Raw genomic sequence first — 72,089 nt, forward strand, 5'->3', positions numbered from 1 at the left:
ATCATTAATCTTTGTATAATGCCTACAAGTTGCCTGTAATTGTTAATCATCTTCATGAACAAATAGCTACAATTCAGTTTTGGACGGCCTACAACCTGTTCTGAGTTTCTGTCTCACGAACATCCTTTGTCTGTTAAGCTTCTCATGCCATGTATCCAATAAACAGACAAAGTGCAGAGACATTCAAACTCCATGACAGTCTATTGTCTGCTTTTTAAAACAACAGAATTTGTTTGTTTTGGCCATGACATACGCAGAACTCCATCTGCCAGTTTCTCTAAGCAAGTGCTTTGGCAGCTTTGAAAAAAAAATTTAAATCACTCTTGTGGCTGAGGAATCCTTTTTATGTTCCAGTCTAGATTACTACTCGGTTTCCAAGAACCCATTAGCACACATACTTTTCTTATCAAATGGTAATTATTTTATTAATACTTTAAACACAACATGATAGTTTGCATACCTGCCGCCTATGATTCGTTTTATTTGACGTGCCTGGGTGTAAGAAACAGATGGGTGCATTTAGTTGAAATTTTCTTGAGTGACAGCAACAGGAAACCTTTGAACTGATGCCATGTAACTGTAGTAACTTTCAAACTTGTCATTTTGTGTTAGTTCTGTAAATTGTTTCTCAGGTTCTGCACAATCCAGTCTTCAATCCTGCCAAGAGTGCATTAAGAAAAGTACATATAGTTCTTTTTATGTAGATTGTCTGAGAATAATTCCCACGTTTCCTTAGAATACCTGGTACGTCAGATGAATACTACACTAAAATACCAAATTCACTTATATGTAGACATACAGATAGATAGATAGATAGATAGATAGATAGATAGATAGATAGATAGATAGATAGATAGATAGATAGATAGATAGATAGATAGATAGATAGATAGATAGATAGATAGATAGATCACACCTGTGATCTCTGATTCTTCAGACAGCAATGCAAGAACTGCCATTCATCAATAGCTGATGTAACCACAAGTGCAAAGAATTATTGCAAACCTTTGTCAAGCACTACAATACAAAGTTATATTCACAAATGCCACTTAAAACTTTGCTGTGCAGAATTGAGTTCTCTGGGTTCAGTGGCACCTGGGATGGACCATCACAGTGGAAACATGTTTAGTGGTCAGATAAATCAGTATTTCAGATCTTTTTTGGAAGAAATGGACACCATGCGTGTCAGGCCAAGGAGAAAAAGAACCATCCAGCCCAACCCAACAAGCAAAAAAAAAAAAACAGGGTCTTTCATGGTATAGGGTCATGTCATTGTGATGGCAACAATAATGCAGAAAAGTACATTGAGATTTTGGACGTCCTCGCACTTTTCAACAAAACAATTTTTTTTTTTGCTTTTTCCATATTGTCCCAACTTTTTTCTGATCATATCCCAAATCAGAATGTTGTTTATAATGTTTAATAATAGTGTGATGAGGTGAATTGGAGATACAAAATTGTCCATGACTGTGTTTGACATTAAAACTTGTGAACTGATGAACCTTGTGTAACGACTAACTGCCATTTCTGTCATGAATGTACCCAAAGTGTAATACATGATGTTAAAATCCCAATAAATAAACATTAGTAGTATGCAGTTGTTGTAGTGGCAATAGTAGTAGTAGTAGTTAGAAAAGTAGTAGCAGTATAAGAATGTAGAGGTAGTAGGAGTTATGGTGTAGTACTATAATTACATTTGCATTTACATTTTCGGCATTTAGCAGACACTCTTATCCAGAGTGACTTACAGAAGTGCTTCGATAGTAGACATTACCTTACTCTAGTTTAAGTAGACAACAGTCCAATAATATTAATCTGCTAAAAACCCTGTTAGAACCTTTTTTTTTTTTTTGCAAGAAATGAATAAGAGTGTTAGTAAGTAAGTACATGTCAGCTTAAGTGTCTAGTAAAGAGGTGATAAAGGTTTTTAATCATCTTTTGAAGACAGCAAGAAACTCTGATGTTCAGGCAGACAAGGAAAGCTCGTTGGTGCAAGTACAGAGAACAGCCTTGATGCTTGTCTTCCTTGAGTTCTGGGTGGAGGATCAAGGCGAGCGAGAATAGTGGCTCGGAGGTTGCGAGGTACAGAGCCAGGTTTTATTAGACCTCAAAGGTAACTTGGGGCTGGTCCATTTTTGGCTTTGTAGGCGAGCATCAGTGTTTTAAACTAAATGAATGTAGCTACAGGAAGCCAGAGAAGAGAACACAGCAGTAGCAATAATTTGTATGTAGCAGTGCTAGTAATACTAGTAGTATGTAGCAGCAGTAGTGTAGCAGTACAACTAGTAATAGAGAGTACCACTACAACTGGTAGTAATATAGAGTAGTAGAATAAAGTAGGGAAAGTGGATAGGGAGTAGGGTACAGTGTCTGTTCGGAATGCACCCAACAACGTCTGAAAGCAGTCAGCTGACCGATGACGTACTTCCGGGCTGCCTTGTAGAACTTCTTGTAGCACGTGTGTCCCCAACTTGAAGAAGAAGAAATAACTTATTCTTTATTTTTATTACCTTAGTGGTGCCGCTAAACTACCGGACACAATGACGAAACCACAATTCAAAGGCAAAAGCTCCATAAACAAGTCAAACTCCAGCAGTAATCCCGGTAAGAGAGTTTTAGCATCAGCAGGCTGCATGTAAACAACTCGCGTTAGCTAGCAAGCATGCAGTCCTGCTGCTACTACTACTGTATATTATTCATTTTAAATACGGTGATAATATATACACAGAGCTCTGACTTTCTGTTCTACTGGTGTTCGCCTGCAATATAATTTTATAAATGTTTCGATTTATACTGAGTATCAGTGTACTTAAAATTTGGTTGCTAGAAAATGCTACGTCGGTGCTGACAGGTTCAGACTTTAAGCTAAACACGTCACAACGTGTGTGTGTGTTTGTTTATTAGGATTTTAACGTCATGTTTTACACTTTAGTTACATTCATGACAGGAACAGTAGTTACTCATTACACAAGGTTCATCACTTCTCAAGGTTATATCGAACACAGTCATGGACAATTTGATCTCCAGTTGACCTCACTTGCATGTCTTTGGACTGTGGGAGGAAACCGGAGCACCCGAAGGAAACCCACGCAGCTACGGGGAGAACATGCAAACTCCACACAGAAAGGACCCAGACCGCCCCACCTGGGGATCGAACCCAGGACCTTCTTGCTGTGAGGTGACAGTGGTGTGTGTGTGTGTTAACATAGATAAAAACAGAACGTAGTTTGCTATTTTTGTATACACAAAAAATTTATTTATACTGTATATACAAACAAAAATTTACACACACTGGGGGCCAAGACTAGACCATTAGTTTTAATGCATATCCAGTGGTACCTTGAAACTCAACGTCAGTTGGTTCTGGGAGTGGCGTTGAGTTTAAAAGGCGTTGAATTTTAAGGTATTTTTCCCCATGTGGACGGATGGAAACCTGTTAATAGGATGAAATTTTTCATCATTTCCAGTGTATCACTATTAGCAAACAAGTACACAAACATTTATTAATTCCTGATTTATGTTCTCTTTATAAATAAATCACTATAAATGTGCTTGCTTTGGGTGTAAATTCTTGTACAATAATAACACATTTCCAGAAATGTTGGGACATGTTGTAAAATTCTATAAAACAATCTGTGATTTGGTAATTATATTTATTTAGCCAAAAGTACAAATAAAAGATTGTCAATGTTTTTACTGACCAGCATTCTATTATATAAATATAAATGTCTGTTAATTACACTTTTATTATTTTGGCTTAACAGTCCATGGTCACCGTTGTCTGATTCTTCTATTCTTGATGTATCCTACATTTTCAATAAGAGGCAGATCTGTACTGCAGGCTCATCAAACACACACACTCTTTATAAAGCCATGCTGTTGTAGCACATACAGAATGAGTCCTGACATCGTCCTATTGAAATAACCATGGATTTGCTGAGAACAGCTGTTACCGCCTTGTTGGCAGCATGTCTTTCTTAGAATCTCAGAATATGCCTCCACATCAGTGGTACCTTTGCATGTACAGTGATGTGAGAAGTAATTTTTTATTAACTTCCAATTTTTTTCAGTGTGTTGCAGGCATCAAATTCTAAATTTTATTTTTATACAGTACATTTAATATAATATACACCAATCAGCCATAACATTAAAACCACCTCCATGTTTCTACACTCACTGTCCATTTTATCGGCTTCACTTACCATACAGAATCACTTTGTAGTTCTGCAATTACAGGGCTCTAGACTAACTTTTTGCACTGGTGCACCTAACTTTTTTTCTTAGGTGCACCAGCACAAAAGTTAGGTGCACCCAAATTTTCGACCGCATCGCATTTAACACCTGTTTTACAGGTTCACTTTTTTTTTTTTCGCTGTCCATATAGGCAGTATTGCCTTGTAAATGATTAACTAACAATCTGGTCAACATAAAGTTCTTTATTTGAAGCACAATTCTACAAGAAAGGTAACTTACTGAAAAAGTGTTGGTGATTAAAGTGCTTCACTGAGCTGAAATTTAAACTCAAGATAAATGAAATAAAAAGAAAATCTAAATTAACAGTGCAAGTGTTTTAAGGGCTTCAAATCTCATTTAATGATACGAATATTACATATGGTTAATGCAGTAACGAGACGCATATTGTTGACATAGGCTACATGACTATTACATTTTGAGTCAGTTTTCTGCTGATATTTTTAAAGAGCCTTAAAAAAGATGAACTGTGTGATATGAGGTGGTAAAAGTAACAGAACGAACAACACTTAACGTGAAATATAAACAGCACACGTGAAGTAAATCCAGCTAAACACAGATACATGTGGAGCTGTTAGACTGGATTTGATGGTTATTTCACACAGATGGGTGTTTGTATTATGGAACTTTAATGATGTTTTATCTCTCGAGTCGAGCGCTGAGCAAATCGGTTATTTACGTCGAGAGTCGCGGTGAAAGTGAAGCGCAAAACTCACGTCAACAAACTAAAGAAAACAACAACTGAGACAAACACGTCACGTCTTCTAATCACCGATATTTGATTGATGTTTTTACATAAAAACCAACATCTGTAACAGCAGCACAGATGCTCACACATATTCTACACACTCCGCCATGATATTACTACTCTTAACTTTCGCTGTGTAACGCCCACCGTTGAAGACGCTGGTCCCGCCCTTCACTATCTCTGATTGGTTAAGACATATAGATATGATTAGATATGGATCTAATGTGTGTCTGTTGTTGCACCGAAGACTTTCAGAGTCACAGAGACTTTTTTTCCCCTCGAACGGCTGGTCAGATTTTTTTCAGTCGCACCATTGAGAAATTAGGTCACATGTGCATGTGCCCATCTGTTTTTCTGCATTTTTCTTCAATAGTCAGGAGTCTCCCAGGACCACTACAGAGTAGGTATTATTTAGGTGGTGGATCATTCTCAGCACTGCAGTGACACTGACATGGTGGTGGTGTGTTAGTGTGTGTTAGTGTGTGCTGGTATGAGTGGATAAGACACAGCAGTGCTGCTGGAGTTTTTAAACACATCACTGTCACTCCTGGACTGAGAATAGTCCACAAACAAAAATATATCCAGCCAGCCGACCACTGATGAAGGTATAGAAGATGACCAACTCAAACAGCAGCAATAGATTAGCGATTGTCTCTGACTTTACATCTACAAGGTGGACCAACTAGGTAGGAGTGTCTAATAGAGTGGACAGTGAGTGGACACGGTATTTAAAAACTCCAGCAGCACTGCTGTGTCTGAACCACTCATACCAGCACAACACACGCTAACACACCAGCACCATGTCAGTGTCACTGCAGTGCTGAGAATCATCCACCACCTAAATAATACCTGCTCTGTGGGGGTCCTGACCATTGAAGAACAGGGTGAAAGCAGGCTTTAAAGGTATGTAGAGAAATAGAAGAACAACAATCAGTAATTGTAGAACTGCGAAGTGCTTCTATATGGTAAGTGGAGCTGATAAAATGGACAGTGAGTGTGATTTTAATGTTATGGCTGATCGATGTATATCAAGTACTATCCATTTGGTCAGCCACAAAATTAAACAGTTCTTTGCATTTTTGTCAGTTAAATACATGTTCAAGAGAATAAACAAATTAGAGATTTTTGTTTTATTGTATTATACTAAATGTCCCAACTATTTTAAAAAATGGTGGTTTGTACGTTAAAATAACATTTTCCAGCTAAGGTGCTTGCAGAACATTTGCAGGTGTTACACGTCTTGTTCATACAAAGTCTCTAGAGAAGCCGTCTGTGCCAATTCAAAGGTTGTTATAAGCCATTAAGTAAGTAATGTGCATGAGCAGCAGGATAAGTAACACGCCTGATTGGAATGACTATATTTATTTTCCGGGAATTTCTCACATAAAATAGCACATATCCTGTGCGCTTGTCTAGGACCTTGATCTACGAATGGGCATTGCATGCAAATACAACTAAGAGGCTAAAATTGTAAGCACTAAGCTAAAACCAGATAGGCAAGCCTTCAAACCTCTGGTTTTACATGTGCACCTAATCCAGAATCATTACCAGATGAAAACTTCAGACAAGATCTTCAGCAGCAGCCCACTTTAGCAAATAGCATGAATTACAGGATGTTATGGGTAGACAAAAGACCAACATGTACATTTTGTAATGTTCTTAATTACACTGAGTCAAAAGTATGTGGACACCTGAGTGTGTATGTATGTGTGTTTGAGTGTGCTTGCCCTGTGATGGACTGGCCACCTGTTGAGGGTGTTTCCTACCATTCACCCAGTGAGTTGGACCTACTGTGACTCTGAATACGATAAAGCAATATTAAAACAGACAATAAATGAATGATTATATGCTTTTAGCCTTGTGGCAACAGTTTAGGCAAGCATCTTTCTTGTTCTAGCATGACTATGCCCCTGAGTAACAAGTGAGATCCATAGAAACATGGTTTCATGGGTTTGGTGTAGAAACCTGTACAGAGCCCTTTAATCACATTTGGGATTTAACTGCAAACCAGGTCTTCTTGCCCAACATCAGAACCTGGCCTCACAATCTCTGTTTTGATGGAATGGGCTAGAATTCCGACAAACATTTAAAAATCTAGAGGAAGGACTTCCCAGAAGATTGAAGGCTATTACAGCTGTAAAGGTTGGGGAGGGGGTTCAACTCCATATTAATTCCCAAAATCTTTAATGAGTTGTCTAAAAAATAGTATCTCCAATTAACCTGACTGCATGTCTTTGGACTGTGGAAGAAGCTGGAACCCACACGGGCTGGGGAGAACATGCAAACTCCACACAAAAAAACCCCTGTACCGCTCCACCTGGCAACCGAACCTAGGATGTTCTTTCTGTGAGGTGACAGTGTTACCCATTGAGCCACCTTGCCACCCACAGATATAACATGTTTTTATATAATTAATAAAAAATATTCAAAGGGGATGTCCTAATACGTTTGCCCAAATTAAAGTCTCTTGTCCATGATTGGGTTAAAGTAATTTAAACTTAGGATTTTTTCCTTTCTATACAAGCAATAAAGTTTATTTAGGTCTACTGTAGCAGAATCTGAGTGGCATGTTTTGCTTTCTATAGATCGTGTCAAAGGTTCGGGAGGCAACAACATGAGAGACCGTTCTACTATAAAGCGCCTTAATATGTACCGACAGAAACAGAGATGGTAAGCATATGCACTCATGATTTATATAAAAGCAGTTTGTATCCACCTATACTTTTATTCAAAATTCCAAGTTGCTCTATTGTTACACATGTCACAATAAATTGCTTTAGAAGCTCATACAAATATATTTTAATTCATCCACATTGGAGGGCTTTTGAGCATGAACTGCCTATTTAACATATTAAGATTAGAAGATTTCACCCACAAAGTCTGCTGCTTCCTAAGAACTTTTTCTCACTTGACATTGCTGGAATAATTTAATTTAAATAAGGTTTTAATGCAACACGCCTGGATGTGTTTAGTCTAATTGAACCTGTTATTGAAATTTATATGAATTTGGTCGGTGGCACGGTGGCTCAGTGGCTGTTGCTTCACAGCAAGAAGGTCCTAGGTTCCATCCCCAGGTGGGGAGGTCCGGGTCCTTTCCGTGTGGAGTTTGCCTGTTCTCCCCGTGTCTGCGTGGGGTTCTTCCGGGATCTCCGGTTTCCTCCCACAGTCCAAAGACATGCAGTCAGGTTAACTGGAGATGCTAAATTGTCCATGACTGTGTTTGACATTTTAAACTTGTGAACTGATGAATCTTGTGTAACCAGTAATTACCTGTCCTGTCATGAATGTAACCAAAGTGTGTAAAACATGACGTTAAAATCCTAACTAATAATAATAATATGCATTTGGTTAATTGGTTCTTTAAGTACCTGTACAATGGACAATTTCTTTTTGGATAGTTGTTGTTCTTCAGTAAATAAAGTGATTATTTAAATTTAATAAATATCATTTAATAATTTTAATTGTATGCATTTCATTCTTTTAGTAACAATCGGGGTAAAGTCATCAAGCCTTTACAGTATCAGTCCACTGTTGCTCCTGGAACTGTGGCTAGAGTTGAGCCCAACATCAAGTGGTTCGGTAAGTAGATTGTAGAGTGCGTTTTTACTTATTGTTTTTGCAGTCACTTTCACTTGTAGTATACAAGAAACAATGTTGCCATTGTTTATTTAAGGCTGCACAAACTATCACTTAAAATAATTTAGGTAGACCTGTTGTTCATATAGGGGTGGGGCATTAAGCCGGATAGGGACTCTCTCATAACTGATGCAACTACAACCTCTGCTGGCTGTTTGATGGTGCCTGCACAGGGGCGGGGAAGGAGTGCGTTGATCAGGGTGCATCTCTCCGTACACAGAGCTGATCCGCACTAGATCTCGTCTAGTGTGGTTGACAAAATGCTGCTGCCCACGTGTTCGTTCTCCTCAATTAGAGCCGAGGCCTGCATTAGTGGAGAGGAAGCATGACGCAATCTGGCAATTGGACGCCCTGAAAGTCAGGAGAAAAAGGGAAGAAAATGCATAAACAAAATAAAAAATAATAATAATTTTTCTTTTTACACTCAAAAGTATAATAATTGTTTTAAAAATAAAGGAGTGTTTTTATTTGGGGTGTTTTTTATTGTGGTGTTCTATCACTTGGTAGCATTGTTTCATATATTTAGTCTTTACGAGTCAAGTTCATGAGTCTAGTTTTCCAGTCTCATGGAAAAATGATATCTGCCTGCAACAATCCATCAGTGCATGTTAGTCCATTGTATAAGTTGGGTTGCCTAGGGCCTTGCTTAACGGCTCAGCAGGTATAGTTTGCTGGTGATAGGACTAAAGTCTTCAACCTCCCACACTGACAAGTGCATCTCTCAGTGGCAAGACTCGGTCATAGCCAATCCTGTCCAGATGGTACCACTCAGTTTCAAACCCTAAATTCCAGCACTATTGAGCTAGTGTATTTTACCACTGTGCCACTCAAGCACCCCTAATTTATGTGTTTAGAAAAGAAATGCTGAAATGTTCAGCGATTATACTAATTTAACAAAAAATTTTCCTTGATAAGTTTTTTTTTTTTTTTACAAATAGTATTTTTTTTACTGTGTGCATTCAGACTGACCATGCTAATCTATGGTTTTTTTGTCCCTTCTTGTGCAGCCAATACTCGGGTCATCAAGCAATCATCACTGCAGAAGTTTCAAGAGGAGATGGGCGCAGTAAAGAAAGATCCATATAGGGTGGTGATGCGCCAAAGCAAGCTTCCAATGTCTCTTCTTCATGACCGAATCAAAGCACATGTATGTATGCATTTAAATATTAAGTAGCTCAAATAAAATTTATTTAACAAATCAAAATTATTTAAACTCCTATTGCAAATTAGGATTAGGATTTTCCAGCTGTTTCTAATAAATCATTTAAACAGGTTCAATTTAAATAGTCTAACACAATTAATATAACCAGTGATATTACCAGATTCAACACAAATTGCCACTTTAAATGACTCAGTCTCAGAATTATTTAACCCTCTTAATAGAATCCCTCATGAGAGCACAGGTGTTTCATTAGTTGCATCATGTGTACTTGAGATAAAACACTTTAAATACCTGGACTGGCTAGGGGTTTGTTGACTGTGACATTTCATTGAGCTGCCCTTAAACATAAGAGAAGAGATCATCTCCTTGCAAAAACAAGTAAAGGGATACAAAATAACTGTCATCCTCACCAACATAAATTTCCTACAAAAACAGCAATACCAAATTACTCTGTGCTGGATCCCCGGGCATTGTGGTATTATAAAAAAAAATTATCATGCTGATAAAATAACTAAAACCGCCGAAGGGAAGGAAGTTACAAAGTGCTATATACCCCCAACAGACCTAAATACTATAATAAGTACCTTAATCAAAAACAAATGGCAAGCAGAACGAATGAAGAAATGCACAACAAACTACATGAAGCCAGCCCTACAACTGGGAGAAGACACATGCAAAGAAACCAAAACCGATCAGACCAAAAATGTATACAAGATGTCTTATAAGCCACTCCAGACTTACTCACAAGTATCTGTTAAAGAGAGAATAAACACCGCTTTGCTAAACATGTATTGTGGGCGGCACGGTGGCTAAGTGGGTAGCACTGTCGCCTCACAGCAAGAAGGTCCTGGGTTCGATCCCCAGGTGGGGCGCTTCGGGTCCTTTCTGTGTGGATTTTGCATGTTTTCCCCTGTCTGCATGGGTTTCCTCCGGGTGCTCTGGTTTCCTCCCACAGTCCAAAGACATGCAAGTGAGGTGAATTGGAGATACAAAATTGTCCATGACTGTGTTCAACATAACCTTGTGAACTGATGAATATTGTGTAACGAGTTACTACCGTGTCTGTCATGAATGTAACCGAAGTGTATAAAACATGACGTTAAAATCCTAATAAACAAACAATCAAACGTATTGTAATATGAACTATAAAACACTTTTAGGTAAACATATTACTCAGAAGGAACCCTTACAAATATTTTTGAAATATTTTAGAATGTCTACAACCTAACGTCATCAATGACAATAGACATGTGCCCACCGACGGTATTCCATTAAAATAACCTATGTAGCTGGTATGACAAAAAAAACAATTAATTAACTTAACTAACTGTTGGTGTTACAGGTGCCTTTTTAATGTCAGTCCTACAAACTATTAAAAACACTTACTAGAATTCAGCCCAACATTCCAGTGCTGCCTCAACATTCAGCTTTTGATGACTAAATAAATGCATTCACATATCAGCTTGAATGAATCATCAGCCAAATCTATACATCAGTTCAATGGCAGACATTTTTTCTTTGTCTGCTACCAGTTTTACTTACTTAAACTGTTATTGTGTACCATTTACATGTACAGGATTTAGCAGATGGAGCAGTAACAGTGCAAGCAATTGAGAGGATTGGTGGGGGGCTGGTGTTTTAAAAGTATTTTATGAAGATCTTAAAAGTTATTGTTCTTTTTTGCACCTCTTTACACCATAGGAGGGAAAATGTAAAACTAGCTTGAAATAACACTAAAAAAATTTTCTCCTTTAAATGGTTCAGCAGGGCACAATCTTTCAAGACTTACATCAGTGAGGGATGAATGTCTGATTCACCTTCATCCTTATTTCACACCCAGGATTTGTTAATGAAAGGGCTGGTAACAGGGCTGGTTACAGTTCATTGAGTATATTTACGCTTAGACAAGCTGCCCTAAGCAACTCCCTAAATGTTTTTGCTAAATGTTTGATGCATTAAAGATGTGTACAGTGTGCGTAGATTTTCACAAAGCAGGTTGATTTTTGTAATTGTTTTTACTGAAGGATCAAGAAGTTATATGATTCGCATGTACAGCCAGTATTATTTTCTGACACACCTTTATATTTGAAAGCACACTTATTTCCTAAACTGAAGAAAATTTTCAAAGATATTTATATTGTTTACCTTCCATTCTTAGCTAAACAATAATAACACAAAGCTTTTTAATCAGAATTGGAAATTTGTGTTCCAGAATTCCCACCACCATCCAAGGTTTAATTTAATATACATGACACAATAGGAATAAAAAAAAAAGCTGCATTACTTCAGGAATTCCAAAAATCCATTGTAAATAATGTAGTAATAAACATTTACTTTGTCATTTAACCAATCAAACTAAACTACTGAAATGACACAGAGACCTTAACAGCAAAGACCATTAGAAAACTGATCAACGCCGCTCAGGTGGCGCAGCGGTAAAAAGAAACGCGCTGCAACCAGGGCTGGATTCTGAGAAGCGTGGTATCGAATCCAGCCTTGCTTTACCGGTTCGAAGCTGAGTGGCTATATGAGCAACGATTGGCCGGTTGCTCATGTGGGGGGGTGGGACAAAGAACCGGATGTGGGTCTCTCTCTGTCAGAATGCGATTGCGTTCTCTGCCGGCTGATTGGAGGCGCTTACACAGAGATGGGAGAGGGTGCCCTTAGGGTGTGTGTCTCCGCATGCAACGCTAGGTGGCGCCAAAACTCGTCAATGTGTGGGTGGCAAAGATGCATCTGGCTGCTGCTCGTGTTTCGGAGGGGATACGGGTTAGCTTCAATCACCTCCGTCAGGGCAGGGTTCGGCATAGACAGAGAGGAAGCACGATGCTAATTGAACAATTGGATGCACTAAAAAGGGGGTAAAAAATTTTTAAAAATTATGAAAAAAAAAAGAAAACTGATCAACAACACAAAAGCAAATACAAAGCAACACACATAACACCTACATAGTCAACAGACATAACTTTAATAAATTTAACAGAATAGTGACCCCTTTTCTTTGTTGATCTATAAAAGACGTATCACAACTTTTCCTGTCATGAACATGACCCAAGGGCAGATATGGTGTTAAAAACTAAACACTGAAGTAAATATCACAGAATGTAACCAAAGTGTAAAACATGACATTAAAATCCTAAAAAAAAAAAAAAATCACAGGTTTTTATTTTACAGCACTACTGCCACTGCGTTCTACATTTGATTTAGCAACACACTAAACGGTGTACTCTGGATTGGATTATATTCATACTTTGGACACCTATGTGTGAAATATATAGTTGGTTCATTTTCTACTTAAATAAATTTAAACTATAGCTTTTGAAATGGGCCTCACAGTCCTTTGATTAAACGTCTTCAAATCTGTAAGTAGATCTTAAACATGCATTACAGCCCAAAAATATTTTGGAACTGAAAGAATTTTGTAAGAAAATGCAGCTCTGTAATGTCACTGTTTGGTATGACTTCCTAATTTTGACACTATCCTCAGAAAACTGACAGCATAGTCATGTGCATTTAGGGATTTGTTTATCTTAATGCCACTGATTTTGGAATAGGATGTCCAACAAGCTTACAGTCAGATACTTTTGGCCATATAATGTATTTACTGTACATTTTGTGCAAGTGCGCTTCTTAAGACACTAGATCTAACCATGAGATCTACCTGTATGCTGCCCATCAGTGCCGTTTCTGGTATGCATCTAAGCATTCCAGCACTCAGCGATCCTGAAAATGGTTTGAGTGTAGAATAAGAATAATAACAGCGCTTAGACATTAAGCACAGCTGTTAGGTGCATCCTGGGATTATGATGGCTGTAAATGGGGAGAAATAAACATAGTGAAACAGTTAAAAGAAAAAAAAACTCCTTTTTTGTTTGTGAATTCACCTTTATGTTGATCCAGTGACATGGGAGATGGAAAGGAACTAGCAATACAAATCATTTTAAGGCAGCCCATGTGTGTTCTCTTTGTGCTTTTAAGAACTCCAAGGTTCACATTCTGGACACAGAGACGTTTGAGACCACATTCGGACCTAAGGCTCAAAGGAAGAGGCCTAACCTGAGTGTGGGAGAACTGAAGGAGCTGGCTGATCAGGCTGAAGCTTCAGCTCAGGGGTATAATGTGGAGAAAGATCGTGACCTGGTAACTGAGGACAGTGGGGTCAGGTAAAAAGATCTCATTAATGTAGTAATTACAGTTTCTAGTCATCTAAGAGGGTGAGCAATTCCCAATCTTATAGCTTATTTAATTAACATTGGGTCACATGTCAATATATCTTTTGCTTCTAATAGTCTAGTTCATAGGGTCAGTAAGAAAGCTTTAAGTTCTCTTAATAAATGAAGGTAATATGTGTTATATACATTTAAATTGTATGCTCTGCTTCAGAGTCTAAATGCCAACTTCCTGTTTAACTAAATAAAGAACCAGCCCCAGTGGTCTTTTGCAGGGGCTAGTTTTCTTTAAACTCTGGTCCAAATATAATGACAAATTAGAGGCGTGAAATTCATTGCTGTTTATGTCTGGTCTTATCTGTTTTTTGTAGGGATGAGGTTCGTGAAGAGATCTTTAAAAAAGGACAGTCAAAAAGAATCTGGGGCGAGCTTTATAAGGTACTTTGCACTTTTATTTATGTCCCATTGCAGGTCATTTATGTATGTTGGCTTAGATTTGTAAAACGTGGCATTTATTCTGTCGAGCTGCACATTTCACCGCATGTCTCTGTTCAGGTGATTGACTCTTCAGATGTTGTCATTCAAGTGCTGGATGCTCGGGACCCCATGGGCACACGCTCGCAGAATATTGAGACCTATATGAAAAAAGAAAAGCCATGGAAACATCTCATTTTCGTGCTTAACAAATGTGACCTTGTTCCCTCATGGGTGACGGTAAGTTTTTTTGTACATATTTGACTTCTTAAGCCTTACGGTCTCTTTGATAATGCAAATTCAATTTAGTTTAGTTCATGAAGGTGCCATAAATCAAGAGTCATCAAGATAATGATTGGCCTTGCTGCCTAGTAGGAAAAGGAATAGAATAGAACAGAATAGATTAGAGAATCTTTATTTTTCATATATACAGGTGTACAGTACAACAAAATTCTTTCTTTGCATAGCCCAGCTTGTTTGGAAGCTAGGGTCAGAGCGCTGGGTCCGCTATCATACGGCACCCCTGGGGCAGAGAGGGTTACAGTGGCTGCATAGCAGAGCTGAGATTCGAACTCTCAACTTTTCAGTTAATAGTCCAAAGCTCTGCCCACTAGGCTACCACTGCCTTGTGGTAAAGGACCAGTTTACTATACACCGATCAGCCATAACATTAAAACCACCTCCTTGTTTCTACACTCACTGTCCATTTTATCAGCTCCACTTACCATATAAAAGCAATTTGTAGTTCTACAATTACTGACTGTAGTCCATCTATTTCTCTGCATGCATTGTTAGCTCCTTTCATGCTGTTCTTCAATGGTCAGGACTCTCCCAGGACCACTACAGAGCAGGTATTATTTGGGTGGTGGATCATTCTCAGCACTGCAGTGACACTGACATGGTGGTGGTGTGTTAGTGTGTGTTAGTGTGTGTTGTGCTGCTATGAGTGGACCAGACACAGCAGCGCTGCTGGAGTTTTTAAACATCTCAGTGTCACTGCTGGACTTAGATTAGTCCACCAACTAAAAATATCCAGCCAACGGCGCCCTGTTGGCAGAGTCCTGTGACCACTGATGAAGGTCTAGAAGATGACCTACTCAAACAGCAGAAGTAGATGGGCGATCATCTCTGACTTTACATCTACAAGGTGGACCAACTAGGTAGGAGTATCTAATAGAGTGGACAGTGAGTGGACACGGTATTTAAAAACTTCAGCAGCGCTACTGTGTCTGATCCACTCACACCAGTACAACACACACTAACACACCACCATGTCAGTGTCACTGCAGTGCTGAGAATGATCCACCACCTAAATAATACCTGCTCTGTAGTGGTCCTGTGGGGGTCCTGACCATTGAAGAATAGAGTGAAAGCAGGCTAAAAAGTATGTAGGGAAGTAGATGGATTCCAGTCAATAATTGTAGAACTACAAAGTGCTTCTATATGGTAAGTGGAGCTGATAAAATGGACAGTGAGAAACAAGACGGTGGTTTTAATGTTATGGCTGATCAGTGTATACAGTGTTATATAACATTTAAACACAGAACAGGATGCATGATAATCCACAACTCTCCTTGCTCAGGCAAGGGTAGGGCAAACTGGCGAGGAATTGCAATCGAGGGAAAACAGGGGAAATGCCAAAAACGTTTTGGTAACTCCAAGACACTTAAATTCACTGTTCCATCTGTGTTTCCACCAAAGCACACCCCCAAATGCAAGAGCAGCGAAACAGCCTATGATGTTAATTGTGTTGATGCCTTCTTGTTAAATAATAAGCACGTACAATATTAGTAAATCCTTTTACAGCCCTAAAATACATGAGATACCTATATTTTTTTATTAGTTCACGTCTTGGCCTGGTTGTGTGTCTTGACATTAACATTTATGTCTGTTTCTATAGAGACTGTTAAAATTACTAAATAGGTAATGTTTAAATCAGAAGGGTAAAGGTTATAACTGATTTATTTTGAAGTGGCTTTAACTTTATAGCTTGTTAGAATTTAAGTTAACCTTTGTGCCTTAATAAAAGCTATTTTTGTACATATGTAGCTTTTTTACATATTAAGTTATTTTTTTATAGCAAGTGTATTTGAATGATCAAAAAACATTACCTCTTAACATTGTAGATCTAACCTATACCCCAAGCATTACTTAAAGGGCAGAAGGGAGAACGCCCACCGATATGTGACCACTGTAATACACAAATAACTAGGGATGCATCGATACCATTTTTTCCCAACCGAGTACAAGTACATGTATTTTTGTACTTGCTGATACCGATACCAATACCTATTTAGAATACCGTTTTTTTTTTAAACAAAAACACACGTGAGAAGTGACGAGAAGTTTAATGATATCACGTCCAGAAATGCACGTCAACAAGTAGCGAGTGATCAAAGTGTTTGTGCGCTGACGTGATGAAATCAAGGAGGAAAAATAAATGAATCTGAGTGGATTTGGCAACACGAATAGCATGGATTGTTCTATAGTGAGTTGGAGGTTAATAAATATTTTTGCAATGTTGGTGTTTTGTTGTTATGTTTTGTAGAGAACGATCAGGTCAGAAATACTGCAATACGTGTGTGTGTGCCAGTGTATTCTGATATAAACTATATTATCCACCTGTTTACACTCCTCTCCTGCATTTCCCCTCACACTGTATCCTGCGTTCTCATTGGCTGTTCGACATGTCACTCATTCCCAGTCGCACATCTGAGATCAGATATCTGACGTGCTAGAAAACTCGAGCGCTCGGTGAGCCGGTCGGATCGAGTTGTTGGATAGTTCACACTTAGCGATCGAGAGCCGAGTTTTGATCGCCGAGCGAACGCAGAGTTGCTCCCGAGCCGGCAAATCTAGCCCCGACCAGTCGCCGAGCGAAAATCAGGGCAAAAATCGTGTAGTGTGAACTAGGCATAACGCAACAACGTGCACTAGGCACACGGTATCGGATGTTTAGTATCGGAGCCTCGTTTGCGAGTACGAGTACAAGTTGATGAGCGCGGTATCGGGCAAATACCCGATACCAGTATCGGTACTCATGCATCTCTACAAATAACCATTGAACATTTATTGACAAAGTGCACAAAATATAACATAGAATGTCAAAGACTTGCAATACCAAATACAATGGTTGAAATTTTTAACAAAACCAAAACAGAGACTTGAAAAAATACAAGACTGATAACACATCTAGAACTAAACACAGAAAGGACACTAGACAAAGAACATGAATAAGTAACCTGTACAAAATCTAGGTACCTATCTTGCCATGGGAATGACCAATGTGTAAACATGGCATTAAACAACAAACAAACAAAACTTAAAGCGCAAGGTAATGACCACACAGGTCCTTCTCCAGGGTTTATTTCAGACCTTTGAATAAAAAGGCAGGTGTAATTTTCAAAACCGGACTTTTCAGCTGTTGTTTTTAGTTGTACATTTTATTTTATTTTTTTGGTACAAAAAGTATTATTTTAAAAAAGAAAAACAGTGAAATCGAACACTTGTGTTGTTTAAAGACAGTTTTGACAACATTAGACACCACAAAAGTATTTGACTTAAAAGGATGTGGTTTCTCTGTATGATTGTGTTCTTCAGAAACGTTGGGTTGCAGTGCTATCTCAGGAGTACCCGACCTTGGCCTTTCACGCTAGCCTGACCAACTCCTTTGGGAAAGGCTCCCTTATTCAGCTTCTCCGTCAGTTCGGAAAGGTAAGAACTCTTACCTAAGTCCTCTTAAATATTTTCCAGGCCGTTTTGATGTATTTTGCTTTTGTTTTAGTGAAACAGATAAAAATGGGTAACTACACGCAACCTTCCATTACATCAGCATGACTTCTTTTTAAAGTTAGGTTTATAATGCATCAAAACAAAGGTTTGGAGAGCAACCCCCCTTTCCCCACTTCAATCACCACCTTTACAGTTACTGGGCTCCTATTCTGTCTTCACATCTGCTTCTGCTCTGGTTTTGAGAGCTTTACCATAAACAAGGAGTTGGAAGCACACAAAAGGAGTGGGGGTTGAAAATATAAATTCAGCTAAAAGTTATATGACAGAAGCACAGTTTTAGGCATAAATGGGTCATAAATTCAGCAGTTTAGTAGCTTTACTGGGGCTTGCGTATCTTTATTTCCTCCTGTAGGCACAAACAGCATGATGAAAGTGTTCAGAAGTAACTTTAGTTGAATTTTTTTTGGGAATGAGGTATTTAAGAGGCCGCTCTTTTGATTAATCTGTTTTTATTTTTATCTGGTGCTGTTTAGATTCTGCTTTTTTCATCTGGTGGTGTTTAAAATCAGTTCTGATTTGGTTTTATTTTTAATGATTTAGTTCCTTTTTACATAAACATTTTTATATGATTTGTGCTTTTCTATTTGAACTTTCGATGATTCACTAGATGCTTGTGGTAACCACAATGATCTGCATATTGGAGACAGTTAATCTCTTTTATAATTCAAGTCTGTCCGTGTGTTTTTTTGTCCTGTTTATCAGCTCCACACAGACAAGAAGCAGATCAGTGTGGGTTTCATCGGCTACCCCAATGTTGGGAAAAGTTCTGTCATCAATACGCTTCGTTCCAAAAAAGTCTGCAATGTGGCACCCATCGCTGGAGAGACTAAGGTAATGGTTTAAACTAATTCTGGGAATTACTGCTCCCATTTGTTGCTTTCTAAATAGGGTTGCCCAAGTAAATAAAAGGAATTTAAACAAAATTATTGTTTAAATGAATCAAATAAATAGAAGGAAACCAGATGTAAATTACATTGTTCAAGCAAAGTGAGTAAAGTAAAAGTTTAAAAATAAATGGTTATGCCGCTCAGGTGGCACAGTGGTAAAAAAAAACACATGTTGGAACCAGAGCTGGGATCTCAAATACATCGTATCGAATCTCAGCTCTGCCTGCCGGCTAGGCTGAGCAACCACATGAACAATGATTGGCCTGTTCTTCAAATATGGGTGGGATTAAGCCGGATGGGGTCTCTCTCTCATAACTAATGCAATTACGACCTCTGCTGGCTGATTGATGGTGCCTGCACAGAGATGAGAAAAGAGTGTTCTCAGGGTGTGTCTCTCCATACACAACGCTGAGCTGCACTGCACTCGTCAAAGTGTAGGTGATAAGATGCATACGGCATGCTTCCCACGTGTCGGAGGGGGCATGGGTTAGTTTAGTTCTCCTCAAACAGAGCAGGGATCGGCATTGGTGGAGAGGAAGCATGACGCAGTCGGGCAATTGGACACGCTAAAAGGGAGAAAAAGGGGAGAAAATACATAAATAAAATATATATTTTTTTAAATGGTTATTTAATAAAGTTATAAATAATTGTTCAAACCAATCAAGCAAATATAAAAAATATTTAGCAACTGGGGAAAAAACTCAAAGATGTCGTTATAGCAGGTACCAGCACAGCCCTAACATATTTATTTTGTTTAGAGTGCATTTTTTCTACTGACGTGCATGATTAATCATCATTAAGCATATTATGTCCATTAAGCAGCTAAACATCTTGCATAACGCTGAGCACATCACATTAAACTACTTTGGCTTTGTTTATTGCATAGTACACTAGTGATCAAAGGATTACATGCAGGCAAACACTGCACCAGTTCTTGACATGTGTTAACATTTTGGATGTCTTAAAGTGTCCAGAAGTTCGATTTTAGCTCCAGTACGTTTATGCCTGTGTGTGAAAATGGATTGTTTATTCCCCTCCAGCTTGTCAAACTTTTCCTCTTACTGTACAAACCAGGAACTGCGTAATGGTTTTCAGAGAATTAAAGAGAGATTAAGACCAGATTCAGATTAAAAACAGGCAGCTTCACTGAACTCTGCTCATCATACTTTGTTTGCTTTATCAAACAGGCTGTTCTGTTATACAATTGAACTGTTTTTTATTTCACAAATAAAGAACAATATTAGTGTACTACTTCAACATAGTTTTACAGTTGCATACAATTTGGGACACAGGATACCCCCCTCCCCCCACCCCCAAAAGAAAATGAGCATTTATTACCATTTATAACTTTTTGCTACCATAAACATCTAAGCTAACAATGTTTGCTGTATTTGTTGTGTGGTCTCTAATTGTAAATGGTGACAAATACACTGATCAGCCATAACATTAAAACCACCTCCTTGTTTCTACACTCACTGTCCCTTTTATCAGCTCCACTTACCATATAGAAGCACTTTGTAGTTCTACAATTACTGACTGTAGTCCATCTGTTTCTCTACATAATTTTTTAGCCTGCTTTTACCCTCTTCTTCAATGCTCAGGACCACCACAGAGTAGGTATTATTTAGGTGGTGGATCATTCTCAGCACTGCAGTGACACTGACATGGTGGTGCTGTGGTAGTGTGTGTTGTGCTGGTATGAGTGGATCAGACACAGCAGCACTGCTGGAGTTTTTTTTAAATATCGTGTCCACTCACTGTCCACTCTATTAGACACTCCTTCTTAGTTGGTCCACCTTGTAGATGTGAAGTCAGAGACGATCGCTCATCTATTGCTGCTGTTTGAGTTGGTCATCTTCTAGACCTTCATCAGCAGTCACAGGACACTGCCCATGGGGTGCTGTTGTCTGGATATTTTTGGTCAGGTTGACTATTCTCAGTCCAGCAGTGACAGTGAGGTGTTTAAAAACTCCATCAGCATTGCTGTATCTGATCCACTCATGCTAGCACAACACACACTAACACACCACCACCATATCGGTGTCACTGCAGTGCCAAATAACACCTACTCTGTGGTGGTCCTGTGGGGGACCTTCCTGACCATTGAAGAACAGCATGAAAGGGGGCTAACAAAGCATGCAGAGAAACAGATGAACTGCAAAGTGCTTCTATATGGTAAGTGGAGCTGATAAAATGGACAGTGAGTGTAGAAACAAGGAGGTGGTTTTAATGTTCTGGCTGATCAGTGTACATGATAGTGTTACTATGTATTTTTTTTTTTTTTTTTTTGTAAATTTTCCTCTCAATCTAGTCATATCCACTTACCGGATTGCATTGCGCTTCCCCTCTACTGATGTTGACCTCCACTCCTGACTAACACACACCCCCCGAAACGTGTGCAGTATTGACCGCATCTTTTCACTTGCACAAGGCGAGTTCATATGTGGATCAGCTTTGTGCACTGAGAGCCACACCCTGATCCCATTATCCCTCGTCTCTGTGCAGGCACCATCAATCAGCCAGCAGACGTCACAGTTGCATCAGTTATGAGGAATCTAGCGCTCTCTGGCAACGAGTCAATCATTGATTATGTAGGCACCCAGCATGTCGGTAGCAGAGCTGAGATTCGAACCAATGAGTTCGAGATGTTTTACTGCTGCGTCACCTGAGCACCCTACTATGTTTATTTTTAATACACTTGGAGACCCCTGCAGGCTCAGACCCTATTAGAAGATGATAAGCACTTTGAGTGATTGCCATAGAACACAACTCCAAAGTTTGTAAGACTGCAGTAAATGAGGCCAGCATCAGGAGATTGATACGAGGGTTTTTCAAAAAGTTTCCAGACTTTTTTAATTAAGAATTTCAAAAACAAACTATATCACTTTTCTACATAGTCACCCTATGATGCATTTTTCCCAGCATCGGACCAACTTTTTAATGCAATCAGCAAAAAATGTTTTTGGCTGAGTGCGTAGATGGACCACTGATGCACCGCTGCTTTCACATCATTCTCACATGAAAATCTTCTTCTTTTTAAAGCTTTTGCAAATCAGATGGCGCTAAATCCGGACTATAAGCTCTCTGAGTCTCTCAGACACGATCAATTACTACTCCTCTCACCCTCACCGTTTCCAATGAAACTATAAAGTGCTAAAAAAAAAAAAGCTTTTTGAAGATCCCTCGTAATTTGGACAGTGTCAGTTTTGGGCAGATCATCTAGTAAATGGGGCAGCACGGTGGCTAAGTGGGTAGCACTGTCACCTCACAGCAAAAAGGTCCTGGGTTCGATCCCCAGGTGGGGCGGTCCAGGTTCTTACTGTGTGGGGTTTGCATGTTCTCCCTGTGTCTGTATGGGTTTCCTCCAGGAGCTCCAGTTTCTTCCCACAGTCCAAAGACATGCAGGTGAGGTAAACTGGAGACACTAAATTGTCCATGACTGTGTTCAATATAACTTTGTGTGAACTGATGAACCTTGTGTAATGAGTAACTACCGCTCCTGTCATGAATGTAACCAAAGTGTAAAACATGACGTTAAAATCCTAATAAACAAACGAAAATAAACATCTAGCAAATGAATTTCAGGAAAGGTATCAGAAGAATTCAAAAGAATTGATCCAATTATGAATTACGCATATAAACAAATCGGTATTAAAATACAAACAACCCTTCAGTTTTTCAGAGAAATGTTTTACAGCTATATAATTGCATGACAACATACAATTTCCCTTTTATTAAAAAGATACAAATATGTAAATACGTACCACAAGTACAGCTGTCAAATTTTGCTCTGATTTTAATTCAGTTCAACATAAGATGCTTAAGTGTTTCTCTGACACATAAGTGACTCAGCCACAACTGTGTTACTTTAAATGCAGCATAATATCAATCATTTATTCATTTAATTTTTTTTTTAGGTGTGGCAGTACATCACTCTAATGAGACGCATTTTCCTAATTGATTGTCCTGGTGTAGTCTATCCCTCCGAAGACAGTGAGACCGACATTGTGTTGAAAGGAGTGGTAAGATCTTTGTCTCTTTCTTTTTTGCCTTTTTTCTCCTAATCTAGTCATGTCCAGTCCCACCCTCTCCCAACCCCCTGGAATCTTGCAGTCATCACGACCCCCACACAGAGGCTGAGACTATCACTTAAAAATCTAACATGTGCGCGGTCACCAGACGCATCTTTTCACCTGGCAGTGGTGGAGTATCACAGAGAGCTGCATCATGTATGGTGGGACACTCTGTGCTCTTCATGTGATCATCCATACCAGTCCGTGGGTCATTTATTACCAGGCTGCACAGAAAGAATAAATAATTAGAGATTGCTACATCAGCAATGAAAACACTGCTTCCATTTCCAACACACAGGTGTTTATCATCTCATATCATCCCCCAGGTGAAAGCAGCATCTCGTCACAGCGAAAAAAGCTAATTTGTGAGCAGTATAGTTATTCTATTTTAAATCCTCCTGCCCCCACCAGTCCTTGAAATTTTATCTTATATGAAACCGGTCCGTGGTGCAAAAAAGGTTGGGGAGCGCTGCTCTAACAGGCACAGTGGTGTATGTGTGGGTGCCCAGGCTGGTTGACAGAACCACTTGGGATTTAAGCCAAGGTCTTAGTAGTGGTGGGCTGGCGTGTTAGAGCACTGTGCCACTGAAGCGCCCTCAAACGTTTTTGTGTGCTCTTTTGCATGGTTTAACTGATCACATTATCCTATGTCTGTCTTGCCTAAATTTCAGGTCCAGGTGGAGAAGATCCGTAATCCAGAGGATCACATTGGAGCTGTCCTAGAAAGAGCCAAAGCTGAATACGTTCAGAAAACATATAATGTCCCTTCCTGGAGCTCTGCCGAGGACTTCCTGGAAAAGCTGGCCTTTCGCACTGGAAAACTACTCAAGGTGTGGCCTCTAACTGTGGTTGAGTGCACAGCATGCTGAATTTCCAACTTAGAATTCGTTCCCGCTGTTCGTTTCAGTAAACAAGTTCTGAAATACCCATGCATGCCATCGTAAGAGGTAGAGCTTAAACCAGAGCTGGAATTCATTTTAAAAAATGAAAACCGGCTTTTACCTATCGAAATGTTTTCCTTGCACAACACTAACTTCAAACAAAAGGGAAAATGATTTTGTGGTTTTAGCAGCTCCCGCTGCTTTTTGGCTGGTTCAGTTTTTGTAATAGGCATATTGGAAAGAATAATTTTTAATGCACCGCAATGATGCTAATTAAGCTTTGCTCTTTGGTTTAATAAGTACTTTATTAAATTTACTACTGTTTGTATTTCTGACTGACATTTTTTGTCTTACGTTTGCATTAACTGAATTTGAACTGAACTGAAATATTCTCATGCTTATAGGATTAAGTACACTATTCTGTTAGGACGTGGTATGAGTAAAGTAAAGTATGTGTCAGATGTTTTCAATGTTAGTCTGTCTGTACTAATATTAAACTGTTGTGCCTGCATATTCAACTTTATGTGAATTGGCTGTTTTTATTTTAGAATGGTTCTTATTTTATAAATTAATTGTGGCTAATGTTTTGTAAATCATTTATATTCTAAATGCTTCATTTCACATGCAGGGAGGAGAACCTGACCTGCCCACTGTCTCCAAAATGGTGCTAAATGACTGGCAGAGGGGACGCATCCCCTTTTTCATTAAGCCACCAGGAGCTGAGCCCAGTAATGAGGTACGATGAGTAATGGATGTTAATGTTGATTATATTGGGCTAATTTGTATTAATACTGGAGATGTATATCAATGACAAATGAGTAATTGTTTAATTAATTCTGTCAGAAGGTCATTGAAGTACATTTCTAACAGCTAATGTGTGATCTGAACTACAGATCTCGAACACATGAAGTACACATGAAGTTCAGACCGCTGATGTGTAACTCGTCTGCACCCATGCCGAGTGCTCATGCACCAGTTGTGTACTTACTCTTTCTGATAAAGAAGGCTTACTCATTTGTATTATTTAAATTATGAACGATGGAACTATTGTGCATTAAAATCACAAATGGAAGTTTAGCATCAGTATGTAGTTAGGGTGTGTTCGAAAACCTAGTGAGCTGCCTTGCTGTCTTACTGCCTACATAAGCAGCCACCTCAGTAGAGAGGATTCTAATAAGTCATTGACTTATAAGGCAAGTTATTCGAACGCGCTAACATCAGTTTTCGCTAACTAAGCTAACACAGTTAACCTCATGCCATTCAAACCAAAGGGATGGGGTGGCACAACGCGCTAGCATGTCAACCAACATCTCCCTCCGCGTACCGAAAACAGTTAAATTCTCTGACAAGCCCGAATTTGCAAATAAATACACTTGTGCAAGTTTATACAAATAAAACATCAATAATTTATTTACGTTTTAAAATAACTCCTTTCGTTGCTCCGTACCGTCCGCCCTGTTTTTTATTTTTTTTTGTGAGAAAAGTTGTGCTGCATTAATTGCTGGGATTGCCTTCGCCGCTAAGGCAGAGTGGGATGCTCACTCCTTCCTGAGTCAAAATACCGTTTAAATTTAAGATACCTTACTAGTGAGCATATTAAGGCATCTAGGATTTCGAACAGCCTACTTCTCAGGAGCGCGCACAGGATGACGTAAAATGCTGTCTATGTAGAGAGCGCACTAGGTTTTCGAACACACCCTTAGACTGCATGTTGCATATGTGGATCTGTGTGTAACTTTTTCCTAGTAGAACCAGAAATGATGTGGATATTTTGCATTATGTACCTGTATAAAGGTAAGAGGCTGATCATCTTATATTAATTATACTAATGGTGTCAGGAAGAGCTTTAATATAATGACTGTATTTAAAAAAACAACAACATTTTTGGTTAGCCCTTGTAATGGAAATTTTAAACAATCAGCAGCAAATAGTTCTTTACAATTGCTGAACTAGTTCTGCTCGAGTTTATTTTACTGGTGTACATTGTGTAAACACGGCGTTGATAGATAGATAGACAGACAGACAGACAGACAGACAGACAGACTGCTCTACATTGCTGCTTTATTCAATACATTGTTTTTTACATATAATTAGGGAACTTGTGGATGTTTATATTTTGATGAGACTGTGCTTGACATTTATTGGTTTAAAGAAATTGTCAGCATTTGCATCTCTAATTAATACAGCCCATAATGGTTAGAAATCCATTGCTTAAAATTTAAAGTGAGCTTTCAGCATCAGTAAGGCAATTAAGAGCCTTTGATCTGAAATATCACATGATTTGAAATAATGGCCGAACAGTCAAGCCCTTACATAATCTTGGTCTGTGGTGCTAACCTCTTTGTAAAATGCTACATGCACCCCCTCAAACATGTATGCATTTACCAGCCACTTGTTTTCACCAGCCAGAGGCAAAGTTTCACAGAGAGCAGATTCATGCACTGCTGTCTGTGAATCATCCATCTCCTGTGCAAGCGCCTCAACCAGCCAGGTGAGGCCGCAGTTGCAGCAACAATGAGGAACCCCTCCGACCTCCCTTTATCAGGAACAGCTAGTTGTGCCTGTCAAACACTCAACCACACAACCACACGGTGGCTAAGTGGGTAGCACTCTCGTCTCACAGCAAGAAGGTCTTGGCTTTGATCCCCAGGTGGGGCGGTCTGGGTCCTTTCTGTGTGGAGTTTGCATGTTATCCCAGTGTCTGCGTGGGTTTACTCCGGGATCTCCGGTTTCCTCCCACAGTGAGGTGAATTGGAGACACTAAATTGTCCAGGACTGTGTTCGATATATCCTTGTGAATTGATGAATCTTGTGTAATGAGTTCCTGTCATGAGTGTAACCAAAAGTGTAAAACATGACGTTAAAATCCTAATAAACAAACAAACACTCAACCAGGTTGGTGGCACAGCTGAGATTCAAACGCAAAAGCTTAAATTTTCCATGCCGGTGAAGTAGAGAACATGCTGTTTGATAACTTGAAGTGTTTACTTGACACTATACCAGTACCAAAACATATGGGTTGAATGTAACAAGTGACAAAATGGATCTTACAAAAGTGCACCAGTCTCAAATTGCCTGAAGTTTATCCCATTGTTTTATTTCTGTCAGGTTAAATCACAGCTTCCAGTGGAGGAGAGTGTGGTGGAGACAGATTGTGAGGACAGACCCGAACAACAGTACACGGAAACAATGGAGCACGCTGAGGAGGAGCAGCCAGTGGAGCAAAGAGAGAAGCACGAACAAGTTCAGAAAATCCTGGCCAACATAAGACAGAACTTTGGCAGAATTAATGTGGCTCCTGAGTTCAGCGAGGAAGATCTTGTGCCTGTTGAGTTGCCGGATATCAATGATTCCTATGAATCAGAGGAGGAGAAGGAGGAGGAGGATGAAGAGGAGAGTGAGGATGAGGATGTGGAAGAAACTGGAACTCAAAAAGAGGAAAGTGAGGTGGAGGAGGAAGAGGAAGAAGAAAAATTATCTCCAGATGGCCATTCAGACAGACCTGGGGCCAAGCGTGCACGTGAGGTGAACAAAGAGTTGGATGAGAAGATATCCAAATTAAAGCATTTCTTGGACCGTGCCAAATCCAAACGCTTCTCCAGCATACGGTGTGTTTACCCCCTGCTTTTTCACTCTCTCCATGTCTGCTTGCCTTTGATTTTGACCTTTTTTGTCTGAGGTTGTAAAGCTATTTACCCTTTTTCCACCTCACTACTTTGTCAGTTGGCTCTGTACTTGACAGAAGCCCTGGTCTCGTTTACTCATTTATCACACATTTTATATTATTTGGCAACATTAAAATGGAAAGAAAACAACAATGCCATGATGCCAGAGTCTAAATGTCATGATTGCTTCTTTAGGTCTTTCATAAGAAGCTGCGTAGCCTGTGAGTAATTATAGCTGTCTGCATTTGTTTTCAACAGAATTCCGAAAGGCCTTTCAGAGAAGATTTTTGTTTCGGATGAAACAAAAACAGATCAAAAGAGCACGAAGAGATCACAGCAGCAAGGTGAGAGGGGGGGAAAAACATAAATAAGCACCTGTGGAATTCATGGCAGGGCTGCCATTCAGAAACCTGTTGTATCAAAGACCAATGCACGCATGCACAACTTTGTAAGGAGCTCCAAAAATTAAATATGATTTAATATATTAAGTCAACTTTTACTGCATTTTCTACATCTGCAGGTAAATGTGGAAAATGTGATCATGGTCAAATCACAGCCAACATTCTTACTGAGCCAGGTGCACCCTATGGTGCAGTCTTTTCTAATGACATTCCTATATTAATGCATAATATTGCTTTCAGACATACTGTAGTGGGCAAGTCGTAGCCTAGTGGTTAAGGTACTGGATTAGTAATCAGAAGGTTGCTGGTTCAAGCCCCACCAATGCCAGGTTGCTGCTGTTGGGCCCTTGAGCAAGGCCCTTAACCCTCAATTGCTTGGACTGTATACTGTAACTAATGTCGCTTTGGATAAAGGTGTCTGCTAAATACTGAAAATGTAAATGTAGTGATAATAGATTTAGTCAAGGACCTTTCATGGTCTTCCCAATAATGAGATTTAAACATCATTAAAACTTACACCAACTAGGCATAACATTATGACCACTGACAGGTGAAGTAAATAACGCTGATTATCTCTTCATCACTGCACCTGTTAGTGGGTGGGATATCTTTGAAACTCAACACCCTATGTTGAGATATTTGTACCCTTAAACTCAACGTGTTCAGTTTTTTTTTTTTTTTTTTATGTATTTATTAGGGATGCATCAATGCCATTTTTTTCCCAACCGAGTACAAGTACATGTATTTTTGTACTTGCCGATACTGATACCAATACCTATTTAGAATGATGGAGTTAATGAGTTGGAGGTTAATAAATATTTTTGCAATGTTGGTGTTTTGTTGTTATGTTTTGTAGAGAACGATCAGGTCAGAAATACTGCAATACGTGTGTGTGTGTGCCGGTGTATTCTGATATAAACTATATTATCCCCCTGTCCCACCTGTTTACACTCCTCTCCTGCGTTTCCCCTCACACCGTATCCTGCGTTCTCATTGGCTGTTCGACATGTCACTCATTCCCAGTCGCAAATCTCAGATCAGATATCTGACGTGCTAGAAAACTCGATCCGGTCGCCGAGCGCTCGGCGAGCCGGTCGGATCGAGTTGTTGGATAGTTCACACTTGGCGATCGAGAGCCGAGTTTTGATCGCCGAGCGAACGCCGAGTTGCTCCCGAGCCGGCAAATCTAGCGCCGACCAGTCGCCGAGCGAAAATCAGGGCAAAAATCGTGTAGTGTGAACTAGGCATAACGCAACAACGTGCACTAGGCACACGGTATCGGATGTTTAGTATCGGAGCCTCGTTTGTGAGTACGAGTACAAGTTAATGAGTGCGGTATCGGGCCGATACCAGTATCGGTACTCATCGGTACACGTCATCAAAGTGTGCATATGAGACGAATCTGCATTTGTGTGGAATAACTGTCAGATTCACTCTGAAAGCTCCACATGTATTTATGTTTATCTGGATTTTTTTCACTGTTTCACTTTTAAACTTGTGTTACAGCTCGAGGTTCTGAGAAATTGTAACAATTAGCTTTTTATTTAAGTGTTTTTATATTATATTTGTGTTATTTTTGGTGCATAAGTGTAAAAAACAACCCCATTATTTTACATTAGCCTAAAATATATGCAGTTCCATGGGACCATGGAACGCTTTAACAGGTTCCATACATCCTTATGGGGAAACTCAACGCCTTTTAAACTGAACGCCACTCCCAGAACCAATTGATGTTTAGTTTCAAGGTACCACTGTATATAAATTTTTACATTTTTTTACTTTGCAAATCTGACCTGTAGAGCAGTGTGGCTGTAGGTTTTTATACCGACAGGTGCAGTCTACACCTGATTTACCTGGTAAAATTTAAGTTGGTATAAAAACATGTAGCCGTTCCAGATATTTGCGTATAAGATCAAGCATATTAATTTTCTCTTTTGAGCAACTAATAGAATAACGGATAACTTTGTACCTATGAGTTGGAGCAAGTCTTTGCCTGTTTCTGTTTGAAAGATCAAAACGCATCAGTATAATCGGTTCATGAAATAAGCCAGAAGATAGAACCACACCACTACAAAACCTTTTGTGAGGGTGAACAGAAACAGGCAGATGATAAGGAGAAGCTCTGGTGGATTGGTGGTTCAAAGAGGTGAACGGTCCCACTTATCATTCTCTCTTTGTACTTCAGCTGTGACGCACGTCGGCAGAAAGAGAAAAGCTATGGAAGATGAGAGGCCAACAAGGCCAACCAAGCTTACATCCAAAGAGGTACGTGCTGTTCTCCTAAGCACCCCCACTGTCACAAACACACACACACACAGACAGCAGATCAGTACATGCTCTTAATAATGTTCTAAAGGTGAAGAGAATGTTTCTGCTCCCCCTCACCTCACATCATGATCACATGCATTAATCTCCCTCTTGTACTTTTTCCTTCCATAGAAAAGAAGAATAGAACGTGCTCAGAAGACAAAGAAGGTCGGCGTGCGTTACTATGACACGCACAATGTTAAGAACAAAAATAAGAACAAGAACGCGCCCACTGAAGGCAATAAGGGCAAAAGAGCCAAGCGATAATACACACACCTGTTTTTCTATGGACTCTAGTTTCTATAGTTAAGGACATGTGGATGAGAGAAGTGCATGAAGTGCGTTTACTGTGAAGATCAGACGTAACTGTTATTACAACAGTATTTTTAAATGCACTTTATTTGTTGCACTGTCTATCCACATGAAATAATCATTTACATCATCTCAGTATGTTTCAATACTGCATGCTTAAACACACTTGTAGGTTTTAAATGTATGTTTTAGCAGTACTGAAACTCCTGACTGGAAATCATGAATAAACAAACTGTGTACAACCGCATCAAATGTCATCAAATAAATTTTATTTGTGTTTCATTTAAAGCATGAAGCTTTTATTTCTTTGGAGTAATGATTCCTTCCAGTTGGGCCTAAAAAGAGAGAAAAAATTATAAAAATTTAGAAGACAGTACAAAGCTCGCAGCCATTGGTTCTGATAATGGTTAAAGCTTTTTAGGCTATACCTTAAGTTGCTGGTTTGTGCGTTTGAGAAACTGGATCTCCTCTGTGTGCTTTTTCTCTTCAACCTGTCGCCGTTCAGTTTCTCGTCTCTCAATGGCTTCACATTTAGCCTTCTGCTCATTCAGCTGCCTTTCATGCTCTTTCTTCTCATCCTCCAAGTCTAAAATCTGCCAGACAAGCGTTTATACAGAACACTAACCATTTATAAAGAAATGAATTCTAATTACAAAGTATAGACACTTGTGCTAACATTCAAAAAATAAAATATATTTCTGCCCTGTTAGATCCCAAATTCAAGTAAAATTTTTGAAAAAAAAAAATTGTAAGGCCCCCTTAAAGTGCCCTTGGATTGAAGTCATTTGGATTAGTTTTGTGGCTCTGTTTTTTTTTTTTTTTTTTTTTTTTTTTTTTTTTTTTTTCCTTTTCTTTTGCATTTTTCCCCCAATTTTCCTCCCAATCTAGTCGTATCCAATCACCCGATTGCATTATGCTGATTGAGGAGAGCCATGACCATCACACGCCCCTTCCGACATGTGTGCAGTAGCCGACTGCATCTTTTCAGCTTTGTGTACGGAGACACACACCCTGATCCACATTATCCCCAGACTCTGTGCAGTCGAAGTTTCCTCCGACACCCTGCCCTTGAACAACAGCTAATCATTCTAACCAACAAGTTTGAAATGTCAGCTCTGGTGTGCTAGCGTGTTTTTACCACCAGTTTAAAGCTCAGTTTACAGCATCGGATTCAAACATCTCTGCAAAACTAGGTTGCTAGATAGTAAATGTGCTAGCAATTTAGACTGAAATGACAGTAGTAGAAGAAGAATTGATAGAAATGATAAACTATTGTAAATCATTGTAGAAAAAAAGTACTGCAATGAGAAATGTTATGTAAAAATACTTACTAGAGCAATGTTTTTCTTCTTATAAAAGCCAAACAGCACTTTTTTAAATTAAAATTTGTAGCTGGTAGGTTTAGTTTGACACTACACATTTTGTTCAGTTTTATTGCAGAGAACATGTTCCAAAAATGTTCTGCATTGCAGTGGATCAGTATTAACATTTCTTCACTTTGGGGTGGGACTGATACATACTCTGAATGCTATAAAACATATTTTGTAATATTAATAAAAACTTAATTAGAATAGTTTGCTATATATCCTATATCCTATATAGAGGGACATATTTAAAAGCATCATGCTTACCTTCTTCTCCATGTCAGACTTTCCTTGCTCTGCCTGCAGGGCTTTCCTCATACCAAAGGCCACACTGCTCTCATACAGGGTTTGATAGGCTGCAATGGTCATGCGAATTTCATCTCGCACTCGTAAAAGCAGCAGGCCTCTCTCAGCACAGTTGATGGTAACCTGTCTGATGAGCTCATCTGAGTGAGGAATGTAAACAGCCAAAATTAAATAGAAGCAGACGTTTTATGCTGATGTGGTACTGAGATCTGATACTGTGTCCAGTCTAAGGTAATGCAGACTTCAGGTGGATTTATGTCATGCAGGCTATTCTTACAATATACCACTGCCTGACTAAACATAAAACCTACACTCAATGCTTGTAAACAACTAAAATATCAATACAGAAAAGGTCATTTAATCATAAACTTGAATATTTTACATTTGCTTCTTTTTTTATTATTTATTGAAAGAGAATTTAGAATATAGAATTTTAATGTCATGTTTTACACTGATCACATTTATGACAAGATGGGTAGTTACAGGTTACACATGATTCATCAGTTCAACATCAGTCACGGGCAATTTTGTATCTCCAACTTGTGGAAATCCACACAGACACGGGGAGAACTGCAGTTCCACACAGAAAGGACCCAGACCTTCCCACTGTAAGGTGGTGCTAGCCACCCTGAATATGGGGTCATAAACATTTAAAAGTCTATTTTAATATAGTGTACAGGGTTAATTAGAAAAAAAAAATCATATTGGAAAAGTGCAACTTAAACCAATCTGCTTTACTGTTCTAGTAGGAATTTATTGGGTGGGGCAACGTTCTTTTTATGTGGGTCAGTTTAGTTTTGAAAATACATTAAATAAAATGCTAAACATTCTGGTTACTGACTGGCTTTATTATTGCAAATTATTACATTACAATTATTTGTTACTTGTTATTATGGCATTACTGTCAATGCATTGTTAATTATTAATAACACCTGTGGGTAGCACTGTCGCCTCACAGCAAGAAGGTCCTGGGTTCGATCTCCAGGTGAGTTTGCATGTTCTCCCCGTGTCTGTGTGGGTTTCCTCTGGGAGCTCCGGTTTCCTCCCACAGTCCAAAAACATGCAAGTGAGGTGAATTGGAGATACAAAATTGTCCATGACTGTGTTTAATGTTAAACTTGTGAACTGATGAATCTTGTGTAATGAGTAACTACTGTTTCTGTCATGAATGTAACCAAAGTGTAAAACATGATGTTAAAATCCTAATAAATAAACAAATAACACCTGTAATCCACCAACAATTCAGATTATCTTAAACCTAGTGCACTCTACAAGGTTTTTAGCCAGATTTTCCAGCTTCTGAGGTGTAAGTACTTGAACTGTGACCATACTTACATATGCCCATCATAAGCACATCAACATATTTACAGCATGATTTAATATTATAATAGCATAGTTCAGTCATGTAGTGTGCATTTTCAAAGAATAGTTGTAAGCCTAGCAATTACATACGGCCAATAAAAGAGTGAGAAAGAGTAGACATATCAGAAGCATGTTTCTTTTTTGAGAGAATGATCTGATTATGGAGCGTACACTCCCTTATTTTTAAATCTCACGCAACCGAATCTTAGTGTGCACTGTACACAAATTCTTGTTTGACCGTTGTTAGATTTACAGGTTTAATTTAGTATTGTGTGTCTGTTATTACCTACCAAAGCACTGTGTGTAGAGGTCTCTGCGTACTGGGCAGATACCCGTTTCTCTAGCCTGTCTCTGCTGTAGTTTAAGATCCAGCTGTTCCTGCAGATGAACCACGTCCATGCGAGTGCACGGTGTGCTGGACACCTGCTGCACCCAGAGCTGGCTGTTCTCCATCCATTCTCTGCAACAGGTTTACACATTAGCAGTCTAAAAGCATCACATTTGTGGACAACTATGAAGGAAGTAGAGAGTCATACCTTGGGGGCAAAATGGCATTTAGAATCTCCTCTGTTTGTTCCTTGATCAGATCAGCTGAAGGGGATTTGGGTTTGGGTGGAGGTGGAACTGGACCAGAGATGACAGGCTGTTTTGGACTCACTTTCAAAGGTCGAGCCTGGAGTGAGAATTGCAAACTGGAAAATTTGCTGACTAACGTCACACATTAATGTAAAAACTTGAATAAAACAACAACAGCAGCTGTGTGGATTCTAAGTAAAATCATTGGCGAGTGTTCCTTTAATCCCCATTAACCGATTTATCCTGGTCATCTGGAGTCTTGTACCACCAGGAAACATGCAATGTAGGAATAAAATGGACAGGGTGCCAATCAATTGCACAGCTTTGAGCCCCCAACCGACACAGCTAATCATTTCAATGTACAGTAGTTGCCAGGCCATCTGACTGCATGGGCTAGTGGTGGGTTAGTGTAATAGCGCCACCCAAGCATCCCTTTCAGTTTAACATATCGGTAAAACAAAGTGATACTGTGGTGCAGCAGGTAATGTGTGGGAACGTGTGTTAGAGCCTTGCCTCAGGTCATGGACTGTAATGAGTTTGGTATATTCTTCCCATGTTAGTAGCTGAGTCAGTCCAAAGGGAACCCACGCAGTCATAGGGAGAATCAAGGGGCAGCTCGTTCCTTAGGGCGATCGGGCGACGCACCACCAAAGGGTGAAAGGAAAGAAATTTTTCTATTACAGCTCTGACTGTTCTGACTGTCTGTCTTGCCTCCGAATATCATAGTCCAATCAGCGTCGAGTTGTGTTCCGTACAGTACCGCCCCTTTTGGTTGAAAATCGCCCCAGATTGCTCTCATAGACTCTCATGTTAAGGCTCTTTTTTCCGAACTGTAGGCACTGCAATACAATCTCTATGGGTTCCGGGAGGGCTCGCACTTACGTGCTTGCGTCACACGTAACCTGCTGTAGCGATCTCGTCACCATGACTACCATCACCTCAGTTTGGAGCAACTCCATCGTGTCATTTAAGGGAAATGCCATTCAGTCGTCATAGTAATCAGGATAAATTAGCAACTAAAGAATTAGGGCCACCCAGACCAAATTTAAACATCAAGCAAGTATCTACAAAGGGGGAAAATCATATAAGTTACAAGTAAATTACAAGTAAGTAATGTCATTTTTAAATTGTGAATTGTGATTGCACTTATTGTATCTCCCCAATTGTTTAATTGTACTTCTTTATTCATTGCACATCAGCCCTGATGCCAATCTTTATTCTGGATCTGCTGCACCTAAAATAAAATGCTATCTGATGAAGACTGAATTAAATTGTTAGTGTGAAGGCTTTACTTCATTTTATGATTAATGGTGAAGCTGGTCTCTCTCCATGTTCAAAGTTATTTGTGAGGGCAAACTGACAGATGATTTAAGATGTTAATTATTTAAGCTTTAATTTACCCATTGAACGGGTCACCTTGGCCCCCCCCCCTGAGAGATTTGGCAGGAGCCGCCACTGGGGAGAATATGCCAAATATCAGGCAATGACGGTGACCAGAGGCGAGGATTAAATCTACTCCACTGGAGCAATGTTATTTTGTGAAATCCACAATAAGAACTGCGCCACTGTGGCACCCTATAACCGGGATTAAAGGGTTTAATATTTGATCGTGTTAATTAATTAACTGTACTGTTCTGTTGGGTCAGTAAAACAAATCAATACAACTGCAAAAACAAAATGTGTCTCTGCCTCGCTGTTGTACAAAAAGGAAGAAATAGTCTCACTTAAACTGATACAAAACTGGATAACACAAAGCATCAGTATGGAACACTGTGATTTACCAAACACCTGGGTGGCTCAGTGGGTAGCACTGCCTCACAGCAAGAAGGTCCAGGGTTCGATCCCCAGGTGCGGTGGTCCGGGTCCTGTCTGTGTGGAGTTTGCATGTTCTCCCCGTGTATTCCTGGGTTTCCTCCGGGAGTTCCGGTTTCCTCCCACAGTCCAAAAACATGACAGTGAGGTGAACTGGAGATACTAAATTGTTTGACATTAAACTTGTGGACTGATTAATCTTGTGTAATGAGTAACTACCGTTTCTGTCATGAATGTAACCAAAGTGTAAAACATGATGTTAAAATCCTAATAAATAAAATAAATAAACGGAACACCTGACCTCACTGTGTTTAAAGTTAGCTAGGTAGCTAGCGATATTTACCTTTGGTGATTTCTTGTCTGTGTTCTTGCTCACCAGCACAGGGTTATCATACTTCAATAAAGACTCAGCAGGGGGGATCATGTTGATCGTTAAAATGACTGTTCAGAACTTAAAAGTGAATAAAGCTCATAAGACACGAGTGAGTTTGCATTCCATTTACTAAACTGATCATTCGACTAGCAAAGATACCGGGTTTGATTGTTTACAGTTACTATGGCAACCGAACACACACTTAGCTGGTAGATGTAAACAAAACGCCTGAGCCTGTATCATAAGGTCATACTGTTCTGTGTGTGTTTGCACACTGTGGTGCTAATTTACTCATTTGTTATTTTTAATAACGACGATATTACGATATTATTTAAAATCCAATAGTAAACTGATGGGGTTATTACAATGTTACATGTTATCAAGGCTTAATTTTCTGATAAGATACATAACGCTATAAAATATCCTAACTATTGATTTTCTAGACAGTATATACTGATAAGGGGTTATAAAAAAATTTATAGGAAAACATATTCAGTCAATATGTATATAATTTACTTGTTTTATTAACACCGAGGGGACAGTGGTAGCCTACTAGGTAGAGGCTACAAATTGAAAGGTTGAGGGTTCGAATCCCAGCTCTGCCATTCAGCCACTGTTGGGTCCTTAACTATATAGGCTCCAGGGTTGCCAGACAACGGCTGACCCTATGCTTTGACCCCAGCTTCCAAACAAAAAAAAAAGTTTAGGAAAACATACAGTATTCAGTCTTATTAACACAGAGGGGACAGTGGTAGCCTAGTACTGTGTATATATATATATATATATATATATATATATATATATATATATATATATATATATATATATATATATATATATATACAGTGTATCACAAAAGTGAGTACACCCCTCACATTCCTGCAGATATTTAAGTATATCTTTTCATGGGACAACACTGACAAAATGACACTTTGACACAATGAAAAGTAGTCTGTGTGCAGCTTATATAACAGTGTAAATTTATTCTTCCCTCAAAATAACTCAATATACAGCCATTAATGTCTAAACCACCGGCAACAAAAGTGAGTACACCCCTAAGAGACTACACCCCTAAATGTCCAAATTGAGCACTGTTTGTCATTTTCCCTCCAAAATGTCATGTGATTTGTTAGTGTTACTAGGTCTCAGGTGTGCATAGGGAGCAGGTGTGTTCAATTTAGTAGTACAGCTCTCACACTCTCTCATACTGGTCACTGAAAGTTCCAACATGGCACCTCATGGCAAAGAACTCTCTGAGGATCTTAAAAGACGAATTGTTGGGCTACATGAAGATGGCCAAGGCTACAAGAAGATTGCCAACACCCTGAAACTGAGCTGCAGCACAGTGGCCAAGATCATCCAGCGTTTTAAAAGAGCAGGGTCCACTCAGAACAGACCTCGCGTTGGTCGTCCAAAGAAGCTGAGTGCACGTGCTCAGCGTCACATCCAACTGCTGTCTTTGAAAGATAGGCGCAGGAGTGCTGTCAGCATTGCTGCAGAGATTGAAAAGGTGGGGGGTCAGCCTGTCAGTGCTCGGACCATACGCCGCACACTACATCAAATTGGTCTGCATGGCTGTCATCCCAGAAGGAAGCCTCTTCTGAAGTCTCTACACAAGAAAGCCCGCAAACAGTTTGCTGAAGACATGTCAACAAAGGACATGGATTACTGGAACCATGTCCTATGGTCTGATGAGACCAAGATTAATTTGTTTGGTTCAGATGGTCTCAAGCATGTGTGGCGGCAATCAGGTGAGGAGTACAAAGATAAGTGTGTCATGCCTACAGTCAAGCATGGTGGTGGGAATGCCATGGTCTGGGGCTGCATGAGTGCAGCAGGTGTTGGGGAGTTACAATTCATTGAGGGACACATGAACTCCAATATGTACTGTGAAATACTGAAGCAGAGCATGATCCCCTCCCTCCGGAAACTGGGTCGCAGGGCAGTGTTCCAGCATGATAATGACCCCAAACACACCTCTAAGACGACCACTGCTTTATTGAAGAGGCTGAGGGTAAAGGTGATGGACTGGCCAAGCATGTCTCCAGACCTAAACCCAATAGAACATCTTTGGGGCATCCTCAAGCGGAAGGTGGAGGAGCGCAAAGTCTCGAATATCCGCCAGCTCCGTGATGTCGTCATGGAGGAGTGGAAAAGCATTCCAGTGGCAACCTGTGAAGCTCTGGTAAACTCCATGCCCAGGAGAGTTAAGGCAGTTTTGGGAAATAATGGTGGCCACACAAAATATTGACACTTCAGGAACTTTCACTAAGGGGTGTACTCACTTTTGTTGCCGGTGGTTTAGACATTAATGGCTGTATATTGAGTTATTTTGAGGGAAGAATAAATTTACACTGTTATATAAGCTGCACACAGACTACTTTTCATTGTGTCAAAGTGTCATTTTGTCAGTGTTGTCCCATGAAAAGATATACTTAAATATCTGCAGAAATGTGAGGGGTGTACTCACTTTTGTGATACACTGTATATATATGTATATATATGTATATATACTGTATATATAGATAGATAGATAGATAGATAGATAGATAGATAGATAGATAGATAGATAGATAGATAGATAGATAGATAGATAGATAGATAGATAGATAGATAGATAGATAGAGGATTATAGATAGATACTTTATTAATCCAGAAGGAAAGTAAGGCCTCAGTAGCAAGTTACATAAATCAAAACTCAAAAGTAATAGTACACACTACAGAGATTTACATTGTACAAACAAGTATCTGTATAACCACAACAACACTCAGACAACACACAACACTAAACAGGACCTGAGGATGCAGATGGAAATGTTATTTCAGTTAACACTACAAGGCTGGTATATATTATAAGTTACAACAGCTGTAAAATATAAATTATAAAGTAAAGTAAATTCTAAAATGAATTATAAAGTGAATAAAGTAAATGTAAAGTGAATTGTCAAGTGGAATTATAAAGTGAGCCACAGTGCAGAAATAGGAAAATGTAAGAACATATAAGAAAATATGCCGATTAATGTAATATACAAAAAGTGCAGATGTTGCTGTCTGTGCAAGTGCACACGAGAGTGCCCACAAATGTACACACACACGTGCTCACCCACATACATAGATTAATTGTACATGTACATGTGCCACAATTCTGTTACATTCAGTCCTCAGTTACATGTGTATATGTACAGTGTATCACAAAAGTGAGTACACCCCTCACATTTCTGCAAATATTTCATTATATCTTTTCATGGGACAATACTATAGACATGAAACTTGGATATAACTTAGAGTAGTCAGTGTACAGCTTGTATAGCAGTGTAGATTTACTGTCTTCTCAAAATAACTCAACACACAGCCATTAATGTCTAAATGGCTGGCAACATAAGTGAGTACACCCCACAGTGAACATGTCCAAATTGTGCCCAAATGTGTCGTTGTCCCTCCCTGGTGTCATGTGTCAAGGTCCCAGGTGTAAATGGGGAGCAGGGCTGTTAAATTTGGTGTTTTGGGTACAATTCTCTCATACTGGCCACTGGATATTCAACATGGCACCTCATGGCAAAGAACTCTCTGAGGATGTGAGAAATAGAATTGTTGCTCTCCACAAAAATGGCCTGGGCTATAAGAAGATTGCTAACACCCTGAAACTGAGCTACAGCATGGTGGCCAAGGTCATACAGCGGTTTTCCAGGACAGGTTCCACTCGGAACAGGCTTCGCCAGGGTCGACCAAAGAAGTTGAGTCCACGTGTTCGGCGTCATATCCAGAGGTTGGCTTTAAAAAATAGACACATGAGTGCTGCCAGCATTGCTGCAGAGGTTGAAGACGTGGGAGGTCAGCCTGTCAGTGCTCAGACCATACGCCGCACACTGCATCAACTCGGTCTGCATGGTCGTCATCCCAGAAGGAAGCTGACGCACAAGAAAGCCCGCAAACAGTTTGCTGAAGACAAGCAGTCCAAGAACATGGATTACTGGAATGCCCTGTGGTCTGACGAGACCAAGATAAACTTGTTTGGCTCAGATGGTGTCCAGCATGTGTGGCGGTGCCCTGGTGAGAAGTACCAAGACAACTGTATCTTGCCTACAGTCAAGCATGGTGGTGGTAGCATCATGGTCTTGGGCTGCATGAGTGTTGCTGGCACTGGGGAGCTGCAGTTCATTGAGGGAAACATGAATTCCAACATGTACTGTGACATTCTGAAACAGAGCATGATCCCCTCCCTTCGAAAACTGGGCCTCAAGGCAGTTTTCCAACAGGATAACGACCCCAAACACAACCTCCAAGATGACAACTGCCTTGCTGAGGAAGCTGAAGGTAAAGGTGATGGACTAAACCCAATTGAGCACCTGTGGCGCATCCTCAAGTGGAAGGTGGAGGAGTTCAAGGTGTCTAACATCCACCAGCTCCGTGATGTCATCATGGAGGAGTGGAAGAGGATTCCAGTAGCAACCTGTGCAGCTCTGGTGAATTCCATGCCCAGGAGGGTTAAAGCAGTGCTGGATAATAATGGTGGTCACACAAAATATTGACACTTTGGGCACAATTTGGACATGTTCACTGTGGGGTATACTCACTTATGTTGCCAGCCATTTAGACATTAATGGCTGTGTGTTGAGTTATTTTCAGAAGACAGTAAATCTACACTGCTATACAAGTTGTACACTGACTACTCTAAGTTATATCCAAGTTCCATGTCTATAGTGTTTTCCCATGAAAAGATATAATAAAATATTTGCAGAAATGTGAGGGGTGTACTCACTTTTGTGATACACTGTATATAGTAGGTAGAGGTAGACCAATTGAAAGGTTAAGAGTTAAAATCCTAGCTCTGCCATGACAGCCACTGTTGGGCCCTCGAGCAAGGCCCTTAACCCTCTCTGCTCCAGGGGCGCCAGACAACAACTGACCCTGTGCTCTGACCCCAACTTCCAGACAAGATGGGATACGTGAAAAAAGAAATTAGTTGTACTGTACATGTGTATTTGTATATATGACAAATAAAGGCATTCTATCTGTCTTGTGGATATTTGTTTACATTTACGGCATTTAGCAGACGCTTTTATCCAAAGCAACTTACAGTGCTGTGATAGCATATTGTCTAAGCAATTAAGGGTTAACCTGGCAGTGGTGGGCCTTAACCCAGTGACCTTTTGATTACTAGTCCAGTACCTCAACCATTAGGCTACAACTGCCCCATGTATGTTTACCAAATGTTATCAAATTAAACCTTAGAGTATACTGTACACACTAATATTTATCATTATTTATCATATTAATATTTTTCATTGGATAATATTTTACTTAATGTAGACAAACCAGCTTATTACTATTTTAAATTTGGGCAGAAAAGCTGTACTAGGTATGGTGGTAGTAAGGATAACTTTTAAGTTCTGCAAGGCAATGGGCCCACAGGACTGGAGCTGGGAAATCCTGCCCTACATTATTTTTTTGTAGTAGTTTTAGACAGTTATACTTGTGTTTAGACTTTGTTTATTGTGTGTGTGTGTGTGTTATAAAAAGAAAACAGTACAAACTGTTTATACAATTTCATCAAAAAGTCATTATAATATTATAATAACCCTTTAATGGTCTCACCAAGAAAATAATGTTAAAAAAATAATTATTTTTAATTTCTTTTGACTATACCAACAACAAACAATTAATATTTTTTTAGTAGTGCACGCAGATTTTTTTTTAATGAGCCTCTACCAAACAGTTGAGATGATCACAAAATAATGCAACTGTCATGGATGATTTTTCAGCTGCTAGCTTCAAGTTGACATAAAGGTTAGAAAGCCTGATTTCTTAAAACCACAGTGTCATCTACCAATATTTTTGAGTCAACCAAAATATTGTCAAAGGGAGTAGATATGGCCCAAACAAAATAATTTTAATACAGCTTATTTTTACCCAAGTATTTAGACTCAAAGTAAGCTCAGCCAAATGATTGAGTAGACTGTTAATTAATAAGGTGAGTTGTAAGACAAGTGTGTGGAGTTTGCATGTTCTCCCCGTGTCTGTGTGGGTTTTCTTCCGGGAGCTCCGGGTTCCTCCCACAGGCCAAAGACATGCAAGTGAGGTGAATTGGAGATACATTAAACTTGTGAACTGATAAATCTTCTGTAACGAGTAACTACCCTTTCTGTCATGAAAGTGTAAAACATGACGTTAAAATCCTAATAAATAAATATCTCTCAAAAATATGCAGTAGTAAAATTGCTGCTCTAAATGCCTCTAGACCAGTGACGGCTGCTGGTCTTTCAAAGAGGGGAAGCTCATTGTCGGCATACATCATAAAATTTGTCAATTTATTTATACATAAATTCTGCCCTTCGTTTCTTTTCAAGAAAATGGCCTGTGATCCTATCGAAGAAATGGGTTGCAGTTTGTCTTTCGACTTCACTCGCAAAATCCGCGATGGGACTGAAGCTCCCATTGATTAAGTGACGGTGTAGATCTCAAAATAGCTGTCAATCAAAACGGGATTCAGCCTTTCGACTGATCCTCCAATCATCTTGCAGAAGCTCCGCGTCCAGACAAAATCGTGGCATTTAACCAATGACCGGCGAGTTTCGAAGCAATGAAAAAAAACATTCCATGCAGTCCCGTTGAAGTGAATAGACGCTCAGCTTCTACGGGCAAATGCATTGACGCCACGGGAATGTATGAGAAGTTCAAGTCAGTCGATTTGTGATAAGTTGCTGATTCTGAACGAACTCGTCTTCGAGATGAACGTGTTCTAACGCATTTGTAGTCAATGAAATGTTAACACAATTGTACATATTTGACCATTTAATTTTTGACATTTTAGGGGAAGCTGAGCTTCCCTTGCAGTGTTAGAGAAATCGCCACTGCTCTAGACATACGTGAGTAAAGTTGTTCCCCTGCTATAGACTGGCGACCTGTCCAGCATGTGTCTGTCACCGCGACCCCAACCAGCGGTTGACAAAAATGAATGAATATATGTATAATACATATGTATGTATTCTCTCAGGAGAGAAGGCTTGTGTAAATCAGGAAAGGTGAGAGCTGTGCTGCCTGGAGTTTTATCTCGTGTAACAGTGCTGAACACCAGCAGGTGGCGATGAAGGTTTGGAAGCAGCGGAAGTTAAAGCCGCCTGTGTAACACAGAGCGACATCAGAAGCACCACAGCATGTTGCGTTTCCACTGAAACTTTCTTAGCTTTTGTTGTTATGAACGTATTTTTGAAGTGAGGTCGTCAGCAGTTACTTTGTTTTAGGATGGATAAGAAGAAACGAGACAGAAGGTCTCCAGTTCGCGACAACAAGATAACAATTAAACAAGAGAAGCTAAGTCCGGTTAGGCCCGACAGATCCCGCCGATCAAGTTCTGGATCTGACCGCGGCAGTGTGAGTCCTCCCCCGCGGAGCCGCCATCACCGGTGCGTAGCTTATAGTGTATAATACTTCATAAATACCAACTCTGTCTAACTCGCTGATTACGGTTATAGTTATGTAAATAAAAACCGAGTGTAAATAGTAACCGAGCTTCATATCAGCAAACCACACATCAGGACTCAAGTGTTAGAAGTGAAATTAAACGACATTATTTAACCGACGGACTAATTTCCCAAGTATCCAGTTTCCCAAATTACGTTTAATATTTAACAAATAATACACTTCATGCTTTGTTCAAAAGTTCATCGACTGTAACTGTTTTTATGATCATTTAAATTATTTAAATGGATTGTAATAGCACTAATATGTTGATCGTTGTAGTTTTGGGTGCATAGGATCCAGTTATTCCAAATCCCATGGAGTCATGGGAGATAATTACAAGAGATAAACAATTATTATTGGGTTGTTATATTACTTTTGTCATTCTAATAATAATTAGGAATAACCAACAAGGGATGTACCTTTTGTGTTCCTTGTATTTATGACATAGTCTCTTGACTCACTGTAGGGGTTACTAAAGATGGCTGGATAAGTGGTAGCCTAATGGGGACAGAAAGGTCCCAGAATCCCAGCTCTAGTGTAATATATACTGTATATATTATAACAGCAAAAGGCCACAAAATTATAAAATAAAATAGATGGTAATAATTCAAATTGCATAAATAGTAGTGATATATTGCATTTTTTTTTACATCCCTCCTACCAGCAAAAAGGTCTTGGGTTCGATCCCCAGGTGGGGCGGTCCGGGTCCTTTCTGTTTGAAGTGTGCATGTTCTCCCCGTGTCTGTGTGAGTTTCCTCCGGCGGCTCCAATAGCCACTCACAGTCCAAAGACGTGCAAGTGAGGTTAATTGGAGATACAAAATTGTCCATGACTGTGTTGGATATAACCTTGTGAACTGATGAATCTTGTGTAACCAGTAACTACCGTGTTTGTCATGAATGTAACCAAAGTGTGTAAAACATGACGTTAAAATCCTAATAAATAAATTGTAATAATAATGGTAATATTGAACATTGTAATTTTGGGTGCATAGGATCCAGTTTATCCAAATTAATGGTAGATAATTACAATAGCTAAACAATTATTATTGGGCAATTATATTTGTATTGTCTTTCTAGTAATAATTAGGACAAACCAACAAGGTATGTTCTTTTTGTGTTTCTTGTATTTCTGACATAGTCTCTTGACTCACTTCAGAGGTTACTAAAGATGGATGGATAAGAAAGTGTATGTAACAATGTCACCATGTAAAATCGTAAATACAATGGATATACTTCATTTATTATTAACAGTTAAAAGCCACAAAGCTATAAAATAAAATCGATGGTAATGAATCAAATTGCATGAATAGTAATCATAAATTGCATTCTTTACATCCCTCCCTACCATCATCCTGGCAGTAGCTTTTAATAAATGTTTTATGTCTAAAAGATCTGTGGTCTCCAAGTCTGAATAAAAATGAAAAGTTTAAATAAACATGTACATGCACAAAAATCTCTTTATCTTGGTTTTGTCTGGCTTCTAAACTGGTGCTGGTTAGTTCATGGAAATCTAACATCGGAACAATTTTTTAATTATAGATCACCTGTTGGAGGTAAAGACAGATCTCCAGGAAGAAGGGACCATTCGTCGGATAAACATAGAGACAGGCCGGGCAGAGACCGAAGAAGTCGGAGTCCACGCCCTAGAGCTGATGAAAGAATTAAACGGGTAATTTCAGCAAAACATTATTTATTTAGTATTTACTGTCAGTATTGACAGTATTACACATTGCAAGTACATCACATAATCATCAAATCACACCTATATTTGTAATTATTTATCTACAGGTTGTACTGCTTTTATTAAAGTGCTGAGTATTGTTGAATTTGGTCATTAATAATGACAACAATCTATTTTTTATGTTAGGAAAGAGATGACTATCCTGAAAGAGGAAATAGGACAGATGGGCGTCAAATAGAAAGGGAGGGACAGAGGGACCATCAGAGAGAACGTGAAAGAGGTCAGGATCGGCACAGAGACAGAGCTAGAGAGCAGGATGCAGAAAGGGAACAGAACAACGAACGGCGCCGAGAAAACCGTCTTAGGCAGGAGGCAGAAAATGGAGATGTATTTGGTGGTGAAGAGGAAGGAGATGCTGCTTCTGCAGCAGAGAAAGAAAAGCCCAACTTCGAACTCTCGGGTGCTCTAGTGGAAGATACAAACACATACAGAGGGGTGGTTATTAAGTATAACGAGCCACCTGAGGCTAGAATCCCTAAAAGAAGGTGGCGATTGTACCCCTTTAAAAATGATGAGCCACTTCCGGTCATGTACATCCACCGTCAGAGTGCTTATCTGCTCGGAAGACAAAGGAAAATAGCTGACATACCGATTGACCACCCTTCTTGTTCCAAACAGCATGCTGTTTTTCAGTACAGGTGAGTAATAAAAACTTTGTATATTGTATTTAACATGCTGAGTAAACATGGGTAAAGTGTTTACATATGTGAATTTTACACATGCCAAATTTTTTTGTTGTTGTTGAATATGTTACAGCCAAGGGTGCTCAGGTGGAGCAGCGTTCAATTACACTAGCTCGCTGCTGAGATCCGGCTGTCGGCTGAGCAGGGAGGGGGGTGGTGGGCATTTCTTCAAGGAAATTACCAGTTCATCCTGAAATTTGCTAGTCTATTTGTGTGTAATCATTGTTTACAGTGAGGAATGGGCATTGGTGCTCAACTACTTTAAATGCCAGGGCGGCACAGTGGCTCAGTGGGTAGCACTGTCACCTCACAGCAAGAAGGTCCTGGGTTCGATCCCCAGGTGGGGCGGTCCGGGTCCTTTCTGTGTGAAGTTTGCATGTTCTCCCGTGTCTGCGTGGGTTTCCTCCCACAGTCCAAAGACATGCAAGTAAGGTGAATTGGGGATACATAATTGTCTATGACTGTGTTTGACGTTCTTGTGTAATCTTGTGTAACGAGTAACTACCGTTTCCTGTCATGAATGTAATCGGTGTAACACATGACATTAAAATCCTAATATAACAAACAAACTTTAAATGCCAGTTGATGCCATGTGGCCTCAAGACCCTTCAACTAACATTCGAAAGAACAATCTGCAATTTTAAAGCAGATAGTTGTTTTGATAAGAAATTAAATATCTAATCTTGTTATAACCTATTTATTGACTTTAAAGAGCTCACCAAGCATGTGCACTAACTAGCCAATAATTCATTCCACTTTGCCTGATTTCTGAAAGTAATGCTTCTATCTAAAGTAAAATAAAGTAATGTTTATCTTTATTTTCAGACTAGTGGAGTTCACACGAGCAGATGGCACCTCAGGCAGGAGAGTAAAACCCTACATCATTGACCTTGGTTCGGGGAACGGCACTTATCTGAATAATCAGCGCATTGAACCACAGCGTTATTATGAGCTTAAAGAGAAGGACGTGCTGAAATTCGGCTTCAGTAGCCGGGAGTATGTGCTCCTGCATGAGTTTTCTGACACAACAGAGGTTGATGCTAAGCAAGTAGAGGATGAAGAGGATGAAGGCCTTGATGAGTAATCCCACCATAAAGAGCCCACCAAAGTATTCTTTTGTATCAGACTCTTCCATTAAAGAGATTAAACTACACAATCAGTAGTGCTGTAAATGATCCAGATATTAATGAGGGTTTTTTTTTCCACATGACCATTATTGTGAAGATAAGGTTTAACAAAATATACACTGTTCAGCTTTGGCTTATCTGGTTTATGTGTATAAATGTTTTCTCAGGTGGATTTCATAAGCATCATATCAGACAGATTAGTCTGGTACTGCCCAGTGTCGTCCCTTTAACCTAAGTGCAGAATGTCACAAAGTATATTTTGGATATTATGGATGCCTAGATTCTGTTTATGTAAATATCAGGGTGTCATTGTCTGATATCTTTTTGTTTTAGTTTGGTATTTGTAATTTTTGAAAATGTCCATGTCTTGTTTGCAGACGTTCTGAATCTACAAGTTGTTGTATAGCAGTGAAATCTTGTCTATTTGCTTTGTAAAACTTAAGACAGACAGAAACTGTTCTGGTCCAAGGTAAATACATTTTTGGTTAGAATTTATGTTGCAGATCTTCATAAAATTCTGTGTACAATTTAGATTTTTTCTACTGTACAATAAAAAATGATAAAAATGAATGTAGAGTTTTTTAGAAAAAGTTTCACCTGCCAATCATGTCTGATGTTGATTTTATTAGATGACTTGATACCTGGAAAATTTGTTCATTTGAAGGTCTTCTAGCTGGTAGGTCATTATCTTTGTACTAAATAGCCACCATAAATTTTCTTTTATATTTAAAACTAGTTATTTAAAATAATTAAAACTCTTGATAGTAAATTTGCACTCCTGTCTACCCACAGTGTTAGACTGTGGTTATTGAAAATCAGCAGGCCTGGCATGTTGACTATATATGTATATTGTACTATTATGATGTACATAGAAATCAAAATCATGTTAATGGCAGAAAACTAATTTATACAGTAGTGGAGGTCTAAACTCTGCTAAGTCTGCTAAATGCTATACATGCAAATGGACTTTAAATTCCATCTGATAAACGCAAGCTGGCCTTATATATAGTTGATTTAGAAGACATTCAGACTTGACTTTTTGCACACTTTAAATGACCACTTTAAATGACCAAATTGTGGTCAGGTACATCTTGTTTGCATTAATTATTTTTATTATGTGTCCAGAATTAAATTGGAGCCCATATGTTGCATTGTGAATTGATTGGATAGTTTGGAGAGGCACACACCTCACTCAATGTACACTGCATTATTAGGACAAAAATCAACCCTTGATGTCCAAGGACCTGTTTGTAGAACTCATGGTGTGGAACTGCTTAATACAGGAATTTATGGCAAGATGGAAACCATTGTTAAGTAAAAGGCAAGTTATAGCATTTGAGCTTGGAGTTTTTTTAAATGGCATGCAAAGAACTGGTAAGCGTTATGTCTACACTAAAGTGCCAGAAAAAACTGGTACAATGGGACTGTAGTGGCTGGTGGTGGCTCCATAATGGTATGGGGTTTGTTTAGCTGACATTCCATGGGACCCCTGGTATGACTACAAACCTCTCTGATAGGCAAACTACAGTTATATATGCTATATACCATGGGGGTGCTTTTCAGTGGAAGGCACAGAAAGACTGGTAACAGGAGAGCAGATGAATGCAGCCAGTTACAGGCACATTGTTAAAGAACACTTGCAGAGCCCACACAAACTCAGACCGGGGCGACTGTTCACCCTTCAACAGCCAAAACGAGTAAAGTATTAATGCCCATAAGTGGCCCAGCCAAAGCCACATCAAACATTTATGGAGAGTTGTTAAAATAAAATGTTTGCTTATTTTATTTCTTATAGTTTTTTTAGATGTCTGGTATCAATCTGACGCAGGTTTGTTAATTAGATTGCCAGTTAACACTGTTCCACATTATTAAGCAAGTCACAGTTCTCATGCAATATGGGGAGGAAAAAATACCTTTCTGAAGATGAAAAGCATTAAGTAGTTTAATGTCTTGCAAAAGACATGAAAACAACTGATATTTCATGAAAACTGAAGAGAGATCATCAAACTGTAAAAAGATATGCGATGGGTCGAGTTCTGGATGGCTGGTAAACGGCCACCCCGTTCCTACAAGACTGCGATGTCAACAAGGAAGTGGCAGAGTGATCATTTGGGCCGGAATATTGGGAAGTGAAATGGTAGGTCCGTTTCAGTTCGGAACTGAGCATTTACCATCATATTTATGCAAGACAATGCACCATTCCATGCTGCAAAAACCCCTTTGACTCCTTAGTTGCTATAGGCATAAAAAGAGATAAAATCATGGTTTGACCACCATCATCTCCTGACCTCAATCCCATTGGGAACCTGTGGAGCATACTTAAAAGGAAGATCTATAGGAGTGGTTGTCAGTATACCTCAAAACAGCAGCTCTGGGAGGCAATACTGGCATCCTAAAATAAAATACAAGCAGAAACTATACATGAACTTACACATTTAATGGATAAGAGATTTGTTAAAGTCATCTCATCTCTTTATTTTTTGTAAAACGATCTGTGTATGCAGGAAATAACAGATTTCTGTTGGAAATCATATGAATGTCATTATGATCGTTGAATGTTTTCAAAAACTGAATTCTGCATAATAATTTGAAACAACATATTTTCTGTTCTTTTTAAAAAGGGGGCGGCATGGTGGTTAAGTGGGTAGCACTGTCGCCTCACAGCAAGAAGGTCCTGGGTTCTATCCCCAGGTGGAGCGGTCCGGGTCCTTTCTGTGTGGAGTTTGCATGTTCTCCCCGTGTCTGCGTGGGTTTACTCCGGGTGCTCCAGTTTCCTCCCACAGTCCAAAGACATGCAAGTGAGGTGAATTGGAGATACTAAATTGTCCATGACTGTGTTTGATATAACCTTGTGTGAAGTGATGAATCTTGTGTAATGAGTAACTACCGTTCCTGTCATGAATGTAACCAAAGTGTAAAACATGACGTTAAAATCCTAATAAACAACAATAAACAAACTTTTTTTAAAATAAATAAAGCCATTGACATTATCAGTACTTCCACTTCCACTAATAACCTCCACATTGTAATATTACTGTTGATGATATTCAAAAATCCTTGCACATACTGACTGATTAGGAAAAACAAACAAAATGGCACATGCATAATAATTTGGAACACAGTGTAGATGCAGGTATCTGCATAATAACATGCTAAAAAGAGCTTGTGGGTACATATGGAGAGCAATTTGGTATAAAGTACAAAGTGGTCTACACTGCAAAGATGAACGTGCAAAGAGGTGCATAGTAGTAGTAGTTTACATTTACATTTTCGGCATTTAGCAGACGCTTTTATTCAAAGTGACTTACAGTACAGTGATAGTATTTTGTCTAAGCAATTGAGGCTCAAGAGCCCAACAGTAGCAACCTGGCAGTGGTGGGACTTGAACCAGCAACCTTTCGATTACTAGTCCAGTACCTTAACCGCTAGGTGGCTTACTGCCCTTGTTGTTGTTGTTGTTATACTACTACTAGTAGTAGCAGTAGTAGTTGTTGTTGTTTCTGTACTAGTAGTAGTAGTTGTTGTTGTATTTGTTGTACTACTAGTAGTAGTAGTAACTGATGGTGTACTAGTAGTAGTAGTAGTTGTTGTATTAGTAGTTGTTGTTATTTTTGTTGTACTAGTAGTAGTAGTAGTAGTAACTGATGGTGTACTACTAGTAGTAGTAGTTGTTGTATTAGTAGTTGTTATTTTTGTTGTACTAGTGGTAGTAGTAATAACTGATGGTGTACTACTAGTAGTTGTTGTATTAGTAGTTGTTATTTTTGCTATACTAGTAGTAGTAGTAGTAGTAACTGATGGTGTACTAGTAGTAGTAGTAGTTGTTGTTGTATTAATAGTTGTTATTTTTGTTGTACTAGTAGTAGTAGTAGTAGTAACTGATGGTGTACTAGTAGTAGTAGATGTTGTATTAGTAGTTGTTATTTTTGTTGTACTAGTAGTAGTAGTAGTAGTAGTAACTGATGGTGTACTAGTAGTAGTAGATGTTGTATTAGTAGTTGTTATTTTTGTTGTACTAGTAGTAGTAGTAGTAGTAACTGATGGTGTACTAGTAGTAGTAGATGTTGTATTAGTAGTTGTTATTTTTGTTGTACTAGTAGTAGTAGTAGTAGTAGTAGTAACTGATGGTGTAGTAGTAGATGTTGTATTAGTAGTTGTTATTTTTGTTGTACTAGTAGTAACTGATGGTGTACTAGTAGTAGATGTTGTTGTATTAGTAGTTGTTATTTTTGTTGTACTAGTAGTAGTAGTAACTGATGGTGTACTAGTAGTAGTAGTTGTTGTATTAGTAGTTGTTATTTTGTTGTACTAGTAGTAGTAGTAGTAGTAACTGATGGTATACTAGTAGTAGTTGTTGTTGTTGTACTACTAGCAGTAGTTGTTGTTCTTGTTGAAGTAGTAGTAGTAGATTTGCGTGACTGTACAGGTCCTATAGTGTGTTGTCCTTTATTGAGAGACTTTTATTCTGAAGCTGAGTAAAAATGACCCGGATATAATATTCCTGCACTCACATTGTGACGGTGTTTCTGTATATTAAGTTTATTGACAACGTAATTATTATTAGTAGTATTATTGGTATTATAAGTATTATTATTAGTAGTATTATTGGTATTATAAGTATTATTAGTAGTAGTATTTTTCTAACTTACTATCGTTCTACGGTTGCAGCTTGTTGTTAGAACGGGTTTTGACTAATGTCTATAGATTTGAATAGAGAAATAGTTCATGTTACTTATATATATCAGTAGTCAACAGATTTTCATTCTGTATGTTATTGTTATGGCATTCTAGATAACAGCAGTCTAAAACTGAGTGTTAGTGAAATAAACAAAACACGTTGGGTTTTGATGTGCTGTTGGTAACTCCTCCTCAGTGCTGTGGATCTGTATCTACTCAGTCAGCACACTCTCCGTTACTACATGTAACAATGAGCTGGTAGCGGATCGTTCAGTCTCATCCAGTGTGTGTTGTGTAAATCTGGTTTATTATTGTGTGAAGTACAGCTGTGGTCAGCATGTCCTCTGGAGCTCCACAGACCCTGCGCTTCGGTCAGGTGGTTATTGGACCACCAGGTTCAGGTAAAACCACGTACTGTCGCGCCATGTACGAGTTCCTGAGCAGAGTGGGACGCAAAGTAGTGGTGGTCAACCTAGATCCTGCAAACGAGGGTCTGCCATACCAGTGTGCTGTGGACATTTCTGAACTAGTCACCCTCGATGATGTGATGGAGGGTCTGAAACTCGGTCCAAATGGTGGTCTGATCTACAGTATTGAATACCTAGAAGCCAATCTGGACTGGTTAGAGGCAAAGCTGAAGCAGCACAGTGACTGCTATTTCCTATTTGACTGTCCAGGTCAGGTGGAGCTTTACACTCATCACAGATCAGTAAGAAATATATTTGCCCAGCTAGCCAAGTGGAATTTCAGGGTGAGTATGAATGGCTGATTGTTTTAGAGATAATCGAACAAATCCAGCTGTGTGAATATGATATTTGATTTGATATTGACTTGTGACGTGTCCCAATACCTGCATGAAATTAGATTTAGTCAAACAGTTTGTATTTTATAATACTTTTTTAAAATATATTCTTGACTTTTTATTATATTTGCATTGTAAAGTGTTATTTATTTTACTTATTTTGAAAAGAGACAAGAGTTTCCAATTTATTAGATACACCCACCTTATACCTATGCTTACTGGACACTTGATCAGTCATGTTTCACTGTCAATTACTAGTATACACAATACTGACTGTAGAAGTGCACAGTTGGACACCATATATTCTATTCAATAAAGGATTACAACCATAATCTGTTTAAGATTTAAAGAAAGTAATTTTTTGCCGGTCACTGGACCATACCTGAGAATGGTCCACCATGCAATACTATATTGTCATTAGTGGTCCTTTGCCATCAATGGCTGTGTAAAGCTAAATATAAAATAATTACAGACATATACATATATACACCGATCAACCATAATATGACCACCTCCTCGTTTCTACACTCACTGTCAATTTAATCAGCTCCACTTACCATATAGGAGCACTTTGTAGTTCTACAATTACTGACTGTAGTCCATCTGTTTCTCTGCATGCTTTGTTAGCCCCCTTTCATGCTGTTCTTCAATAGTCAGGACCCTCACAGGACCACTACAGAGTAGGTATTATTTAGGTGGTGGATCATTCTCAGCACTGCAGTGACACTGACATGGTGGTGGTGTGTTAGTGTGTGTTGTGCTGGTATGAGTGGTCAGACACAGCAGCGCTGATGGAGTTTTTAAACACATCACTTTCACTGCTGGACTGAGAATAGTCCACAAACCAAAAATATATCCAGCCAACAGCGCCCCATGGGCAGCGTCCTGTGACCACTGATGACGACCAACTCAAACAGCAGCAATTGATGAGCGATCGTCTCTTACTTTACATCTACAAGGTGGACCAGCTAGGTAGGAGTGTCTAATAGAGTGGACAGTGAGTGGACACGGTATTTAAAAACTCCAGCAGCGCTGCTGTGTCCGATCCACTCATACCAGCAAAACACACACTAACACACCACCACCATGTCATTGTCACTGCAGTGCTAAGAATGATCCACCACCTAAATAATACCTACTCTGTAGTGGTCCTGTGGGGGTCCTGAGTATTGAAAAACAGCATGAAAGGGGGCTAACAAAGCATGCAGAGAAACAGATGGACTACAGTCAGTAATTGTAGAACTACAAAGTGCTGCTATATGGTAAGTGGAGCTGATAGAATGGACAGTGGGTGTAGAAACAAGGAGGTGGTTTTAATGTTATGGCTGATCGGTGTATATTTATCTACACAGCCTATTTTTATGGTTTGGCTGGGTCATCTGGTTACCATAAATATGAACTGACTATGCGGAAATCATATACAGTGTATCACAAAAGTGAGTACACCCCTCACATTTCTGCAGATATTTAAGTATATCTTTTCATGGGACAACACTGACAAAATGACACTTTGACACAATGAAAAGTAGTCTGTGTGCAGCTTATATAACAGTGTAAATTTATTCTTCCCTCAAAATAACACAATATACAGCCATTAATGTCTAAACCACCGGCAACAAAAGTGAGTACACCCCTAAGTGAAAGTTCCTGAAGTGTCAATATTTTGTGTGGCCACCATTATTTCCCAGAACTGCCTTAACTCTCCTGGGCATGGAGTTTACCACAGCTTCACAGGTTGCCACTGGAATGCTTTTCCACTCCTCCATGACGACATCACGGAGCTGGCGGATATTCGAGACTTTGCGCTCCTCCACCTTCCGCTTGAGGATGCCCCAAAGATGTTCTATTGGGTTTAGGTCTGGAGACATGCTTGGCCAGTCCATCACCTTTACCCTCAGCCTCTTCAATAAAGCAGTGGTCGTCTTAGAGGTGTGTTTGGGGTCATTATCATGCTGGAACACTGCCCTGCGACCCAGTTTCCGGAGGGAGGGGATCATGCTCTGCTTCAGTATTTCACAGTACATATTGGAGTTCATGTGTCCCTCAATGAAATGTAACTCCCCAACACCTGCTGCACTCATGCAGCCCCAGACCATGGCATTCCCACCACCATGCTTGACTGTAGGCATGACACACTTATCTTTGTACTCCTCACCTGATTGCCGCCACACATGCTTGAGACCATCTGAACCAAACAAATTAATCTTGGTCTCATCAGACCATAGGACATGGTTCCAGTAATCCATGTCCTTTGTTGACATGTCTTCAGCAAATTGTTTGCGGGCTTTCTTGTGTAGAGACTTCAGAAGAGGCTTCCTTCTGGGGTGACAGCCATGCAGACCAATTTGATGTAGTGTGCGGCGTATGGTCCGAGCACTGACAGGCTGACCCCCCACCTTTTCAATCTCTGCAGCAATGCTGACAGCACTCCTGCACCTATCTTTCAAAGACAGCAGTTGGATGTGACGCTGAGCACGTGCACTCAGCTTCTTTGGACGACCAACGTGAGGTCTGTTCTGAGTGGACCCTGCTCTTTTAAAACGCTGGATGATCTTGGCCACTGTGCTGCAGCTCAGTTTCAGGGTGTTGGCAATCTTCTTGTAGCCTTGGCCATCTTCATGTAGCGCAACAATTCGTCTTTTAAGATCCTCAGAGAGTTCTTTGCCATGAGGTGCCATGTTGGAACTTTCAGTGACCAGTATGAGAGAGTGTGAGAGCTGTACTACTAAATTGAACACACCTGCTCCCTATGCACACCTGAGACCTAGTAACACTAACAAATCACATGACATTTTGGAGGGAAAATGACAAGCAGTGCTCAATTTGGACATTTAGGGGTGTAGTCTCTTAGGGGTGTACTCACTTTTGTTGCCGGTGGTTTAGACATTAATGGCTGTATATTGAGTTATTTTGAGGGAAGAATAAATTTACACTGTTATATAAGCTGCACACAGACTACTTTTCATTGTGTCAAAGTGTCATTTTGTCAGTGTTGTCCCATGAAAAGATATACTTAAATATCTGCAGAAATGTGAGGGGTGTACTCACTTTTGTGATACACTGTATGTATGTTTACATTTTAACATCAACTTTCTTTTGCTGACTCTTATTTATGTTTTTAGTTGACATCAGTGCATCTAGTGGACTCGCACTACTGTGCTGATCCAGCCAAGTTCATATCTGTGCTCTGTACATCCCTTTCTACCATGCTTCAAGTGGAACTTCCTCATGTTAATGTTCTCTCAAAGATGGATCTTATTGAGCAGTATGGCAAGCTGGGTGAGTCTGAGTCTGATATAATAAAACAAAGGTGTTGTGTCTTGTATGCCACATTAGTTTGAGAAAGATTATGTCGACACATTAGGGATGATTAACCAGTTAACTGATTATCGGTAAAGCAGTCATTGTTTGATTAATGCTGTTGGTTAAAAATGTCATTTAAATTCATTTCCAACAGCTTACTTGATCTGAACTGAGAGCACAAGAGTGCAGATTTAAAATAGTTTTACACGCCTCCAGTGTTCATACCTGTTTCTGGTTCATCTAAGAAATGGTGTGTACATCATGTTTTATCATTTTTTTAAAGCCTTCAACCTTGATTTCTACACGGAGGTTATGGACCTGTCATACCTGGTGGAACACCTTAACGTTGACCCGTTCTTTAAGAGGTTCCACTCTTTAAATGAGAAGTTGGCTGAAGTAATTCAGGATTACAGCCTTGTTTCCTTTATCCCTCTAAATGTGCAGGTACATCCTCTGTTCCTTTTACTGTATTAACAGGATTTTACATAAGACCAAGAGACATTATTCAGACCATGACCTTTTATGTATGACTTTTTTTAACAGGACAAGGAGAACATGATGCAGGTTTTACGCACAGTGGACAAGGCGAACGGCTACTCCTTTGGTGACTTAGAGGAAAGAAATCTGCAGGCTATGATGTCTGCTGCCGTGGGTGCAGATTTTCAGTTCAGCTCGTATCCTTATTACTCTTCGTTCTTATTTCTTTTCATGTCCTGGTTTTCCTCTGCCAAGCCAATTCTTTTTTTCATATATGAAACTTTTCTGCATGTTAGAATTACTTTATATATACAGTGTATCACAAAAGTGAGTACACCCCTCACATTTCTGCAGATATTTAAGTATATCTTTTCATGGGACAACACTGACAAAATGACACTTTGACACAATGAAAAGTAGTCTGTGTGCAGCTTATATAACAGTGTAAATTTATTCTTCCCTCAAAATAACTCAATATACAGCCATTAATGTCTAAACCACCGGCAACAAAAGTGAGTACACCCCTAAGAGACTACACCCCTAAATGTCCAAATTGAGCACTGCTTGTCATTTTCCCTCCAAAATGTCATGTGATTTGTTAGTGTTACTAGGTCTCAGGTGTGCATAGGGAGCAGGTGTGTTCAATTTAGTAGTACAGCTCTCACACTCTCTCATACTGGTCACTGAAAGTTCCAACATGGCACCTCATGGCAAAGAACTCTCAGAGGATCTTAAAAGACGAATTGTTGCGCTACATGACGATGGCCAAGGCTACAAGAAGATTGCCAACACCCTGAAACTGAGCTGCAGCACAGTGGCCAAGATCATCCAGCGTTTTAAAAGAGCAGGGTCCACTCAGAACAGACCTCGCGTTGGTCGTCCAAAGAAGCCGAGTGCACGTGCTCAGCGTCACATCCAACTGCTGTCTTTGAAAGATAGGCGCAGGAGTGCTGTCAGCATTGCTGCAGAGATTGAAAAGGTGGGGGGTCAGCCTGTCAGTGCTCAGACCATACGCCGCACACTACATCAAATTGGTCTGCATGGCTGTCACCCCAGAAGGAAGCCTCTTCTGAAGTCTCTACACAAGAAAGCCCGCAAACAGTTTGCTGAAGACATGTCAACAAAGGACATGGATTACTGGAACCATGTCCTATGGTCTGATGAGACCAAGATTAATTTGTTTGGTTCAGATGGTCTCAAGCATGTGTGGCGGCAGTCGGGTGAAGAGTACAAAGATAAGTGTGTCATGCCTACAGTCAAGCATGGTGGTGGGAATGCCATGGTCTGGGGCTGCATGAGTGCAGCAGGTGTTGGGGAGTTACATTTCATTGAGGGACACATGAACTCCAATATGTACTGTGAAATACTGAAGCAGAGCATGATCCCCTCCCTCCGGAAACTGGGTCGCAGGGCAGTGTTCCAGCATGATAATGACCCCAAACACACCTCTAAGACGACCACTGCTTTATTGAAGAGGCTGAGGGTAAAGGTGATGGACTGGCCAAGCATGTCTCCAGACCTAAACCCAATAGAACATCTTTGGGGCATCCTCAAGCGGAAGGTGGAGGAGCGCAAAGTCTTGAATATCCGCCAGCTCCGTGATGTCGTCATGGAGGAGTGGAAAAGCATTCCAGTGGCAACCTGTGAAGCTCTGGTAAACTCCATGCCCAGGAGAGTTAAGGCAGTTCTGGGAAATAATGGTGGCCACACAAAATATTGACAATTCAGGAACTTTCACTAAGGGGTGTACTCACTTTTGTTGCCGGTGGTTTAGACATTAATGGCTGTATATTGAGTTATTTTGAGGGAAGAATAAATTTACACTGTTATATAAGCTGCACACAGACTACTTTTCATTGTGCCAAAGTGTCATTTTGTCAGTGTTGTCCCATGAAAAGATATACTTAAATATCTGCAGAAATGTGAGGGGTGTACTCACTTTTGTGATACACTGTACACCGATCAGCCATAACATTAAAACCACCTCCTTTCTACACTCACTGTCCATTTTATCAGCTCCACTTACCATATAGAAGCACTTTGTAGTTCCACAGTTACTGACTGTAGTCCATCTATTTCTCTACACACCTTTTTAACCTGCTTTCACCCTGTTTTTCAATGGTCAGGACCACCACAGTGCAGGTATTACTTGGGTGGTGGATCATTCTCAGCACTGCAGTGACACTGACATGGTGGTGGTGTGTTAGTGTGTGTTGTGCTGGTATGAGTGGATCAGACACAGCAGCACTGCTGGAGTTTTTAAATATCGTGTCCACTCTATTAAACACTCCTACCTAGTTGGTCCACCTTGTAGATGTAAAATTAAGAGACGATCGCTCATCTATTGCTGCTGTTTGAGTTGGTCATCTTCTAGACCTTCATCAGTGGTCACAGGATGCTGCCCACGGGGTGCTGTTGGCTGGATATTTTTGGTTGGTGGACTATTCTCAGTCCAGCAGTGACAGTGAGGTGTTTAAAAATTCCAGCAACACTGCTGTGTCTTATCCACTTATACCAGCACAACACACACTAACACACCACCACCATGTCAGTGTCACTGCAGTGCTGAGAATGATCCACCACCCAAATATTACCTGCTCTGTGGTGGTCCTGGAAGAGTCCTGACTAATAAAGAATAGCATGAAAGGGGCCTAACAAAGCATGCAAAGAAACAGATGGACTACAGTCAGTAATTGTAGAACTATAAAGTGCTTCTATATGGTAAGTGGAGCTGATAAAATGGACAGTGAGTGTAGAAACAAATATATATGTGAATATATATAAATACACATTTATATATACATTTTTCTTAACATTTTATTTCAGCACTCTTGGAGTACAAGAAAAATATGAGGAACCAAGCAAAAAGACTTTGGAAGAAGAGGTCATGGATTTGTAACTGTAATCTAATTATAATGTGATATATTGACATTGACTGAACTAACAGTTTTTTTTATAGTAAAAATGTCTGGAAACATGAACCACAAGACATACAGTGGGAACCTACCAGTAAGAAATGTTTCTGCAGGAAAAGTTATTATTTACTTAATAAAAAAAGAAAACACTGTTTTCCACTAAAATAAATGTGTGTTTTGTTTTGTATTTAAAATTTAACCACTAAATCTGTAAAATGCCAACTTTTGTGGTATACTGCATTTATTTATTTACAAACCGTATATCTAAAAAGGTTGGAACATTAAGAAGTTGTGATTTTGGCACAGCGGTAAAACACGCTAGCACACCAGAGCTGGGATTTTGAATACATTGTATCGAATTTTGGCTCTGCCATCCGGCTGGGCTGGGTGGCTGCATGAACAACGATTGGCTGTTGTTCATAGGGTAGGACAAGCCGGGTAGGGACTCCTCATAACGGAGCGAATTACGACCTCGGAGTCAAGGAATATTGCTGATCAGGGTGTGGCTCTCCGTGCACAAAGCTGATCGGCATATGAACTTGCCTTGTGCAGGTGAAAAGATGCAGTCGGCTACTGCGCACTGTCGGAGGGGCTGTGTGACAGTCTCGCTCTCCTCAGTCGGAGCGGGAAAAAGAAATGACCTTTAATGTTGGCTGATTAACATGATTGTATTTTGTGGGTATTACCAATTTTGAATTTGAAGTGTGCAACCCAAAAATAACAGGGATGAAATGAAAGTGAACATTTTATGATCGTGAAAAGATTCTGGGAATACAGAGAAATCTCAGTCTGCATAGCCTAAAACCACTGTTACATGTGCATGTCCTTTGAGCCCTCAGACAGCATAAGAAACCGTCGTTCTACTGTGATAAATGTAACCACATGGGCTCAGAAGTACTTTAAAAAACCATTATCAGTCTGCTGCTGTAGTGTGAAATGCAACCTAAAACTTGTAAGTGAAGGCCATATTGAGTTTTCTGGGCATTAACTAAATTCAGATGGCCCAAAAGACAGTAAAATGTGTGCTGTTGTCAGATGAGTCCAAAATCAGTCCATATTTCAGCTTGTTTTCTGTAAAAACAGAAGGTGAGTCCTTCATGCCAAAGATCTGTCATGGTATCTGGGTGCATCAGTATTCATAGCATGGGTAATTTAATTAGGTGTAAAGATACTATTAATGTGAATGCACATATCTGGATATTAAAGAGACATGCTACCGTCTGTGGCATTGTTTTTCGAGAAGTCCATGGTTACTTCAGGAAGACAATGTCAGGTCAGTCTGCATGCACTAGAACATTGGCTTTGTAGACAAAGAGTGCATGTGCTTGACTGGCCTGCCTGTAGTTTAGCTCTGTCTCCTGTTTAAAACGTATGATGCATCATGAAAAACAGACAAAAACAATAGTTGCAACATGAAAATAATTGGTATCCTCAATTCCCAAACCAGTAAAAAGTGTAATTAATAGGTAAGTTGATGTAACACACGGTTGAACATGCCTCTGTCTTAATTTTGAGAATTCAAATTTAAAGTTTTGTATATTTACAAACTACAATTGGGCGGTATGGTGGCTTAGTGGGTAGCACTGTCGCCTCACAGCAAGAAGGTCCTGGGTTCAATCCCCAGGTGGGGCGGTCCGGGTCCTTTCTGTGTGGAGTTTGCATGTTCTCCCCGTGTCTGCATGGGTTTCCTCCGTGTGCTCCGGTTTCCTCCCACAGTCCAAAGACATGGAAGTGAGGTAAATTGGAGATACAAAACTGTCCAAGACTGTGTTTGATATAATCTTGTGAACTGATGAATCTTGTGTAATGAGTGACTACCGTTTCTGTCATGAATTCAACCAAAGTGTAAAATCCTAATAAACAAACAAACAAACTACAATTAAGTTGGTCAGTATAAATACTGTATTGGAAATCGTTGTTTGTACATTTATTAAATAAAGGTTCAAGAGAATTAACAAATTACAGATTCTTGTCTTTAGTGAATTTTACATTATTTCCGGAAATGGGGTTAGTATTTTATTTATTCTTTTATTTTAATTTAGTTTCACTAACCACTTATTCCTAGCCAGGCTCAAAGTGGGTCCAGTGCCACCCAGAAACATTGAATGTAAAGCCATCACAATTAGGGGCAAGTTAACCAGGGTTCTCAGCAAGGCCGTAATCACAATTCACACACATTTATACACATCCCACCCAATATTTAGATGTGCTCAAATGCCCCCCTCAATATACTGATTTAAAAATTATAAACATATTCAATTTGCTAGCTTTGCATAATGGTAGAATCTTTCAGTGCTGATATGGCAGGAATGTTTTACAATGGCATCCCCCTCAACGTTCAATTCACGGCTACGGCCTTGATTCTCAGGACCTATGTTTCTGTCTGGCACCCACTATACCTACTGCACTGTCGTGCCACTCATAACTAGTGTCCCCAAGAGAAAATAAGAGGCCATCAGTGACAAGTCAAGTAACATTGATAGTGTTGTGCTACTGAATCTAACTACTGGGTTTAATACTAATTTCAGAAACGTTACATGCATTTTAAAGTCTAAACACCAGAGGGCGCTGTAATACAAAATACTTAAAGTACACAACTGTGTATACATGTGTAGATATATAATTTATATTTCACATCTACTGACGTCTTTTGTTTTGCTTTAAAATACTAGTTTTACTGTCTTCTGATACAATGTGCTAACTTCGTGTTTTATTGTAATTAATACTTTCGAATAAGTGTTCAAATTTTGTCTGCACTTTGTAAGCTGAAGGTTATATGTTTGTGTAATATGATGTAGGTGTAAAACGTATAAGCAATAACCTCTATTTAAGTGTATTTTTGTATTTTTGTAGTTGTAGGTGTGTGTGCGTGTGCGTGTGCGCGCGTGTGTGTGTGTGTCGGTGCTTCGAGACTGCTGCAGTTGGGACACCTTTCCCATCATGTGCAGCCTGGACCTTGTAAAGGCCCTGTCACCGCGGAGGAACACAGGAATGCATTGTACGCGCTAGGGAGAGATGACAACTATGTTACATAGTGCTTAGAGAATCAGAAACTTGTCTTTCCTAGACTTGTTTTCTGTATAAAACATAACGCTTTTAGCCTATTCTGATTAAACCAAGTCACTCTGTACAGTTCATTTTAAACAAAACGATAATATGTGTTTTGCGCAAATAATCACCTTAACGCATACTTGTGTGTGCTCTGCGGAAGAACTCCTGAGCCAACAGGGTAGTGCTTTGGCTGTTAGCGCACTCTGTGTGAGTGAGCGTTGGTAAAACGCGGAGCGGATCATCAATCCACTCCACTTTAACTCCACTGGTTTGTGAGAGAAGAACTGCATTATGTATTAAACATTTGTACAGTTTTATTTGGTATGTTTTCTCTAGCTTAGACTAAGACTTGTTTTTAAACATTTCCACGTGTTTCTCATTCCTCCTTCATTAAAGTTTGTTATTAACCATGTTTTAAGGGTAAATTATAAATAATTATTGGTTTTAGATTTGATTGGTTTAAGCATAACTTATTCTTTAAATTATTTTATATTGTAAATATTTGTAGGAGTAATCTATTAAAGCTACAGTACTTAAATGGGTTTACTTGTTTTATTTAAAAAATGGGCATGATAAATATCTAACTTTATTGGTCTTGTAGATTTTATTAGGTTTCAAACATGCAGCATAACAGATGCTCAGTTCAACACAATATATTATTTATGTTTTGTGCTTATTATTTAAAGCAACAAATAGTGTGATACTATTTATATTCAGAATGCATTAGACTTTTTATCGTTTAATATTAAAATGTACAAAAATGCAGTCGACATTGTAGCCTAACCTAGTCTTCAGAGATCATTTTAATGCCTTTATTATGCATTAATACACAGAATGTTAGTTGTAAATTTATACATGTGCCTTTTAAGAATCCCCACATCTAACAGATGTGTTTTAAGAGCTGACATGTGGAAAGAACTACAACAATAATCTATTATGTAGCATTTGATGGCAGGTTGTGTTTTAATGTAGGCCCTGGATCATGCTGTTAGGCACATACTGTGGTTATTTTGTGTAGTATCCCTTTTATGGTTACCACAACTCCCAAAAATACAACTGCAAACAGACATTTACATGTAGTAATGCACATTTTACATTTTTAACTATATAACTTCTGTCTCAGTTTCATCCCTGAAATTGAATGTTTTACCTAATCTGTCCTTATAATGAAAGGAAGTTTTACTTGCAAAATTGTGGCATTTTGCAGACACGTTTTTTTCCCCCAAAGTGACTTACAATTATGACTGAATACAGTTTGAGCAACTGAGGGTTAAGGGACCCAACAGTGGCAACTTAACAGTGGTAAGGCTTGAATAAGCAACCTGCTGATGACTAAACCAGTACCTAAATCACTGTGCTACCGCTGTCCCTATATGTAGGGGAACTATATGTAGGTTCTGCTGTGTACATTTTGACTACTTTTTTGCTTGTCCTAACACGAATTGTACAAGAACCTATAAACCTTTTGAATGTTACTTTTGTTTTGTTGACGATAGGGGATGTGGTGACCCTGCTGATCCATAATCCAGTTCAGATTTTAGATGAGTCTTCATGGTAATAACAGGAGCCAGACAGGCAGAAGGAGTTAGTGATGCGAATTTTGTTTCTGCCTTCCTAGGCTTATGAATGCACTAGTTTGACAAGTTCACTACCCTGTGTTTTTAGTTTATTTCCTGGTAGAGTATCTAGCTATGAATACCTCTGTGTAGTATAAATAATGCTTTCAATACATTACATTAAAAAAATCTCCTTTATACATGTCTTTTCAGCATTTTTGAAGAGCATGTAAAATAACATTTGGATAGTTTTTACCTTCTTGATGTACCCTTAATTTGGTGTGGTGAGGTTATAACATACACTCAACACAGACTAAAAGACCATTATAATAAATGACACCCTAGTAGTTTAATAGAGCTTTAATAGGTTGTTTTCTGTCTTTGTGTATTTGTGTTTGTGGGGGTATGGGGTGTATACTCTTCGGCATGGGTTTCTCAGACTGCTACTTCTAGTACAATTCAGAAAGCCAGTTAGTGTGTGTGACGGCTGCCCAGCAACCGCCTGGCCAAGGCCCAACTTCCCTGTGTGTGCTCTGGTTACTTTGTAGATTCCCATGTGGAGGTGTGTCTGAGTGAACTATTGAATGAACCACTGATTGAAAGAATGGCAACATGGACTTATCTCCTCCCTTTTGCCTTTGGGTGTAGCTTTTGTGCAATTTTCTTTCATAATTAGAGTCATGGATGTATGTTTACATGTCATACCATATACATTCTGACATTCGTGATAATGAAATCACTTACAGATTTTAATACTAATAGCTTTTCATTTATTGTTGCAAAATATGATTTGTGAAACGTTTGGAATTCTGTGTTTGTCTGCTTTAATCATATACAAAAGTTTATCTGCAATAGACAAAGCATTTGTGCCTAAATTAATAGCATAAACATTTATTAGGCTTGGAAAATGTTGGCATGTATGACCTGGCACGCTCACACCCTGTGTCACAAAGCTAAAAGATGTGTTTTTCTACACTTTTAAAAAGAGTTTAACAAGGTGCTAAGAAGGTTGAGCCAAGCATTTTCCATTTAAAATTATTGGGGCCAGTGCGGTTCTGGAAACACTCAAAGCCTTAGATATTGTTTTATATCCTTGCCCTGATCTATCCCCTTCCACAGTATAATTGCAGAGACCCAAAGACAGTTCACTAGACCTTATGGCTTGGCACAATGCAGTGCAAATTTGAAAATGCAGTATAAATTACTTAACTAAAAATAGGTCATCCTAATGTTTTATTGCTAAGTCATAACTGGGCAGCACAGTGGTGCATTGGGTAGCAAGAAGGGCCTGGTTTCGATTCCCCCTCCGTGTGGCCAGGGTCCTTTCTATGTGAATTTCTACCAGGTGCTCTAGTTTCCTTCCACAAGTCCAAAAACATGTGGTCAGGCCAATTGGAGCTACTAAAATTGTTTGTGTCTGCCTTGTGATGGACTGGTGACCTGACCAGGGTTTTTACCTGCCTTTCACCCATTGATGCAGACCTATGTGACCCTGACCAGGATAAAGAGGTAATAAAACAGACAATGAATGTATGAATCATAACTGAGATGTCTGAGTAGAAACAATTCATTTAAATGGCTTCATAACTCATAACTTTTAAGCTTATAACATACCACACAAACCAAACAATTGTTAACTTACCATAAACATGTTTTTCTGACTTTCAAATACTTTCAAATAATTGATTAGATAGAATGTTGCTGACAGTTATTTAAAGAGTATTACTGACTACACATTTTTAGGAAACGGTTCACTGACCTACAAAAATTGGCTTGCCCTGTTAAATTGCTGTGCGTTGTTGACTCTAAAAGCTATGAGGCAATTTGGTTCATTGTAATTCTCTGGATTGTGTAAATTAAGGGCAGTTGTAGCCTAGTGGTTAAGATACTGGACTAGTAATCAAAAGGTCACTGGTTCAAGCCTCACTACTGCCAGGTTGAGCAAGGCCCTTAACCCTCAATTGCTTAGACAGTATACTGTCACAGTACTGTAAGTCGCTTTGGATAAAAGTGTCTGCTAAATGCTGAAAATGTAAATGTGTAAATACTAAAAGATATAAGTAAAAAGTGTGACCATAAATTAATGCTGATCCCAGTTGGGTTTTTATTTTTACACCTGTTAGCAATAGCTTTGGCTGAACCACCAGAACTCAGTGATTTAAAGCAGGTACACATTTTGCCCATGTAGAGTAAATCACACTTTAATCTTCTTCTGCCTGGATTTTTCACTTTTAGAATACTTGTTTTTATGTGCATTTCATTTATTGTGATAAAGGGTTTAAACCTTAAAGTGCTACTTACCTGTTTCTAAAGTAGTCCTAAACATTTTGCTGCTTTTTGTGGTGTGTACATGCTCTATATGCTCTATGTCCCTTTTCTCAATTTAACATTTAAATGTTTCAGATCTTTCAACTAACTTTAAAACAAGATAAAGATGACACAAGTAAACAAAAAATCATTTATTCAAAACCTTTGTCATGTAGTAACACCCCCCCCCCTTTTCCCCAAATAACTGGTTGTGTCACCATTAGCAGTAAAAACTGCAATTAAATGGTTGTGATACAACTCTTCATTGTAGAATTGTTTTAAATTAGCTACATTGAAAGGTTTTTGATTATGAACTGCATATTTAAGCCATAGCATCTCAATGGGTCAGGCCATTAAAAAATACATTTAGTTTCTTTTGAGCCACTCAGACGTGGACTCGCTTGTTTTGGATAATGGTCCTGTTACATAACCTATATGCGCTTAAGCTTTAGGTCCCAAACTTACTAGTGGAGATTCTCCTTAAGGATTTTCTGATAGAGAGCAAAATTCATAGTTCCATCAAGTATTTCAAGTTGCCCAGGTCCTGTGAAAGCAAGGCAGCCCCAAAACATCATAACACCACTACCAGGTTTGACAGTTGGTTTGATGTCAATGCAATTTCCCTCTGGGATCAATAAAGTATTCTGATTCTGATTCTGATGATGTGTTTATGATTGAATGCAGTGTTAGCTTTACACTGGTTGTAACAGTACCTATGTCTTCCAAAAAGGACTACCTTTGACTCATCAGTGCACAGAATATTATCCCAAAGGTCAACTAGATGATTTTGGGCAAAGCAGGGATTTGCGCCTTGCAAATCTTTCATGGACACCATTTTGCTTAGTGTCTTTCTTAGTGTGGAGTCGTGTACATTGAGCTTAATTGGGGCAAGTGAGGTCTGCAATTCTTTAGATGATCTTTTGTGACTTCCTAGATGAATTGTTGAGTTGTGGTAGGCCAGCCACTCATAAGAACGTTTACCAGTGTTCCAAGTTTTCTCCATTTGTGGATAATGGCTCTCACTGTGGTTTGCTGGAGGCCCAGAGCCTTAGTATTGGCCCTTTCCCTTTTATTAATTAATTTTACATCTCTTTAGAATGTGAGATTTTTTTCTTTTTCAGAGTTACATTTACATTAGCAGACATCTTTATCCAAAGTGACTTACAATTGTGACCGTATACAATTAAGCAATTGAGGGTTAAGAGCCTTGCTCAGGGGCTCAACAGTGGCAACCTGGCAGTGGTGGGGCTTGAACCAGCAACCTTCTGATCTCTAGTCCAGTACCTTAACCACTGAGCTACCACTGCCTGAGATCTAGCTTTCTTTACATTACCTGACAGGTTATGTGATAAGTGATTAAGTGATAGCCACGGGTGTGGCTAGTAAAATTAAGCCCAACAGTCAACTGAATTTGGTTAACTGTTTGAATTAATAGCTTGGGACACAGCTACTTTTTCACAGGGTGATGAATAAATCTTTGTCTTTAAAAATTATAATTTAAAAGCTGCATTTTGTATAATTATGTTGTCTTTACATTATATTAAATTAGTTGGAAAATAAAAAAATAAATAAATGTGGCAAAAACAGAAGAAATATTTTCTGGTTAGCAGCTAAAGTATTATTAAGATTACCAGATAGCCATTTCATTATACAGGTTTTTAATGAACCTTCAAATGTAGCATCAGGGTTACACTAAATATGGTCACTGTAGTGCAACCATTAGGCTGATGTTGCTTCTCTTATGTACATTGTGGGATAATATACACAGATCAGCCATAACATTAAAACCACCTCCTTGTTTCTACACTCACTGTCCATTTTATCAGCTCCACTTACCATATAGAAGCACTTTGTGGTTCTACAATTACTGACTGTAGTCCATCTGTTTCTCTACATACTTTTTTAGCCTGCTTTCACCCTGTTCTTCAATTGTCAGGACCCCCACAGGACCACCACAAAGTAGGTATTATTTAGGTGGTGGATGATTCTCAGCACTGCAGTGACAATGACATGGTGGTGGTGTGTTAGTGTGTGTTGTGCTGGTATGAGTGGATCAGACACAGCAGCACTGCTGGAGTTTTTAAATACCGTGTCCACTCACTGTCCACTCTATTAGACACTCCTACCTTGTAGATGTAAAGTCAGAGACGATCGCTCATCTATTGCTGCTGTTTGAGTTGGTCATCTTCTAGACCTTCATCAGTGGTCACAGGATGCTGCCCATGGGGCACTGTTGGCTGGATATTTTTGGTTGGTGGACTATTCTCAGTCCAGCAGTGAAAGTGATGTGTTTAAAAACTCCATCAGCACTGCTGTCTTATCCACTCATACCAGCACAACAAACACTAACACACCACCACCGTGTCATTGTCACTGCATTGTCACTGCACACCACCCAAATAATACCTGCTCTGTAGTGGTCCTGTGGGGGTCCTGACCATTGAAGAACAGCATGAAAGGGGGCTAACAAAGCATGCAGAGAAACAGATGGGCTACAGTCAGTAATTGTGGAACAACAAAGTGCTTCTATTTGGTAAGTGGACAGTGAGTGTAGAAACAAGTAAGCAGTTTTACGTTATGGCTGATCAGTGTAATGTGTCTGTCCATCAGATTTAGTGTTTCTTGGTCCTACTCTCAGGTTTTAGCTAATAAAACTTGCCACATTTGCTACGGAATTCTGTTAATTTACATTTGACTGCATGTTTAAAGCAAGTCTACGGGCAAAATTTTGTGTTTTTCATAGTTTCTTATGTTTTTGATGTCCTAAAAACCTTACACTGGGCCAATCTGTTGAGGATGCAATTTTTTAGGGAAGTAGTAATAATGATAAATGTGGATAAAAAAGAGAAGTAGAAAGCTGTATTTTCACAGTATTTATTGAAGCTTTATGCCTTGTTTAGCATGAGCATTTACACTTGAGAGTAGTTTCTTGCTTTTTAGAGGATATAGGATTTAAAACTAAATGGCATAAATTCTCAAAGCAGTTAGTAGTAATACAAGGGTCATTTTAATAAAATAAATTATGTTTTCTATTTGTGTAGGTTTGAGGGTTTTTTATGTTTTATTCATTTATTTTACTCTTATCCATATTGTATTGTAAACATGTGGTGTTCATTGATGGTAATGGTACACTCTAAAGGAGAGTTTGTTTGTATGTTTATTAGGACTTTACCGTCATTTACACTTTGGTTACATTCATGACAGGAACGGTAGTTACTCATTATACAAAGTTCATCAGTTCACAAGGTTATATTGAACACAGTCATGGACAATTTAATGTCTCCAATTCACCTCACTTGCATGTCTTTGGACTGTGGGAGGAAACTGGAGCACCCGGAGGAAACCCACGTGGACACGGGGAGAACATGCAAACTCCACACAGAAAGGACCCGGAGTGCCCCACCTGGGGATCGAACACAGGACCTTCTTGCTGTGAGGCGACAGTCTCTAAAGGAGAGAGAAAAACTGAACTAAAAACTGAACACAGTGCTTCCCTGTTTGTTTACTACAACATTTTTGTCTGTAAAACTGTAATATTTATGCGATATTTATTTTAAATGTATTGCATGTAGAAGCTGCTTTTATTTAAATCGACTTTAATTATGACCAAAAACATTGCGGGCAATTGAAGCATAGGGGCCTTGCTTTGGGGCGTAACAGTGGCAGTTCGCAGCGGTGAGTATTGTACCAGCAACCTTCCAATCAATAGTCCACCTATTGACCTACAAATATTTTTCAAACATTTCAGCCCTTTTAAAAAGGTAGCTAGCTGAGACAGTGATCCTGGGCATTGGTTTGCCAACCTAGGTGTAACGTCACATTCCAAACCCTACACAGACCCAGCTTTAATTGTCTTTAAAGTTCAGATGACTAAATTGTAAATAGTGAGTTTTAGATGAAGTCTCTAAAATATCAAAATGTATAAATCTAAGGACGTTTGAGAATGGTAAATGAGCTGTGTAGTTTGATGGCCATAGCTGCAATGTGAAATAAGCTTTAGCTCAGCAAGCAGCAGTGGGAGTGTGTAGTGCACTAGAGTTGCTGTGCTGCTGGCTGTATGCAGTGTTCCCATCCCCCCACAGTCACCAGCAGCAGCAGATCTGCACTTCTTTTGCAAGCAGTAGGCTTCAGCTAAACAGCAAGAGAGAGAGAAGGGTGTGGGGCGGGAGAGCAAGCAACAACAGATGAGCTTATTCTTCTACATAGAAATTATTTTCTCCCGTGAGATCCCCTGTTCTATTTTCCTTGGAGTCCACAGTGCACCATGGTATAAATAGGGAGAGCTTATTTTGTGATTATAATGTATTCTGCCTTTCAGGCACTAGCAGCGGTTTATCTGATTTTCTCCTCACCCTTTCTTTTTTTTTTCATTTTCACTTCCTGCTTTCAGATTTGGTCCCTCCTACCAGCAGCCCTGTCTTCTTTCACCTCTTCCTATGTATGCTTCACTCTTTTACTCAGGGTTTTCTACCCTAGGTTCAAGGCAATCTTTTCAAAACATATGTATGTATAGTTCTATTTTTCTTAATTAAGTTTGATGTTACTTTATACCATTATTTGACCTGGCATCCAATTTATCATATTTCACATAAATGATTCTATTTTATATTAACTTAGGGGCACCGCTTGGCTTTAAATCACCATAAATGCTCCCTGGAATGCTGTTAAACAAGTCGTACATGGTTTGTGGTTGGATGTTGGGGAATTTTTAGGAAGCAAAGCGTTTAGTTTTTTAGGGAATAAAGGAGGTGAAAATCTACTTTGCAGTCTGCACCCTTGAATGTCAAATAAAGATTCTTTTTTTTCTATTTTGTTTATACATTTTTACTCCCAATTTGTCTTCCGCTGCTGGGGGATCCCTGATTGCAGTCGAGGTGGGTATATTGCTGCTCGCGCCTCCTCCGACCCACGCACAGCCCTTAGCGGAAGCCCTTTTTCACCCATACATTCTGCACAGGCGCCTCTCTATCTGCCAATCAGGGTCCTTACACAGCCTCTGAAGACCCCACCCACACAGTCCGGTCATCCCACCCACACAGTCCGGTCATCCCGCCCTGCAGGCCCTGCCAATTATGCCTGCTAGATGGTGCGAGTTTCGAACCGATGAGTTCAGAATCTCGGCGCTGGTATCCTGGCTCATCTTTATCTTTCCACAGAGTATTGTCTCATAAGGGGGTGGAACAGTGGATAGTGCTGTTTCCTCAGAGCAAGAAGGGCCTTGGTTGGCCAGGTACCTGGGTGGCCAGGGTTCTTTCTGTGTGGAATTTGCATGTTCTTCGTGTGTCTGTGTGGGTTTTCTCCAGGTTCCTCCCACAGGTCCAAAGACATGCAGTCGGGCCAATTGGAGCTACTAAAATTGGACTAAGTGTGTGTGTGTCTGCCCTGTGATGGACTGGTGCGGTGTGTATTCTGCCTTTCGCCCAGTATATCAGACCC

General features: G+C 39.4%; 4 protein-coding genes across 4 annotated transcripts; 3 read left to right on the forward strand and 1 right to left on the reverse strand.

Annotated features, from left to right (window-relative positions):
- Positions 1–2,443: 2,443 nt before the first annotated feature.
- gnl2 (G protein nucleolar 2) lies at positions 2,444–31,046 on the forward strand. The gene is made up of 16 exons (XM_062991338.1): positions 2,444–2,604; positions 7,585–7,669; positions 8,484–8,578; positions 9,643–9,782; positions 13,776–13,960; positions 14,338–14,404; positions 14,522–14,680; positions 18,041–18,154; positions 18,935–19,063; positions 23,037–23,141; positions 23,864–24,022; positions 24,702–24,809; positions 27,182–27,681; positions 27,997–28,082; positions 30,325–30,404; positions 30,579–31,046. The coding sequence occupies exons 1-16, from the start codon at positions 2,541–2,543 to the stop codon at positions 30,711–30,713; spliced, it is 2,211 nt and encodes a 736-aa protein (XP_062847408.1). The 5' UTR covers positions 2,444–2,540; the 3' UTR covers positions 30,714–31,046.
- Positions 31,006–36,696, reverse strand: dnali1 (dynein, axonemal, light intermediate chain 1). The gene is made up of 6 exons (XM_062991339.1): positions 36,522–36,696; positions 34,327–34,463; positions 34,081–34,250; positions 32,390–32,568; positions 31,187–31,351; positions 31,006–31,093 (listed from the first exon to the last, which is right to left on the reverse strand). Exons 1-6 carry the CDS (start codon positions 36,600–36,602, stop codon positions 31,058–31,060), a joined length of 768 nt encoding a protein of 255 aa, XP_062847409.1. The 5' UTR covers positions 36,603–36,696; the 3' UTR covers positions 31,006–31,057.
- A 6,992-nt stretch (positions 36,697–43,688) lies between these two features.
- snip1 (Smad nuclear interacting protein) lies at positions 43,689–48,129 on the forward strand. The gene is made up of 4 exons (XM_062992145.1): positions 43,689–43,954; positions 45,554–45,683; positions 45,882–46,393; positions 47,264–48,129. The coding sequence occupies exons 1-4, from the start codon at positions 43,794–43,796 to the stop codon at positions 47,520–47,522; spliced, it is 1,062 nt and encodes a 353-aa protein (XP_062848215.1). The 5' UTR covers positions 43,689–43,793; the 3' UTR covers positions 47,523–48,129.
- Positions 48,130–52,377: 4,248 nt separating this feature from the next.
- Positions 52,378–59,937, forward strand: gpn2 (GPN-loop GTPase 2). Its single transcript, XM_062992146.1, has 5 exons — positions 52,378–52,993; positions 56,167–56,323; positions 56,631–56,791; positions 56,891–57,021; positions 59,651–59,937. Exons 1-5 carry the CDS (start codon positions 52,580–52,582, stop codon positions 59,721–59,723), a joined length of 936 nt encoding a protein of 311 aa, XP_062848216.1. The 5' UTR covers positions 52,378–52,579; the 3' UTR covers positions 59,724–59,937.
- Positions 59,938–72,089: the final 12,152 nt, after the last annotated feature.

The sequence above is a fragment of the Trichomycterus rosablanca genome, chromosome 3 (assembly GCF_030014385.1).
Source record: "Trichomycterus rosablanca isolate fTriRos1 chromosome 3, fTriRos1.hap1, whole genome shotgun sequence".
NCBI lineage: Eukaryota > Metazoa > Chordata > Actinopteri > Siluriformes > Trichomycteridae > Trichomycterus > Trichomycterus rosablanca.

What these genes read in the sequence shown, in the direction of transcription:
- snip1 (XM_062992145.1), top strand. Translation starts at nt 43,794, where the DNA reads ATGGATAAGAAGAAACGAGACAGAAGGTCTCCAGTTCGCGACAACAAG. An exon ending in CTGATGAAAGAATTAAACGG is followed by an intron (nt 45,684 to 45,881) that starts GTAATTTCAGCA and finishes TTTTTATGTTAG; the next exon opens with GAAAGAGATGACTATCCTGA. An exon ending in CATGCTGTTTTTCAGTACAG is followed by an intron (nt 46,394 to 47,263) that starts GTGAGTAATAAA and finishes CTTTATTTTCAG; the next exon opens with ACTAGTGGAGTTCACACGAG.
- dnali1 (XM_062991339.1), bottom strand. Translation starts at nt 36,602, where the DNA reads ATGATCCCCCCTGCTGAGTCTTTATTGAAGTATGATAACCCTGTGCTG. An exon ending in AATGCCATTTTGCCCCCAAG is followed by an intron (nt 34,251 to 34,326) that starts GTATGACTCTCT and finishes AACCTGTTGCAG; the next exon opens with AGAATGGATGGAGAACAGCC. An exon ending in AGTCTGACATGGAGAAGAAG is followed by an intron (nt 31,352 to 32,389) that starts GTAAGCATGATG and finishes CTTGTCTGGCAG; the next exon opens with ATTTTAGACTTGGAGGATGA.
- gnl2 (XM_062991338.1), top strand. Translation starts at nt 2,541, where the DNA reads ATGACGAAACCACAATTCAAAGGCAAAAGCTCCATAAACAAGTCAAAC. An exon ending in TACCGACAGAAACAGAGATG is followed by an intron (nt 7,670 to 8,483) that starts GTAAGCATATGC and finishes TCATTCTTTTAG; the next exon opens with TAACAATCGGGGTAAAGTCA. An exon ending in TTGTTCCCTCATGGGTGACG is followed by an intron (nt 14,681 to 18,040) that starts GTAAGTTTTTTT and finishes TGTGTTCTTCAG; the next exon opens with AAACGTTGGGTTGCAGTGCT.
- gpn2 (XM_062992146.1), top strand. Translation starts at nt 52,580, where the DNA reads ATGTCCTCTGGAGCTCCACAGACCCTGCGCTTCGGTCAGGTGGTTATT. An exon ending in TGAGCAGTATGGCAAGCTGG is followed by an intron (nt 56,324 to 56,630) that starts GTGAGTCTGAGT and finishes ATTTTTTTAAAG; the next exon opens with CCTTCAACCTTGATTTCTAC. An exon ending in GCAGATTTTCAGTTCAGCTC is followed by an intron (nt 57,022 to 59,650) that starts GTATCCTTATTA and finishes ATTTTATTTCAG; the next exon opens with CACTCTTGGAGTACAAGAAA.